The sequence below is a fragment of the Peromyscus californicus genome, unplaced genomic scaffold (genome assembly GCF_007827085.1).
Source record: "Peromyscus californicus insignis strain IS unplaced genomic scaffold, ASM782708v3 Scaffold_10__1_contigs__length_136768540, whole genome shotgun sequence".
Lineage (NCBI taxonomy): Eukaryota > Metazoa > Chordata > Mammalia > Rodentia > Cricetidae > Peromyscus > Peromyscus californicus.
This window is the reverse complement of record NW_026294391.1, coordinates 50,403,087-50,458,575: the sequence shown is the minus strand read 5'-3', so window position 1 is coordinate 50,458,575 and position 55,489 is coordinate 50,403,087. Positions and strand designations below refer to the sequence as shown.

Below are 55,489 nucleotides of genomic sequence, written 5' to 3'. Positions count from 1 at the left end.
AAGTGGTGATGTGATTGCTTCACCCTGTTATGCTCAGGGATAAATGCAGCGGCTCAGGGAAACATCACCATTTGGGACCAGGAGCTTACCTGGTGGTCACTCTCCAGTCCTTGTTGCCCTTTCCTTTGTCACAGGTGAGAAGTGGGTTTCTAGCTAGCTGAGGAATCTTTCAGCCTGTTAAATGTGAATTTGACAGGTGGAGTAGAAGGTGAGTATCTCAGCTCCCCCACTGTGAATGGAGTGCTACTTCCTTATTGCTGCACTGGTGCTTCCGTTTTCGTGTGTCGGAAATTCTAGACCACTATCTCTGCGGGGTCCTGGAATCTACGGTCCCATACACTAAGCATCTCATTATAACCAAGAATTTCCTCTTTGTTTCTAGTTCTTGGTTTTTGTTATATTTAAAACTTACTTTATTTTATTGAGACGGGATCTCTCTATGTAGCCCTGGCTTTTCTGGAACTCACTATGTAGATCAAGCTGGCCTCAAGTCACAGAGATCTGCCTGCCTTGGCCTGCAGTATGCTGGAATTAAAGACATGAACTACTAGGCTAGTTCCTGTTTTGTTTTGTTTTTTAATACATTCCTGAGTATCTTCTGAAGCAATATAATTTTTATAGTTTGGAAACAGAGAGAGGAACCTGTAGCATACATTCACCCCGAATCAGCCCAACATTTAACAACAGTGTTCTCTAAAAATCTTGGTGCTTAAAGTGTGGGGGTCTGTGGAGGTTTCTTTTTAAACTATTTTTTAAATTCAGATGTTTCTTTTCTTTTAAAATGATTTATGTATGTATATAGGTGTTTTGTATGCATGTCCACCTACACACCAGAAGAGAGCATCAGATCCCATGGGACTATAGTTAAAGACATTTGTAAGCCACCATGTGGGTGATGGGAATTGAACTCCAGACCTCTGGAAGAGCAGCCGGTGCTTTTTTTTTTTTTCCCGAGACAGAGTCTCTCTGTGTAACAGCTCTAGCTGTCCTGGAACTCGCTCTGTAGACCAGGCTGGCCTCGAACTCACAGAGATCCACCTGCCTCTGCCTCCGTAGTGCTGGGATTAAAGGCGTGCACCACCACTGCCGGGCTAGCCATAGCTTTTAACTGCTGAGCTATCTCTCCAGCCTCTTAATGTTTCTTTTCTTAAAAATTATTTCATTTTATGTGTATAGGCGTTTACTGGGAACCAAACCTGGGTCCTCTGCAAGAACAGTATGAGCTCTTGACAACGGAGCCATCTCTCTGAGCCCTGGCTTCTAACTAAAAAATATATATGTTTTATACTTGCAGTGTTTGATTGTGTACTTACTTCTTTCAGGAACATCCCGGGAACATCCTGAGTGGTGATGGTCTTCAGTCGGACTAACTGGCAGAGGGATCAGTCACACAGGAGCACTGTGGATACCGTGTGAGCCTGTGTCTTCTCCTGGGGAGGGCCACATCTTTCTTAGGTGAAGAATTTTAGTTGTATCTGACAGAACCCATTGCTACTTTAAGCAGAGACATCATTTTAGTTTTGCTTCTTATTGAGGAATGGAGTTAAGTACCTTTAAGTCCACCCTGTATTATGCACGCTTGTTTAATCACCTCCCAGATCAAATACAGACTATTCCAACTTTCCAGGAGTTCTTTGTGCCTCTTTCCTGTCAGTGTCCATTTCCTCCTTCCAGTAGAAAGTGCCACGCCCTCTGATTTCTATTGCTGCAGATTAGCTTCCTGTTTTTGATACTACACGCGTGCAATTCCACCATATGTGTCTGGCTTCCTTTGTTGACTGTAATGTCTATTGCCTCTTCCCTTCTGGGTGTGGAAACAATTGTTTTATGTTAAAGTGTGGCATACGAGTGAATGACTAGATCACATTGAGCTTATAGTTTCATTTTCTTATTGACAGCTCTTTTAAATATTCTTACTAATTCTTGGAGAATTTTGTTGGTGCATACAATGTATTTTTTTTCACTTGTTTGTTTTTTTGAGACAGAGTTTCTCTGTGTAGCCCTGGCTGTCCTGGAACTTGTTCTGTAGCCCAGGCTGGCCTCGAACTCACAGAGATCCGCCTGCCTCTGCCTCCTGGTGCTGGGATTAAAGGCGTGCGCCATCCCTGCCAGGTTCACACAATGTATTTTGATCATCTTCACACCTCCGCCATCCCCTAAATCTGCCTGGTTTCACTCCACCACCCCTTCTAACATCATTTCCCCTTAAAAAGAATAACCCATTTAGTCCAGTTTGTGCCGCCCATATATCCATAGGTGTGGAGCCATTCACTGATTTACTGGATTGTGGTTGACCTACCAGGGCCTACATCCTTAAAGAAAACTGACTTTTCCTCTCCCAGAAGCCCATAGCTTGTCAGTTAGGGGTAAGAACTCCTGAACCCCTTCCCACTCCACGCAAGAATGCTAACTGGCTTGATATTGCTCAGGTTTGTGCAGGCAACCCCAGCTGCTGTGTGTCCATGAGCACATCAGTCCTGTCGTGTCCAGAACACACTGCTTTGCTGTGGTCTTCCTTGACTTCTGACTCAAGATATTTCAGCCTCTTCTGAGATGGTCCCCTAATAGACATTTTTTGTCATCTGGTTGTCAGTTATCCTAAGTAAGACTCTATGGCCATCCTCCTGTATGTCTTTTGGTGTGCGTGCTTGCTCTTGTCCCTCAGGAACAAACTTAGGAGACTGTTGAGTTGTAGAGTAGGCATGAGTTTAGGCTTTCCAGATACAGCCGGTTTTCCTGGAGTGATTGTACCAACATGCATTCTCATCTGCAGTGTGGAATAGCTTTGATGCACGTTTTATATTTAGGTATTCTGGTGGCTTTGGAGCAGTATCTAGTGGTTTTAATTTGCATTTCCCTGATGTACAGTGACACTGATGGCTGTGACAGATTGGATTTTCAAAAGTGTTGACGACATCTTATTGCATATGATCTTATGATGTAACTTTGATATTCTTCCTCCTGAGAGGTAGAGTCCATGTCCCCTCTCTGGCAGAAATGATGACATGTCGCATCTGAGACCAGGTCCTAAAAAGCATTTTCCTATTTATTTATTTATTTATTTATTTATTTATTTATTTATGTATTTATGTATTTATGTATTTATGTATTTATGTATTTATGTATTTATGTATTTATTTGTTTATTTATTTATTTATTTATTTATTTTTGCTATCCTCTTGGGGCTCTGACCACAAAATCAGTTGAACTAATTTGAGGTTACAATGCTATAAAGATGCACAAAGTAGGTCCTACAAGAAAGACATGTGATAATCAGAATGGAGGCTCATGCGTGCAACATCTCTGTGAGTTCCAGGCCAGCCTGGTCTACATAGCGAGTTCCAGGACACAGAGAGACCCTGTCTCAAAACAAGACAAAACAAAACAAAACAAAACACAAGACAACACATGTGGAGAGCCCTTGAAACTAAGTAAGTAGGTAAATAATACCAGCCACTCCCCAGCCTACCCATCTCTAACCACTATTTCATGAGATAACTTAATATATTTAGACATATTTAAGCTGGCGGGTCTCAGCTTGGGGAGATTTTTGGCCTCAGGACACATTTTGCAGTATCTGGAGACATTATTTCGGGTTGTCGTAACTTGGGACTGGGAGTGCTGCTGGTGTCTAGTGGGCAGAGACTAGGAATGCTGCTAAACATCCCACAGGACACAGGACAGCCCCACACAGCAAGGAATTGTCTGGGTCCCAAATTTCTGTTGTACAAATGTTGAGAAAACCTAGTTGAATTTACACAACCCACCAAATTTGTTACATAGCAACATTAGGAGGATCAAACACATAGGCAGAGGTGGACTTATGAAAAAAATGTAAATAGTTCACAGATATCTGGGAGGGCCAGAATGCTAGGCTGAAGGGCTGGGTACTCAGCTATCAGCGATGCTCTACCCATACCACCACATAGTGAGTAAGCTCCACCAGGTAGTGGACACACACCCATGGCTTACTGTGATGCTGAGGACCAGCTTCATGGAGCTTGGAATGAACAGTGGCTGCCAATAGTACCCTTGCCCCACGTTTCCTGCTTCTTCCCATTGCTCACGTCTGAGTCAGTGTGACTTTGGGATGTTCGGTGGGTGAACCCTAGATCACATGTGAACTCTCTGCAAGTGAAACAAGAAAGAGCTCGTGACTTCCAGCAGGGAGGCAAGACTAAGGAAGGGTGTCCCAAAGATGCGCAGAAGCTAGGATCTTTAGCAGAATCCCCGACAATATGTTGTGGGCACTTGCTAGCAGCTGCAGAGTAACAGTTTCCACACACCACCAATTCTTTTGTGAGTACACTTGGATTATTTCTGCTTTTTTTTCTTTAAACTTAGGCAAATTGGCAGAGTGCTTGCATAGCATGCACAAGACTCTGTGTTCCATGCCCAGCACCACAAAAACCAGTGCCTTACTTATTTTTCTGTTGCTGTGAGAAAACACTGTGACCACAGCAACTTACAAGAAGAGAGTTTATTTGAGGCTTACGGGTTTGGAGGGTTGGCGTAAAACTCATGTCTTGATCCATAAGCACAAGGCAGAGAGAGGGAGGGAGGGAGGGAGAGGAGAGAGAGAGAGAGAGAGAGAGAGAGAGAGAGAGAGAGAGAGAGAGAGAGAGAGAGAACTATGAACCCAGGAGCCTTTTGAAACCTCAATCCCCAACTGTGAGTGACACACTTGCCTGAACAAGGCCACACCTTCTAATCCTTGCCAAACAGTTCCACTAACTGGGAACCAAGCATTCAATTATATGAACCTCTTGGGACTATTTTCATTCAAACTACCACAACTTGGCACGGTAGGGTAGTGCATGCCTGTAAACTCAGAACTGGGAAAGTTGAGGCAAAGGATTAAGGCAAGGATTCAAGGTCATCCTTGGCTACTGTGCTGGCTAGTCTTAATGTCAACTTGACACAAAGCTAGAATTATCTGAAAGGAGGGAACCTCAATTGAGAAAGTGTCTCCATAAGATCAGGCTGTATGCAGGACAATTTCTTAATTAGTGACTGATGTATGAGGGCCCAGTCCATTGTGGGTGGTGCCATCCCTAGGCTGGTGGTTCTGGGTTCTATAAGAAAGCAGGCTGAGCAAGCCAGGGGAAGCAAGCCAGTAAGCAGCACCCTTCCATGGCCTCTGCATCAGCTCATGCGTCTAGATTCCTGTTTGAGTTCTGCCCTGACTTCTTTTGATGATGAACAGTACTGTAGACATGTAAGCCAAATAAATCCTTTCCTCCACAACTTGCTTTTTGGTCATGGTGTTTCATCACATCAGTAGAAACTGTAACTAAGACAGCTGCATAACAAATTTGAGGCCAGTCTACAGAGACTGTCTAAACCAAATCAAAACAAAACAAAATAAAAAACCTTAGACAAAATGCTGATGTTATAGATCTAGAGCCAGAAAAAAATTACCTTAAGCATGGCAGTATGTGCTTGTAATTTCAGCTACTCATGAGGCTCAGAAAGGAACACTCAGAGCTCAAGGGTACCCTGGGTAGTATAGTGAGACCCTGTCACTTTTTTTGAGACAAGGTTTCTCTGTGTAACCCTGGCTGCTCTGGAACTCACTATGTAGATCAGGCTGGCCTCAAACTCACAAAAACCTTCCTGCCTCTGCCTCCTGGGTGCTGGGATTAAAGGAATGAGCCATCATACCTGGCTTCTGTCACAATTTTTTTTTAAGATTTATTTATTTATTATGTATACAGTATTCTGTCTGCACATATCCCTGCAGGCCAGAAGAGGGCACCAGATCTCATCACAGATGGTTGTGAGCCACCATGTGGTTGCTGGGAACTGAACTCAGGACCTCTGGAAGAACAGCCAGTGCTCTTAACCGCTGAGCCATCTCTCCAGCCCTGTCACAATTTTTAATAAATAAAATTGAATAAAATTAAAAAAAAATTCGCCAGGCAGTGGTGGCGCACACCTTTAATCCCAGCACTCAGGAGGCAGAGCCAGGTGGATCTTTGTGAGTTCGAGGCCAGCCTGGTCTACAGAGCGAGATCCAGGAAAGGCGCAAAGCTACACAGAGAAACCCTGTCTCGAAAAACAAAAACAAAAACAAAAACAAAAACAAAATTAAAAAAAAATTTAGGGCTGGTGAGATGTCTCAGTGTTAAGAGCACTGGATGCTCTTGTGGAGGACCTGGGTTCAATTCTTAGCACCTTCATGGTGCCTCACAATTGTCTGTAACTCTAGTTCCATAGGCTCTGACGCCCTCTGCTGGCCTTGGCAGGCACTGCATGCACATGGTGCATAGGCGTACATATAGGCAAAACACTCATACACATAAAAACAAATAAACTTTTAAATAAGAAAAAAAGTCATTTTGGTTTGGAGATTATAACCCCAAAGAAATAACTACCCCCAGCCTACCATACATAAGTATTTACTACGTTATTAGTTATGACTACAGAAAATTGGAAATAGTTTAAGCGTATAAAACAAGGAATGACTAATTTGGGATAAGATAAAAACTAAGATTTACTGAGATGTTACTAATTTCAAATATTGGCCTTGTCTACTTAATCTGTCTGATAACCTGAGTTGATTCCTGGGACCCACATGATGGAAGGAGAAAATGGATTCCAGCAAGTTGTCTTCACACACACACACACACACACACACACACACACACACACACATACTCTCACACACAAAAACACAGAGTAAACAAACAAATCTAAAAAAAAACCCCAAATATACAGCTTACAGTAATGTAGAATTAGTGTTTGCATACAAAGGCTCATAAACTTCCTTTTTATTTTGGTTTGTAAAGTTGTTGAGGAAAGAAAAACACAAGGAAATCAGTAGTCCCTTTTCCTTTGAATGGGTTTCCTTCACCCGCAGCATGTGGAGGAGCTTGCCCAGTAGATGGCAGTACGGGATAAGAGCGGACGGAAACTTAGCCAGGCGCCTCCCAGCGGTGTTTCACAAACACTCACGGAATTGCAATGGCCTTGCTAAAACACAGCCTGCAGAGCCCTGCATTCAGAGTTTTGGAGTTAGTAGGTGTCTTAGTCTGTTTGTGCTGCTATAACAAAACACCTGACACTGGGTAGTTTAAAGAGAAGAGAAGAAACAAGGCCCTCTAAGTCAACATAACAAAAAAACATATGAACTCACAGAGACCGAGGCCGAATGCACAGGGCCTGCATGGTCTGCACCAGGTCCTCTGCATGTATGCTATGGCTTCCAGTTTCAGGTTTTTATGGGATTCCTGAGTGTGTGAATGAGTGGGTCTGACTCTTGTGTCGTCTCTTGGGCTCTTTTCCTTCTCTTGGTTTGTCTCGTCTTATTCTGATGTGTTAGTTTTTGTTATATCACATCATATCATATTGCCTTAGAGGTCTGTTTGTTTTTAATGAGAGACAGAAAGGGGGTGGATCTGGATGGGAGGGGAGGAGGGGAGGGATTGGGAGGGGTAGAGGGCGGGGAAACTGTAATCACGATATAGTAAAAGGAAAAAAGAAAAAAAGCAGGAGATACAGAAGAAATAAGTAAGAAGTAAGTCAATAGACAGAGAGAAACTTGAATACTAATCCTCTAACCCTCTCACCTCTTAAGGGCTTTATCTCTTAATGCCATCACATTGGAGGTTTTTGAGCAGGATGTTTTCATTCTTTTTGAGATAGGGTCCCACTAAATGATCCAGAATAGTTTATAATTCTCCTGCTGGGCTGCTTTCTGTTCGTTTCCTTTTCTTCTTTTTTTAATAGTGTGTGTGTGTGTGTGTGTGTGTGTGTGTGTGTGTGTGTGTGTGTGTGTGATGTATGAGTGTGGGCTCATGCACCACAGCGTGCATGTGGAGGTCAGAGGGACACTTCGTGGAGTTGCTTCTCTCCATCCACCTTTATGTGGGTTCTGGGGATCAAAGCAAATGTTTTTTTCCATTTCCCTGCCCCCTCCCCTTGTGAGGTAGGTCTTGAACTCGTGATCTCCTTGCCTCAGCCTCCCAAGTGCTGCGATGACAGGCACACACCACCATGCCTGGCCTCAATATGAATTTTCCAGGGCGCACATTCAAATCATAGCAGTAGGTTTTGGGTAGGGCCAGTTTCCCAGGTGAAACTGATGTCACAGGGGGCAGGGCACTCTTGAAAGCCACATCCATGGAGGGCATACGATGTCCGTCCTTCCTCCTTGCACCACCATACTGCCATACTCACCCTAGGTTTGTGTCTTTCTTTGTTTTTGAGACAGGGTCTCTCTACATAGCCCTGGCTGTCCTAGAACTTGCTCTGTAGTCCAGGCTGGCCTCGAACTCACAGACATCTGCCTGCCTCTATCTCCTGAGTTCTGGGATTAAAGGCATGCGCCACCACATCTGGCATGCTCATTCCATTTTGATAGAGGAGCTGGAACATCCATTCAGAGATTGGGGCACTGTTATGGTTTGAATCTGAGATGGTCCCTCAAAGCCTCATGTTTGAACACTTGTTCCCCAGCTGATGACACTGTTTTGGAAAGCTGTGGAGACATGAGGAGGTAGGACCCAGCTGGTAGGGTCATTAGAGGTGGGACTTTGAAGTATATTCATCCCTGGTTCTGTCCCCTGCTCTCCGCTTCCTGGTCCTGGCCATGAAAACAGCCTCTGCCACAGGCTTTTTTCTATTTTTTCCTTCCTTCCTTCCTTCCTTCCTTCCTTCCTTCCTTCCTTCCTTCCTTCCTTCCTTTTTCTTTTCTCTCTCTCTCTCTCTCTCTCTTTTTTTTTTTTTTTGCTTTTGAGACAGGGTTTCTCTGTGTAGCCTTGGCTGACCTGTAGACCAGGCTAGCCTCGAACTCACAGAGATCCGCCTGCCTCTGCCTCCTGAGGCATCCAGTTCCTGTCAGCAGCTACCTCCCCCACCACCATGGACTCCTAACCTCTGGAGCCATAAGCCCGGATAAACTCTGTCTTCCATAAGTTGCTTTAGTTATGGTGTTTTATCCCAGCAACAGAAAAGTAACCAAGACACATGTTTGTTTTTTCAGTAGACTGAAATCTCTTGAAAACCACGAGCTAAGTAAACCTTTCCGCCCTTGTTTCTGACAGATATTTTGATCACAGCAATACAAAAGTAAGTAATAGACTCTCTGGAAACAAATATTTCTCCTGGCAACCTGAGTCTCCATATCCTCTTTTCCGTTTGAAGGAAGCAAATGAACAAGATGGAGGAGAGTTCCGTCCTCTACTGCAGTGGTTCGCAACCCCCCCAATACCGCAACCCTTTAATACAGTTCCTCATGTTGGGGTGACCCCCAACCATAAAATTATTTCCGTTGCTACTTCATAACTGTAATTTTGATACTGTTATGAATCATAATGTAAATATCTGATTATACAGATGGTCTTAGGCGAGCCCTGTGAAAGGTTTTTTGACCTCCCACAAAAGAGTCATGACCCATAGGTTCAGAACTCCTGATCTACTGCTTCCCGGAGGTACTGGAAGACCTCAGAGTGGGGTCCACTTCTGGGCAACATGGTCAATTACTTGTATCCTGCAATCATTGTCTGTTGTGGTATACTTCCTGTCTTACTTCAAACATCTGGGGGTCTGGTCTGCCTCTGCCTCTTTCTTGGGGCGTATGGATTTTCCTGGGAACAGAAGGAAGTCTTTAATAAAGAGCTTGCCCAGTACCAACTCAGGTAAAGTTCCCAAGTCCAGGCTGTTGTTATTTTCTCTCTCTCTCCCCGAAAACTTTCCACCTCTCCTCTTCCAGCTGCGCTCATTCAGCTGACCTTGGCCTTGCTTCCTACTTAATAAAGATGAATGACTTATTTATGTGGTGGCCAGCCGCGGAACATGCTCTTGTGTGCTAAGTCCCATGCCCTCTCAAGGACCAGGCTGTGGCAATCCTTCCCTTCCTCCTGAATCATTGCTCCTCTTTACTGGACCATCCCCATCAGCACATGCATGTGCTGTTACTACTTCTATGTTTAATGTGTATGATTTTTTTCTGTTGTTCACGATCTCTATTTTTCTGCTTCTGTTCTCCCATGAACTGTCCTGATCAGATTCTGCCCCGATTCCTCTGTCAAAACTGCCCTAAACCACAGAAGGCTCTCTCACTTCTCTCATAGTCCACACATCTGTCATCTAATCTTGGTCCCATCTTTAAGCTAGAAATAAATTCGACATTCCTCTCTACCTGTGACTGTTGTGCTTATCCAAGCCACCATTACCTCTCACCTGGCCGCTGAAATACACCTCACCGGTGCCCTGCAAACTGTCTTTGCTTCTGTCCTTGCCTACCTGCAGTCCTTTCTCTTCCAGTTTCTTTTACTTTTATTTGTGTGCACATATGTGTGTCTGTGTGAGTGTGTGTTAGCCACAGTGCACATGTGGAGGTTAGAAGACAACCCTCCGGTCCCAGGAATTGAACTCAGGTCATCAGGTCATCCTAAAGTCCCTTCTCAATATAGTGGCTGGGGTGATATTGTGTTCCCCAAAATATTGTGCACCCAAATAAACTTATCTGGGGTCAGAGAACAGAACAGCCACTAGATACAGAGGCCAGAAAATGGTGGCACACACACCTTTAAGCCTAGCATTCCAGAGGCAGAGATCCATTTGGATCTCTGTGAGTTCAAAGCCACACTGGAAACAACCAGGCATGGTGACACATGCCTTTAATCCCAGGAAGTGATGGCAGGAAGCAGAAAGGTATATAAGGCGTGAGGACCAGGAACTAGCCTGGTTAAGCTTTTAGGCTTCTGAGTAATAGTTCAGCTGAGATCCATTTGGATGAGAACACAGAGGCTTCCAGTCTGAGGAAACAGGATCAGCTGAGGAACTGGCAAGGTGAGGAAGCTGTGGCTTGTTCTGCTTCTCTGATCTTCTAGCATTCACCCCAATACCTGGCTCCAAGTTTGATTTTATTAATAAGACCTTTTAAGATTCGTGCTACAATCTCTTGCCAGGTTTCGTGGCGCATGCTTTTAATCCCAGCACTGGGGAAGCAGAGGTGGGTGGGTCTCTGAGTTCCAGGACAGCCAGAGCTACACAGAGAAACCCTGTCTCAAAAAACCAAAAAAAAAAAAAAAAAAAAAAAAAAAAAAAGAAAGAAAGACAAAAGAAAAAAAGAAAAAAGAAAGCCTTTCTCCCAAGCAACCATAAGTCTGTGTAGATCTGCTTATTGTGGACATTCCACGAAATATGTTGCATTTTTTTTTGGTCTGGCCTCTCATTTTAGCATACTGTTTTCAGCACTGATCCACATTATAGCACATGTCAGTATTTCACTCCTATTTATGACCAAATAATATTCCACTGTAAGGATACGCCACAGTTTGTTTTACCACCCCACCAATCCATTAGGCTTTGGCTAATGTGAATGGTGCTCACTGTGCGTAAGATTTTGTGGACCCTGCTTTCTATCTCATAGCATCCATTTCACTCCTGTGCTCACAGACTATGGGAGAAGTCACTTTTTGCTCACTTCCTGCCTCAGAGTCAGCATTGTATGACAATGACTGTCCATCCATGCTGTTCCTTTTCTGTCAGGCTATAAGCAAATATGTATCTAACAATTATGAATCATTAGCACAGTCTTCGGCAATCCTCTCCCATCTAACTTGCCATTATTTTTGGTGCAAGGGGATGAAGTTTGTCAGAATGAGGCATAAAGAGTTGGTGAGCATTTAGTTCAGTAACTATTTCAGATAAATCAGCTCCTTCCTTTAAAATTGCATGTCTATAAAAACACATGAAATCCATACATGAAGCTAAATATGGTGGTACATGTCTGTAATCCTAGCACTCTGTGGAGGCTGAAGCAGGAGGATTAGGAGTTCAAGGTCAGTTTGTACTGCATGGCAAGTTTGAGGCAACCCTGAGCTACTTGAGACTGTCTCAAAATAAAACAGTGTAATGGTGCATGCCTTTAGTCTCGGCACCTGGGAGGCAGAGCCAGGCAGATCTCTGTGAGTTTGAGGCCAACCTGGTCTACAGAGCGAGTTCCAGGATAGCCAGGGCTACACAAAAACACCCTGTCTGAAACCAAACCAAACCAACGAAGATGGCTGGGGAGATGTTCAGTTGGTAAAGTGCTTGCTGTCGAAGTATGAGGACTTGAGTTTGATCTCCAGCACCTTCAGAAAAAGCCAGAGGTAGTGGAGCCATGTTTGGAATCCCACAATGGGGAGATGAAGGCAGGAAGACCCCTGGGATCACTACCCAGACAGCCTAGACTACATCACCACATCCCCAACAAAAGAAGATAAGAGTGCCTAGCAACTGCAATACCCTGAATTCTGTTTCTAGAACTACAATAATGGTAATAATAATAATAAGAACCTGTCACCACCAAAATACACAAAAAAGAAAGGGGGCGGGGCGTGGGTGCAATAGTCAGGCAACAGGCAAGCAAGTCCAGAGAGTTCACTAAGAAGGGAAAGAAGTACAGAGGCCATAAGCTGCGGGTGCCAGTGCCTGATGGCAGCGCCGCCGGCACTTGGGAGGGAGAGGCAGGAGTTCAGGAGTTCAAGGACACTTTCAGCTATGTAGCAAGTTCCCGGCCAGCCTAGGATACAGGAGACCCTGCCTCAACAAACAAACAAACAAACAAACAAACAAACAACAACAAAAAAGTAGGATTCTCTTAGTGCCTCTCTAATCCATCCCCAGATCCCCAAGAAGATCCTAATGTCATTCCCCAGGTGATTATCATGGTTGCCTCTGCTTTTGAATGATGGAAAATTTCAGAAATTGTAATCTGTCACTGAGGGAAAGCTTGATGGGTGGAGAGTCAGTCTCAAGGACCTTAAATTAGATGACTCCAGGCAACAATTCAGAAACTCTAGCCTAACTGTAATCTTTTATTTACATTTAAAAAGTATTGTTGTTGCACACCTTTAGTCCCAGCACTCTGGAGGCAGAGGCAGGCAGATTTCTAAGTCTGGGACCAGCCTGATCTACAGAGCAAGTTCCTGGACAGCCAGGGCTACACAGAGAAACTTTGTCTCAAAGAACCAAAAAAAAAAAAAAAAAAAGAAAAGAAAACAAGAGAAAAGTATAGTGTGTGTGTGTGTGTGTGTGTGTGTGTGTGTGTGTGTGTGTGTGTGTGTGTGTACCCGTGCACACCATTGCATGTGCATATGTGTAGAGGTTGGAGGACAATGTGGAGTTAGTTATCTCTTTCCACCTTTATGTAGGTTCCAAGGGTTGGATTCAGATCAGTAGACTTGCTTACCAAATGCCTTTACCTGCTGAGTCACTCACCAGTCCATCACTATATTTTAAATTGAAATTGCAAAGTATGCTTCCCTAAACTAAGCCTGACTAATATCATTGGCTCTTGGAAGCAATTTTGCACAATAAAGATGTGTGCAGTGTATATTTATTTATATAAAGGATCTCATCATATGGTTCAAGCTGGAGCTCACCACGTAGCTTGATCTGGCCTTAAACTTGCATTCTTCCTACCCCAGGCTCCGAGTGTTGAGATTACAGGCATGTAACACCATGCCCAGCTGCAATGTATATTTTGAAAATTCATTCACGTATGTCCAAGTGTGTCATCTTTGGGAACAGTACCTCCTTCAAGACAGGGTCTCTCACTGGCCTGTGGAACTCAGAAATTAGACTCAGTGGGCTGGCCAGTGAGGCTCGTGGGTTCTGTCTCTACCTCTTTGGCACTGGGATTCCAAGTGTGGCACTGTGACCAGCATTTTTCTTTTAATGTGGGCTCTGGACACCTATGGACTGAGCTATCTCTCTATCTATCTGCAGTGTAGTTTTAAAAGGGCAACCCTATAAGCTAGCTTACCTATTATTTCTAGAACATCAAATGATTGATATCCTTTTAAGGGAGTATGTTTCAGAGACAATTTCAAAACAAATGTGTGAGAAACCATGAAAGTGCCTACATGGGTCCCAACTTCCGGGATTGTCTGTCTCTCATTCATCCTTCCAAACTTCTGCACCATCTCTCCCTGTATCCCCAATGTTCAAAAGTCAACCTTGACTCACTTATGAGCTGTTATCCAAGTTCACAGAAGCAGTATCGCATCCAGTGACCACCCCCCTCACCCCCTCACCCCCCACCCCCCCACCCCCCAACCCTCCACCCCCACCCCTGTACCATGCTGCCACACCGGTTTGGCAGATCAGTTCCTCTGGTTAACCAACTGGCTTTGACCAGTGGCCTCCCTCAGGCAGCCTTGACCTCAGCTTTCAGGAGGAATTCAGTCTGCAGAGGGCACTCCTGGAAAGCCAGTGAAAGTCACCTGCAGGGGCTGCCAGGAGACTCTGAGTAATTCTAGGAAGAGTAAAGAAAGGCACTTTGGAACTCCAACCAGCAAATGGAAGCCACGGTTCCTCTCTTTGCACCCTGGGAGCGAAGGCAAGAAAACAAAGCCTGTGCAGAGAAGTAAGTGCCTGCGACTGGAACAATTCCCCAGTAGTCGGCGTTCATCAGGGCAAAGGGTAGAGTGGGGTAATGTGGAGTTCAATAGACACGTACTTTACATCCACTGGGAGCCAGACGACGCCATCACAGCTGATGCTACTACAATGGCTGCAAGAGGAACGAATGATTCACCAGTTCATTCCTGATGTTACTACAATGGCTACAAAAGGAACGAATGATTCACCAGTTCATTCCTTTCCTCCCTTCCCCCAACACCTTTTCTTCAGCTTTAAGAAACTGGTCTGGAGCCAACTGCGACTTCAGTATAGTAATGACTTTAAGCCCCATTTCTGCTGTATCATGACAATTTAAATTGTCACTTTCTATTAAAAAGGTCTACCTCAGAATGGTTTTAAGTGAAAGCGTTCCACACTGACAGTGCAATTAAACAAGAAAAAAATTCCTTTCTTGGGATGTCAGTGCCTTGCTAATTTAAACTATGGTATTGCTTTCTATTAAAGAATAGAAACTGATTTGGAATTTTCCCCATTCTCCTACTATATGTGTGACACTTTGAATTGGCACCATGGCCCAGTCAAAGTCCTGATGTGCCCACAGGGTACCTGAATCTAAAGTGCATCTCTCCTGAGGCAGGCATTAGACAGAAATGGTTTTCCCTTGAGACAAGGGCAGGCAGCACCTTGTCCAGCATTTGCTTTTAATGTCGCCCTTTTCTGATCCAGCAGCACACCATTTCTCACCCGCTCTCACTGGCTAATCAGGGAGAGAAGTTTGAGTTGCAAGGGACTGTTTTTTTAAGGCGACAACTCCCCGTTTTCTAAAGGACAATTAGAGAGAAAGTTCAGTGTGGCAAATAATTCTAAGCAGAGGTGTGTGAGTCTTTCTCTCTCTCCCCTAAGTTTCGATCGTGAGGTGGTTTGGCTATTTCCCCAAGCTCTTCTTCAATTGAGCCGAGGAAAGACACTTGAGACACTTTAGTCTTTGAATGCATTTTAACACATAAATGGTAACAGAACCCAAATGTTGAACGAGCCAGTACAAAATAACACGTTTTAGCCGCCTCATTTGTCTTCTGGACTCCTGTAGCCCCAATAGTCCATAATTCCTAGGCATTTGCCTTAGATAGATTCCAGCTATCAGAGAGAATAACACAATTACATTCTTAGGTGTTGGTGCCTTAAATTAGAAGTTGAAGAATATTTGAACAGCAGGAATGGTGGGCATTTTGTTTTAATGGTCTTGAAGTGTTTCCAGTCTTTCTGACAGAACCTGATGTCATGAGCAATAGCCCTGCTCCGAAGCACATTAGGCTTGCCAGCAGCAAACGAGGCATAACACTTAAGTTGCTTCTGTTACGTTCTCAATTGGTATCGTTATTGCTCTGAAGGACACCGAGATAGCATCTTGAGAAAAGTGTCCCGATGATGGGTATCGAGACGCAATTTTTTATGTCTACACAATTACATTTCTCACTCTACCATATTCCACACTTGACTGCCAGGGGGGAAAAAAAAAGATGATCGATGTAAACCCAGTCCTCACAAGAATAATACATAAGCTACTGGAATCGAAACTCATTTTATTTTACAAATTAGGCAAACTTTCTTGCAGTTTCATTCTCATCTTCTTCTTTTCGGTTAACATAACAGGCGTTTGTATTTAACCTGAGGGCAGGTGGAAACAGAAAAAAAAATGGCCTGTTGATTTGGGGACTGATGGGGGTCAGAGAAGGGTCACCTCAAAAAAGAAGTATTACCTCTTGAAAGGTAGAGGTGGGGCGAGAAGAGAGGCCACAGAAACTTTCTTTGCAATGAAGAACATGGAAAATGGAGAAATCAATAAAAATGCAGAGCGGGACGTGTGAAAAAGCATGTACGAAGGAAAGCCTTTGCTTTGTGACCTGCCTTCAAGCAACAGGAATCTATTCTGTTGCATTGGATGGTTGGAGGGGAGGTGGTGCAGGGCATGGGGCTTTGGAAGAGAGTCCTTGCTCAACCTTCTCTAACTTCTGGTGGCCATCAGCAATCCTTGACTCTCCTTAGCTTATGACTGCAGCCCTCCAAATGTGACTTCTGTGTGTACACAGCCTCCTTCTGGTGTGTGTGTCCCCTCTTTCTCTTTTCTTTTTCTTTCTTTCTTTCTTTCTTTCTTTCTTTCTTTCTTTCTTTCTTTCTTTCTTTCTTTCTTTCTTTCTTTCTTTCTTTCTTTCTTTCTTTTTTTTGGTATTTTGTGATAGGGTCTCACCATGTAGCCCTGACTGTCCTGGAACTTGCTCTCTAGACCAGGCTGGCCTTGAATTCAGATCTGTCTGCCTTTGCCTCTCGAGTGCTGGGACCTCTTTTTCATTTTTTTCTTTCCAGTGCTGGGGACCTTTTGCATGCTAGGCAAGTGCTCTACTAGTGAACTGCATTCGCAGCCTCTTCCCTTTCCTCCCCTCCCCCTCCCTCCCCCTCCCTCCCCCTCCCTCCCCTTCCCTTCCCTTCCCCTTCCCCTTCCCCCCCTTCCCTTCCCTTCCCTTCCCTCCCCTCCCCTCCCCTCCCCTCCCCTCCCCTCCCCTCCCTCTCTCCCCTCCCCTCCCCTTCTCTTCCCTTCCCTTCCTTTCCTTCTCTCCCCTTCCCCATTCTTTCCTTCCTTCCTCTCTGGCCTCTGTCCCATGCCACCACAACTAGAGTGTGATTTTCTTGATGTGTCATGGGCGGCACCCCTGAAGACCTGCTACGACAGGAGTCATTTCAAAGCGGCTTGCCTATGCCACCTGATGTGTAGATACAACACCAATGTTACATCGGAACCCAGAGTTTCCTGGCTGCCCCTCTAGATACGTTCTAAAGTGCCTGTTCCTAAACTGAACAGCAAGCTGGCAAAATGAAAATAGACTTTTTAGGCAAGGTGAATCTATGGAGATATTTTTAAAACTAACTTTGTTGGAAATAATTTAATAAAAGTTTCATTTTTATGGTTTAGCATTAAGTCTGTTTGCCTTCATTAAGTTTAGAATCTTAATAGAGTTAATCACAATCTATTGCATTTATTAAATTTATCAAAGAAAGTGCTGCTGTGCATTAGAAGAACTAAAAAGGCCAAGTTTTGGCTGGGTGTGGTGGTGCATGCCTATAATTCCAGCGCTCAGGAGGCTGAGACAGAGTTTGCAGCCAGTCTGTGCTATACAGTGATATACTCTCAAATCAAAACAAAATGAGTGAGCAAAAAGACAGATGGCTTCTAGTTTGGAGAATGTGCCAAATCCAAGTACCTCCTCCATGTAAAAAAAATTGTGGTTGAATTTATTGGTTAGAATTTAACGTGTTCCGCTCCTTTAAACACATCCACATTGTTGTCTATCCTTGCAACACATCCACGTTGTTGTCTATCCTTGAAACACATCCACGTTGTTGTCTATCCTTGAAACACATCCACGTTGTTGTCTATCCTTGAAACACATCCACGTTGTTGTCTATCCTTGAAACACATCCACGTTGTTGTCTGCCGTTACTGCCTTTCATCTGAGCACTTCATCTGGTGAAATGCCCCTCTGTACTCTTTAAACAACTGCCCACCCCACCATCCCTGGAAGATACCTTTCTCCTTTCTTTTTAAAACCGTTACACTTATTTATGTGTGTGTACACATGCAGACAGGTGCCACGGAGCATGTGTGAAGGATCTCTCCTTCTACCATGTGGGACCCAGGGATTGAACTCATGTCATCCCCTTTGCCTGCTGAGCCATCTCCCTGGCCCTGCCTTTCTGCTTTCTATGTCAGTGAGGCTGACTACGCTAGAGCCCTCATACAAGGAATCGTATGTTTGTATTTTTGTGTGTGTCCTCAGGTTCACCCATATTGTGGCTTGTGTCAAATTCCTCCCTTTTAAAGGCTAGTTAGTATTCTCCAGATGCCATTGCAGTCTTTGTGTATTTTGTAGTAGAGGCTGGCTGGTAGCATATTTTGTCCTTGTCTTCAACAAGACAACATTCTGTGGCACCTGGATGTGGATTCTTAGGGGTCAGTAACCATGTGCTATTAACTTTCATCTGATCTTTGGTGCATAAATGCTTGCTAGGCAGTCAACCTGTATGGAATATTCCTTGACACTGTGTGAATATATGTTGCTGTGATTGGTTTAATAAAGAAGCTGACTGGCCAGTAGCTGAACAAAGTAAGGTTAGGCAGGAGAGCCAGACTAGGAGAATGCTGGGAGGAAGAAGGGCAGAGTCTGGAGTTGCCAGCCAGATGCAGAGGGAGCAGGAGGTACAAGATGAAAGAGAGATAATGCCATGTGGTAGAATGTAGATTAATATAAATGGGTTAATTTAAATTGTAAGAGCTTTTTAAAATAAACTTTTAAAAATAAGCCTGAGCTATCGGCCAAGCATTTATAATTAATATTAAGTCTCCATGTTGGTTATCTGGGGAGTGGCTGGCAGGACAGAACTGATCAGCAGTCTAGATGGAAAATTCCGCCTACAAACATGTGGTTAACAGACATAACTAGTGTGGGTGCCAAATGACTCTTCTGGGCAGGACCTTTGGAATGGCCACCTGCAGATGGGGTTACGGATGAGTCTAGATTGTGACTTTCTGTTTTGAAGTTTTAGAAAATGTTGATCCAGCTCCAGAGAACTGATTTCTGCTGGCTAGTGAGAGGTTTAATACTCTTTCTTTCTGTAACTTTATTTTATTTATATAGTTTTGAGACAAGGTTTATTTGTGTAGCCCTGGCTGTCCTGGAACTTGCTCTCTAGACCAGGCTGGCCTCAAACTCACAGAGATCCACCTACCTCTGCCTCCCGAGTGCTGGGATTAAAGGTGTACACCACCACCACCTGGCTTAATTTTTCGGATTTTTAGTATTTTTTATCTTTTATAATTTTCTACATGTGTATATTGTATGTAAAGTATATCTTCCTCATACCCCCCAACTCTCCCTTTTCTCACCCCTCTCTACTCCTGTTGGTCCCTTAGACAGCTCTATTTCTCCTTTCAATTGGGTTATATATGTGTGTATGTGCATGATTTTATTTATCTATATAAAAATCTAGGAACCACAAATAAGAAAAAACATGACATTTGTCTTTTCTGTGATTGCCTTAATTTATTCAATGTAGTTTTTTTTAAGATCAGGTTTCACTCTTCAGTCCTTGTTGGCCTGCAACTTGCTGTATAAACTAATCTGGCCTCAATATTTGGGTGATTCTCCTCCCTCTGCCTCCCAAGTACTGGGATTATAGGAGTGTGCCACCACACTTGGCTCACTATGGGCTTCTGTTGTGCCACCAACAACTTTATCTCCAAAGATCACTGCTCCCCTTCCAAGGTAAAGAGATGCTTCTAGTAACAATTGCTTGTTCAGGGTATGTTTTTAGCTCCCCTTGCCTCTGTGTAGACCCATATGACTGAAATCTGGCCAATAAGATGTGGACACAAATAGAATATCTCAATTCTAGACTGATCTGTAACCTCCCTACACAAGTCCCCATGCTTGAGCCAATGAGATGGCTTGGTAGGTTGAGTGTACTTGCCACTAAGCCTGAAGGATCTGAGTTACTCCCCATGACACACAAAGCAGAAGGGAGACAACCAATTCCTGGAGTGCATCAGTCACTTTCCTGTTGCTGTGATAAAACACTAGGACCAGGGCAACTTGTAGAAGAGTTTCTTTCGGGCTTACAGGTCCAGAGAGTTACGGTCCATAACAGGGTGGAAATAGCAGGTGGCAGGTGACTGGAGCAGCAGCTGAGAGCTCACATATCCAGCCACAAACAGGACACTAACAGGGCTAACTGGATGCCTGCCCAAGTGACATAGTTCCTCCATCAAGGCCACACCTCCTAATCCTAATTTCGGCTCTGAAATCTTTGATCTCCAAGCTTTTTGGTGGGTGGGAAAACGTTACCCTCTGGTCTGTAGAAGTCACTGTTTAGTCAAGAATTTTGTCACTCAGAGCTACTAATGTTATCCCTAATGCATGCCAGATGTGGTGGTACATACCTTTAATCTCAGCATTTGGGAGGCAGAGGCAGGGACAGAGGCAGAAGCAGAGGTAGAGCAGTCTTTGTGAGTGTGTGTGTGTATGTGTGTGTGTGTGTGTGTGTGTGTGTGTGTGTGTATATGTGTGTGTGTGTGTGTGTGTGTGTATGTATGTGTGTGTGTGTGTGTGTGTGTGTGTGTGTGTGTGTGTGCGCGCGCGCGTGCGCGCGCACTCACATGCGCATGGAGACTGGGCCTGGCATGGGCTTTTGAAACCTCAAAGCCCACCCCCACTCCAGCAACACACTTCCTTCTAACAGGCCACCCCTATTCCAACAAGGCCACACCTCCTTATCCTTCCAAGACAGCTCATCAACTGGGTACTAAGCATGAAAATATTTGAGTTTATGGGGGGAGGGGGTCAATCTCATTCAAACCACCACAGCTTACAACCGAAACATCCGATGTTTGATGTTTTACTGTAGTGTGTCAGGTATGCTGTTAGTGGCTGTGAACACAACTGTAAATAAGGGGAAATTATTTTCTCCATGGATTTTCAACTCCAGTGGAGGGAGACAGAATACAAATAAATGAAGTCAATACTTGTAAGGGAAACAAAGATGTCACGGCCGAGGTGAAGCAGTAGAGGAAGGCTCTTTGAAGAATGGCCTTCAAGCAAAGACTGTCAGCCAAAGAAGATTCTGGCCGTGTAAGGTCCCAGAGAGAGGGTATTTCAGGCTGAGAGAGAAGCCCTGACTGAGGCAGCTTGCTCTAGGCAGGGGCAGACAGCCAGTCCTTGGGGGAGGCAGAAAGAGAGGTATGTACCATGCATGCTTTGATACAAGCCACAAGAGCCAGGAAGGCCTTTCTAGGTCATGGCCAGGAGTTGGGGTTGTATTACTTGTGAGATGAGAAACTACTGAAAGGCATTCAAGAGAAAAGTGATCCATAAACCACTTATTTACAGGTCCCCCCAGCACATCTGGAATCTCAGCTTTAGGGAGGCAGAGGCAATGAGAATTAAGTTTGAGGCCAGATTGGGTACTCAGTGAGAACCTGTTTTGAGCAAAACAAAAGGAAACAGAAACTTTTAAAAATTCCTCTGGCTGATGGGTGTGAACTGGCTTGAATGTACTGAGACCTGAAGTGAGGTCAATGTAGGTAAGAGGCGTGGCCACATTAAGGTGGGAGGCAAGGAGAGCATGGGATGGGCAGGTGGCCTTGGGTGTGGGGAGAAGCTGGGGAATGCAAGTTATGAGTTACAGATTGAGTGAACAGTGGGGAAGCGAGAGCCTTGCTGTGAGGGATGGGGAAGGAAAGAATCAAGGATGTGGCCATTATGTAGCTTAGACTGTAGATCTGGGGGCCATATTTTGAAACTAGGATCCTGGGAGTTTCCTTGTAAGGCCCCGTATTTTCCTGATTTCCCCTTGATGTGGGGCTGAGGTGAGGCAGGCAGGACCATAATTTATTCAAACAAGTGAAGATGCATTAGTTTAAGAAGTCTCTGCTTCGGCCTAGTCTGATCTATCTTTGGTGGACTCTGGTCTCTAAAAGATGGTCCGGGCCCAACACTAGATTTACATCTCCAGGGGGCAGGTGGGGAGACATGGAGAGAGGAGAGGAGGGGAGGGGAAGGGAAGAGAAGAGAAGGGAGGGGAGAGGAGGGGAGGGGAAGGGAAGGGAGGCGAGGGGAGGAGGGGAGGAGAGAGACTTACTGTACAGAAGTGAGCATGAAGCTTGCCAAAGATGTTTTGTCATGGGCTAAGTCCCTCCAACAGAAGGGGCTCAACTTTTACTTCAAAGGCAGTTAGAGCAATGAGCTGACTTACAGCAGGGTGCCCCTGGGACTGTTCATGCCCCCCACATCGCATGTTGGTCGCAGGGCTTGTCTGTGACTGTGATTGCATAAAGCAATGGCTCTGGTCCTGGCTGCACCAGGCTCTGGTCCTGTAAACCCTTCCAGCCTTCACTGGTGGGATAGAGCAACAAAGCATGGATTCCTGTTACCAGTCCGCCCCCTCCTCCAAAGCTCTCTTTTAGATTAGCCCTGTGGAGAGCTGCGGTTCAAAAACCAGTGGTCAAAAAGCAATTGAAACATAGCTAGTGACATTTAATAACGGCTGTTTTGATTAGCCATTAGCCTTGAAGCAATGATTCTACACTAAGCAATACCTTGCGTCCAGAAAAGGCACACTTTGTCTTGATTTTCTTGAGTGCTTTTTCATACCACAAGGTATTAAATGTGTCCATCACTCAATGCCAAGTTTTCTTAAGTTCCTTAAAGCAAAACTCACCATGCAATTCATACCAAAACGACCCACTTGATCAACACGTAAATGTCTGATTTTTCAACAGATGGGGTGTACTGGAGCTGGGGGCATCACAGGACTGTGACAATTGTCCTCGCTTTCCTCACAACTGTGTCAAATGTCAGCCCCCTCACCGGCCTGCCTCTGGCTGTCTCACCTGGACCCCTCAGTGGCTCTTGAAGCCAGCTGTTTGCACCACTGTTTCACTCAGCTCAGCGTAGGCCAGAAGCTTATTAAGGGGAACCCCGCAGGCCGCTCGAGTATGAACTTTGCTGATTAAGGAAAAGGGAGGAAGTAAGTCATTAACCAGCATCTACACACAGCGCCTGGCCTGTTTTTTTTTCTCTTTCTTTCTTTTTTTTTTTTTTTTAAATCTCCTCTTTCTTCAAGAAAATGAAAAGCAGAAGATGCTGCTGTTCCAGGTCTCTGAAAGAAGACGCCAGATCCAAGGACGAACATTCAACAGCTGTTTTGGAGCTGATTGTGGGAACAAACAAAAGGCACAGTTAAACAGCACAGGCATCTCTGTGGTTCGTACACAGTGTACAGCAGGCAAACAGAGCCAAGGAGAGCACGCCAAGAAAAAGACAATGCAAAAGGCGGCGGCGGCGGCGGCGGCGGCGGCAGCGGGGTGGGGGGTGGGGGAGGGTAGGTAAATCATCATCGCTACGGTTGCGATTCGAATTAAATGTAAACTAGAAGTGACTTGCTTCACGCTGGTAAGAAAGCTAAGGGAAGTCTACAGCAAGTGGCCCAGGGGTTGCTGAAGTCCACTTCCTACCCAGAGACTTTCAAAATTTAGCCTATTCTTAATGAAACACAGGAAAATAAAAACAGTCTTTTGATGAGCCAGGGTGAGCGTTCCTCCTCGAACACTCCTAGAAGTTCCTAATTCCTTCTCCCCTCCTCTCTTCTTCCTGTCTTCTTCCTTCTAATTCCTCTTCAGCCTCTCCCTCTCCTCTCGCCTCCTGCCTTCCCCCCTCTTTCTCCCCCTTTCCCCTTCACTTATTTCCTTGGCTCCTTTCTCTTTCCTCCCTCTCTCCCCTCCTCCCTTCTCCCTCCTCCCTCCCCTCCCGCTCCTTGTGTTTTAACAAGCCTGTTCGGAGGGAGAGCCGGAGGGGAGATGGACAGGAATTCGTGCTTTACACCCGAGAGGGAGACGAAAGGGAGAGTCAGACGAGAAGAACATGGAGGGAGCAGGCTGTGGGCATAATGGAGGTCTACTGTGTGAATCCTAGAGCTTGAGCAAAATGCTCAACACCGTGTGCTCGCACTGCGAAGAGGGCTGAGGGAATCTTGGGCAACAACCGGGAACTGGCCTGATTTTTGGCAAGGGAAGAAATCAAGAACACATGGAAGATGACAAATTAGGATCACGAAGTAGAGTTAGTAATTTGTAGAAATTGGAGAGAGGGCTGGGGATCCTCATTGTGACAGTTGGGGTTTCCGCCAAGTTTACCTAACTCTCTGAAGGCCAGAGAAGCTTCATCTGGGATGTATTTGCAAGGATTTGTGAGACTTTTTTTTTTTTTTCATTTAAGCTACGTGGCTGCGAAGCCATGGAGTGTCCTGTGTCCCCCCCACCCACACTGCTCTGGGATAGGATTTCACTATGTGGTTTAGTCTAGTCTCTTGGCCCACTTCCTGCCCCAGCCTCCCCAGTGCTGAAGTACAGGTGTGCAGCGTTGCCCCTGGCCCATGCACCGCTTTTTACTGAGAGCTGTGCACTGTAGTTTTTGAGTCCTACTTGGAATGACGATCAATTTTCTACAAGTTCCAGGAGTCCTTAATGCACACTTTCCAATTCTGGCTATATCCTTTGTCCTTACAGCCACTAGTCCACCTACCCATGGACTCAGCAGACCCACTGCACACTGTCTGTGCTTAAGACATTATTATTAAGACACACTACTCCAGGCACTTGGGGGTAAACAAATAACAGACAAGACATCTTAATCTCAAGGAGCTCAGTCTGAAGATAACCATACTGGGCTGAATCACTCCCCCCTCAAACCCAAGATACGTCTGAGACCTGGTTCCTGATACTGAGGAAACGCCAAGTGAGATTATTTGGATTTAGGGTGGGCTGTAAATCTAATGACAGTGTCTTTTTAAGAGACAGAAAAGGAGAAGACGGAGAAACAACAGACACATGAGGATGGAGGTGGAGAAATGTATGCAGGGCCGAGCCAAGGAGCGGAAAGGGTTGGCAGCTACCACCAGAAGCGAGGAGAGAGGCATGATGCTGGTTTTCTCCTCAGGGCCTTCAGTGCTTTGGCAGGTCAAGGTGGGAGATGAAGCAAAAGAGGAAGCAATTAGAGATTTTGTGTTGGGGCAAGAAAAAAAAATACATGAATTTCTTTCTATGTTCAGACATGGTGTTGCTAGGGATGTAGTTCACGCAGAAGAATGCTTGCTTAGCACAGGAGAGGCTGTAATTTCAAGTCCCAGGCTTGAAAAAGTAAAATAAAAACTCGTATCAGAGACAGCGGTGTGTTAAATTGGCTACGTGGTTCCAGTCACCTCTAGATATACCTCAAACAGAACACTGGTCTGGCTACCAAGGAAGGAAACACTGCCCTCTGCTGGAAACACCAAACTGTGCTAATCGAATTTGTTCTTTGGTTGCTTTTTGTGAACCTCTCCCAGTATGCTTCGCAGGCTGGCCCCATGCTCATGATACTCCTGTCTCAGTATCCTGAGGGCTGGGATGACAGACATCTACCACCATACTCGTCTCATTAAACAGCTAAAAGAGATTTATTTTTGTGTCCCAGAACTCCATTGGCAGAGGCAGGCAGGTCTCTGTGAGTTTGAGGCCATCCATCCTTGTGTGCATGAAGGATCCCAGTTCTGTCAGGGTTGCATAGTGAGACCTCGTCTCAAAAAAATATTCCGTTTTTATTTATATGTACATGGTGTGTGTGTGTGTGTGTGTGTGTGTGTGTGTGTGTGTGTGTGTGTGTTCACGCAGGTGCCCGAAGAAGGCAGACAAGCATGTCAGATCCTCGGAGCTACAGGCAGGTATTGTGTGGGCGCTGGGAACCAAACTCTGTCCTCTGAAAGAGCAGCAAGTGCTCTTAACTATTGAGCCTTCACTCCAGCCTATCATTGACCAATTTTAAAACAGTTCTACTGAGAAGTACTTGACCTACTCAAAACCGCACACATGAATGTCTATAATCTGATGAGTTTGCTTGCACGCATGCAAACATCCACAGTTTCATCATTACCATCAAGGTAATGGACATACTCAATACCTCTCAGTTTCCTTGTGTTCCTTTGTTTTCCTTTGCTTTGTTTTATGGTAAAAATATGTACTACAGATGTACTCTGTTAACAGACTTTTTTTGAGTGTAGGATGCCATATTGCTAACCACAGGCATTAGGTTGTACAGCAGCTCTCTAGAGTTTATCCGTCTCCTCTAACTGGAAACATCCCATGGGCAGCAGCTCAGCATTTCCCTATCTCTAAGCTGTCTTGTTTGCCTTGTTTGAACTTGTTTGGATATGTGCAAAGTGTTTTCCAAAGCACTTGCACCATTGTGCACTTCTGCAGTGCACGGTGGGCCAGTTTGTCCGTGTTCTCACAGGAAGAAACAGGTTTAAAAACCCATTTTCTCCTCCCTCACCTTCCCTTGGTCCATAAGCATTGATTTTACCTTCTATGTCTCACGTACCGTGCCTAACACCAGGGATTCAAAGATCAAGGTGCCACTGTCAGCCTGGGATGCATGAGACCCCTGTCTCGAAAAAAAAGTAAAAACGACAAATCCCAAACTGATCAAACAGACAGACAGACAGACACACACACACATAGAAACATGAGAAAAGAAAGGCAGACATAGGAGCCTTTCCAAATGAGAAATTATATCAAGTGAACACTTGATGGGCTGTGAATCTTAGCTTCTAATTTCACATATGGGTGTTTACATGGATTTTTATATGGGGATATTTATATGGGAGTGAGTGTGGGCAGAGGTCAGGAAATTACAGCAGGGCCTGTGAGATGAGACAAAAGAGACTTTAAGGGTGGGAAGGGTGATAAAACACGTGATATGAAAATGGAAGGGGGAATACAGGAGGTAGAAGGGTACATGTTGTGGAATATTATTTTAAGGTGTGTTACATTTGTTTGTGCTATGGAACATTTGTTTAATGATGCAAAGATGTGTTGCGTTCTTTTATGTTGCATTTGTTTAACTCTGTGAAGCTGTGTTAGTGTGCCTGTCTAAAACACCTAATGGTCTAATAAAGAGTTGAACGGCCGGGGCGGAGCCACAAAAGGGATTGTGGGAGAAAGGCTTCTTCCTTTCCTCTGGCGGCAGCCATCAGGTGAGCCAAGATGGGTGCATACAAATACATCCAGGAGCTATGGAGGAAGAAGCAGTCGGATGTGATGCGCTTTCTCCTGAGGGTCCGCTGCTGGCAGTACCGCCAGCTCTCGGCGCTGCACAGGGCTCCCCGCCCCACCCGGCCTGACAAAGCGCGAAGGCTGGGATACAAGGCCAAGCAAGGTTATGTCATATACAGGATTCGTGTCCGCCGTGGTGGCCGCAAACGCCCAGTTCCTAAGGGTGCAACTTATGGCAAGCCTGTCCATCATGGTGTTAACCAGCTAAAGTTTGCCCGAAGCCTTCAGTCTGTTGCTGAGGAGAGAGCTGGACGCCATTGTGGGGCTCTGAGAGTCCTGAATTCTTACTGGGTTGGCGAAGATTCCACATACAAATTTTTTGAGGTTATCCTCATTGATCCATTCCATAAAGCTATCAGAAGAAACCCTGACACCCAATGGATCACCAAACCAGTCCACAAGCACAGAGAGATGCGTGGGCTGACATCTGCTGGCCGCAAGAGCCGTGGCCTTGGAAAGGGCCACAAGTTCCACCACACTATTGGTGGCTCTCGCCGTGCAGCCTGGAGAAGGCGCAATACTCTGCAGCTCCACCGTTACCGCTAATACACGTAATGTTTGTAAAATTCATACCCAATAAACAATTTAGGAACGTCAAAAAAAAAAAAAAAAAAGAGTTGAACGGCCAATGCAAGGCAGGAGAAAGGATAGGCGGGGCGGGCAGGCAGAGAGAATAAACAGAGGGAGAAATCTGGGAAAGAAGGAGGATCAAGAGAACAAGGAGAGGAGGACGCTAGGGGCCAGTCACCCACCCAGCCACCCAGCCACCCACCCAGCCACCCAGCCACCCACCCAGCCACCCAGCCACCCAGCCACACGGTCACAGGCAGCCATGGAGTAAGAGTGAAAGTAAAACATACAGAAGTAAGAAAAAGGAAAAGTCCAGAGGCAAAAGGTAGACAGGATAATTTAAGTTAAGGAAAGCTGGCTAGAAATAAGTCAAACTAAGGCCTGACATTTATAAGTAATAGTAGGTCTCCATGAGTGATTTATTTGGGAGCTAGGTGTTGGGCCCCCAAAAGAGCAAAGAACAACAAGCCAAAAGAGTAAAAAAAAAAGCCAACAACAGGTACAATTGGGGACTAAGGGGGGAGGGTTATGGGGGAGAGGAGTGGGGAGGGGGAAATCAACCAAAGCTATGTATGTATGAGAATGTCATAAGGAAATTAAAAAATCAAAAGTTAAAAGTTATAAAGTTGCCGGGGCGGTGGTGGCGCACGCCTTTAATCCCAGCACTCGGGAGGCAGAGCCAGGCGGATCTCTGTGAGTTCGAGGCCAGCCTGGACTACCAAGTGAGTTCCAGGAAAGGCGCAAAGCAGAGAAACCCTGTCTCGGAAAAAAAAAAAAAAAAAAAAAACCAAAAAACAAAAGTTATAAAGTTAACTTGTTTTCTGGTTTTGAATGGGGGAACTAACATTTTCATTTTGAATTTTTTAAAGATGTATTTATTTTATTTTATGTGTGTGAGTGTTTTGCCTGTCTGTCTGTATGTAGGTATGTGCACCACCTGTGTGCCTGTTGCTTCTGGTAGTCAGAAGAGGGAGTCCGATTCCCCTGGCACGGGGCTTATGGATGGTTATGAAGTACCTCATGGATGCTAGAGATCAAATCCAGGTCCTCTGCAGGAGAAAAAAGTGCTGAACCATCTCTCTACCTCCAACACATTTTCATGTTTTACTGAGCGAAATAAATCAGCAGCTGGTTTCACACCTTGCATGACTACATACAGGGAGAGAATACTAAACATTTACATGGAGAACATTATGGATACAGGGGTGGAGAATTGGGTCTTGGATCTAATTTAGCACCCAATACATTGCATTCCATAGACTAAGACAGCATGTATTTTATGAGGACCTCCAGGAGGGAGAGGAGACTTATAACACTCTCATCTTCAAAGTTTCTTCTTGAGAGTAATAAAGGATGCTATCAGATGCAGAAAAAAAAATCAGTTGACATACGACCTTCTCTTTTAAATGTATAAATACGATCTAATTTGGAGTTGATTGCTGTTTTATCTCTTCAAACCGTGGAAAATCTTAGCTGATCTCATACACTACTGGCTTCATTAACAGTGTTGTTTTGCTAAGGAGCCCATAAATTACAGTGGTTGGATAGCCCTCTGAATTGCAGGGACGGGACATAACAGGATGTCTGCAAAAGCCAGGCAGAGACAGTGGTCTGACTTTGTACCTTACCGTGTCCCCATTCTCTTCTTCAGATAAAACTCACTTGCCATTAGCCTCGTTTTGTCTCTTGATCCAGTTCCCATCATGTGTGTCATAGACAGGCTCAAGTTTGGAGAAAAGATGCAGGCTTGCACTCTGTTGCTTGCCCAAGGTCTCTCAAGCAGTAATTAGACAACCCAAGATTGGAATCAAGTTTTCTTTGTACTTAAAAAGAGTTGCATTTCATTTAAAGAGATTATAGTCTTTCTTTTTCAAATACTATTTGAGGGCTACACACATGCGCACATGTACACACACACACACACACACACACACACACACACACACACACACACACGCATGCATGCTTGCGAGCACAGTTTATTTTATAGGGATTTAAATCTCTGTCTGGCCAAAAAAGTTTAGTTTGCACAAAAACATTACCACAGATAGTTTTTAAGACTTTGAAAAAGTTCTTCGTTGGCAATTCTATTAACCATTAGACAAGAAATTAGAGAAACAAACACACTGTCTGCTTAATTCAGCTCTTCAATAGAGTTTCACTTAGGAATATGTGTTTCCATCCCAGAAATGATTAGCGGACGGTTAAATTACAAGAAAAAGAAGAATTAACATTTTGAATGAAAGCGTATATAATGAGGGAGCTTGAAGTGGGAGAAAATTACTCCCAAATAGAATAGAATTTAGAACAAGAGAAAAGCTGCCTAGTTATGTACATTACCCATTTCAACCACTACACTTTGAGTTCTTCTTTAGTTTGGGCTGGTCTTTTATTAATTTTTTTCAAGACAGGGTCTCATGATGTAGTCCAGGCTGGCCTGCCACTCCTGATCTTCCTGTCCCCAGCCTCCCCACTGTTAGGATGGCAGCTGTGGGACAGCTCACATGGCCGCTTGAACCCTTAAACTTTTCTGTCCAGGATTGTGCTAAAGGCACACCGCCCATCTCGAGCCCCTGAAAGGGTGTGCAGACTGCTCAACAGCACACGGATAAAGCTGCTGTCACTTCTTTTTCATTTTCTATCTTGACCACTGAAAAAAACTACCCAAGTGCTGGGCAGGTGGCATATGCACGCCTTTAATCCCAGCCCTCAGGAGGCAGGGGCAGGCAGATCTCTGTGAGTTCGAGGCCAGCCTGGTCTACAGAGTGAGATCTAGGGCAGCCAGGGCTACAGAAGGAAACCCTGTCTTGAACACCCCCCACCCCCAAATACCCAAGAGCCAGGCATAGCAAACAAACAGGGATTTAAAAATTACTTTGTGTGTGTGTGTGTGTGTGTGTGTGTGTGTGTGTGTGTGTGCGCTATGACATGCATGTAGAGGTCAAGGAACAACTTTGTGGAACCAGCTCTCTCCTTCCATCTTTATATGGATTCTGAGGGTTGAACTCAGGGCATCATTAGGCTTGTGTGGCATCTTGATGGCCCCATCTTTTTTTAAAACATTCTATTGATTTTTTTATGGATTTCATATCATGCATCCTATCCCACTCATCTCCCTGTCCCCTCACTTCTGCCCTCTGCTCTTGCAACCTCCCCTTCAACAAAACAAAATTTAAAAGTAAAACCCAAAACACCAAAACAAGCAAACAAATCCCATATGGAAGCTGTACTGTGGCCCAGTGAGTCACACAGTTTACCCTTTAGTCCACATATCTTTACTTGCAAGTGTTCATTGCTATGAGTCATTGGTCTGGCTTGAGGCCTCTGGTTTCTGTTAAACCATCTATACTGGGTTCTCCCTGGGGATCCTCTTGGGTATCCTGTTGTTTGTTGTCCTGTGTCATGGAGATCCCACATCTTTGGATCTGCAGGTCTGGCCCCTTCACATGCTCCAGCAGTTTATAGATGAGGTGGATGTTGGGGTGGGCTAACTCACTGGGTTGGTCAGCCCGCCAGCTTTCCCTCATTGTCTCCGCCAGGGAGAGCTCTCCAGCACTGCCCTGGCTAGCTCACCCAATGCAGCAGGCAGCAAGAAGAGGGGTCAGTTCTACTCTCAGGCTTTTAGATCTGGGTCACCCACACTCACACCACCAGGGCCAGCTCTACTGTTTTGTCCAGGCAGGTGCAGGGTCTGCTCTCCTGATTGCTGTACTTGATGAGAGACAAGGACAGCTCTTTGGTTTTCACGCCCCCAGGCTGGCTCCCCCGACCCCTGCCACAGGTGGCAAGGAGTGGGGGGGGGGGGGCATATTTCCCCTCATCCACGCCACCACATGGCGTACGAGGGAGGGGCAGGCCACTCTTCGGCTCTCACGACCACAGGACCAGCTCACCTGAGCCCCCTTGATGGCCCTGTCTTAATTAACCATTTTTTACTGCACAGTTCAGTAGTGTAAAGTGCATTCTCATTGCTGTGCAAGTGATTTTCAGAGCATTTCCGTTTCACAAATGGCAACTCTACACCAATTTCTCCTTGTCCTTTCCCTGGCCCTTAGCAGCTGCTTTTATATTTTCTCTTTCTATGATTTTTAGAATTTCTTTTTATTATTTTATTATCTTGTGGGGGTTTGAATGAGAATGGCTGCCATAGGTTCCTATGTTTGAATACTTGGTCCCAATTAGCGGAACTGTTTGGGAAAGATTTGGAGATATGGCCTTGTTTGGAGAGGTGCGTCATTCGGGGTTGGGGACTGAGGTTTAAACCATTCCCAGTCGCTCTCCCCAGCTCCCAAACACAAGATTGCCAATTATTGTACTGCCTAAGTGCCCTGAAAATATGAATTCAGGACACACTACCACTTTCTTAAAATTTCCCCAGAACCTCTTAATCTCTGCCTAAATTCAGCTCTAACCCCATTCCCTCTTCTGTTGGAGGAAACGTCTCTAGGGACCCCTGAAGCCATGTTTTGCTGGCTGCTCAAGCTACACGAAGCTAATTTGGTGTGGTCTACAGGTGTGCTCCTCAGGTTTTTTTGCACCCGGCCTTTTTGTTCCCCCTGCTTAGCATCAGTATTGTGAAAGAAATGTGAAAAGGCACTGTTTTCAAAGCTAGGCATTTTCTTCTTTTCTCTTTCCTGTCTCCAATATGGTTTAATCCCACACATCCCTCTTTTTAAAATGTCCACTGTTTCAGGGGAAACTGTTTAGGCAGCTATTGTTTGTGAACATTAAACAGAATATAAAATCGCGGTGATCAGTGTGACTTTAGGTAGTGATCGTTGGAGGCTGGGAGGTTCTGTAGATGTAACACGATGGCGTGAGAGGTACATTGAGGCTCTGTTTGATTGGGGGTTAAGGGAATTTGATTGCCAGGACTAGAGCTTGGGACTAAGGTGAAACTGAGTTGGGCATTCGTGCAAAAATTTAATGTAGTGCTAAAGTTTTTTTAAAAAACCCTTAAAAGCAAAATATCATCAACAGTCAGCAATATTTTGAAAAAATGTTTGGGCAAAAGTATCTATGATGAATGCAAACTAAAAAAATAAAAGAAAAAGAAAGGCAAGTTTTGTGGCTCACATCTTTAATCCTAGCACCCAGAAGGCAGAAGCAGACAGATTTTTGTGTATTGGAGACCAGCCTGGTCTACACAGTGATTTCCAGGCCAGCCAGGGCTACATAGTCAAACCCCGCCTCAAATAACCCAATAATAATAATAATAATGGGATGTATAAAAGGATTTACACCTATACTTGCATAACCTCGAGAGTGAGTATCTCGCCTGCCTTCCTCTTAGTCCCAGCCCTAGAAAGGATGATGGCTAGCCAGTGGTCAGTCGTGGTCTCACTATTCTGGCTCTCGGCCTCACTGGGAATTACTAATCCCAAATGGAAAGGGGTTCAAGTGCACACCTTGGCCAGGGAATGCTTGGCTGGAGGGAAGATGGTTCTCATGACATGTGCTTCAATGTTAAGTGGAGCTGAGATTTCAGGGATTGGATCTGGAACAAGGAGATAACAGATGATAATGTCTGACCATACTACTCTCCCTAAAGAGCTAGTCTATGGGGGCTGGAGAGATGGCTCAGCGGTTACTTCCAGAGGTCCTGAGTTCAATTCCCAGCAATCATATGGTGGCTCACAACCATCTGTAATGAGATCTGGTGTCCTCTTCTGGTTTACAGGCATACATGCAGGCAGAACACTGTACATAGTAAATAAAATAAATCCTAAAAAGGTGGGTGGCGGTGGCACACACCTTCAATGCCAGCACTCGGGAGGCAGAGCCAGGTGGATCTCTGTAAGTTTGAGGCCAGCCTGGTCTACAGAGCAAGATCCAGGACAGGCATCAAAACTACACAGAGAAACCCTGTCTCGGGGGAAAAAAAACCCAAAAAACAAAAAAACAAAACACACACAAAAAAGCTAGTCTATGGGGGTAACCTAGTTGGGTGACTATTGGAGACTCTCAGGGTCTCAAATGGAGGGATGTTGGTGAGTCAGAAGCAACAAAGAACATTGCTATTGCAATTTGGGTGGCTGGAGCACCACTGTCATGCAAGGAGCCAAGACTGAAGATGTATTACATGTACAAAAAACATGTGGGACAAAACAGACCCCCCATGGAGCCAGATGGCAGGCATGTGGAAATTAGATTTCCGTGTATTCTGCTGGGAATGGGGCCAATCTGGAGAGATACAATTTTCTGGTACTTGTAAGCACATTGAAGAGCAAGGTTAGGTAGCCTGTGTAAAATTAGGTTTTCTGGGCATATATGCAAGGAAAATATTTTCTGGGAAAAATATTATTGGAGAAATAACACAATAGCTGTATAGAAGCTTTTGAAGTCTTTCTTAGTGTGCTTTTTCTTTCTTCTTTCTGTGGCTGTAGGGATTGAACCTAGGGCCTTGTGCACGTGAGACAAGTGCTTGCTTGCATCCCTGAGATTTATCTATAGCTTTCTTAGTGTTCTTCTGTGATGTTTTTATTAGCCAAGTATCACGTCCATGACTTGTCTTATGTCAAATCTGCAACCCAAAGCTGCTTTTAGCACATTCAATTGATATCTTAGTTACTGTTCTCTTGCTGTGAAGAGATACCATGACCAAGGTGACTGAACCCAAAATATTCAAGGTTTTATTAGGATTAAGATCTGAACTGAGAGCTGGTCATGGTGAGATGCACATCTGTAGCACTAGCAGGAGGATCAAGGGTTCAAGTCCAGCTTGAGTACATAGTGGGATCTTGTTTCTAAAAAAAAAAAAAAAAAGAAAGAAAGAAAGATCCCCAGTATTGAAATAAATAGATAATAAACAAATACATTAACAAAAATCACCAAGGTCTTGGTTTTTCTAATGATGTTCTTATTAGAAACATTGAGCCAGGTTTCTAGTGAGGGCCACATGTCTACATGGTAAGGCCTACAACAGGAAGTATTCTGTCCTAAAATCACTTCAACAAACTAACAATGGGTGGTCGACTCCAGTGTATAGCCAAGACTGAGAATTCACAGGACAAGTGGGTCATATAGAGCTTCCCGTGTTGACAGAGATATTCCATAGTTGTGCTATTAAAAAGAGCCGTTAGCAGGGTGAGGCTCCTGAGCACTGAAGTGTCACTAGTATAACTGAAATTTTGATTTAATTAAAAATTGTATTTTTTAGTATTGGAGATTGGTGTTCCAGATATTGGGAATCAGTGTCAATCCTTTTTAGGAGAGGCCCCGAAGAGTACACAGATGAGACACAGCACAGGCTGGCTGAAGAGAAAGAGACACAAGCTCTGACTGCAGGTTTTGCTGGCATGTACCCACTGTTTTGTGTATGGGTAGGCAAGTGCCCTACTACTGAGTTATAGTCTCAGCCCCTAAGTAACTTAACTTAAATGTGAAAAACCCCACAGTAGCTACTGGCTCTCATCTGGAGCAGTGTGGTAATGTCCAGATTTCAGCTGGGACCAGGCCTGTGGGAGAACCCCGTAAAGCTGCGGAGGACCACACTGCATCCTACCGCAGCTGCCATGGGACTCTCTGTTCTTTAGCACACCTTTTAAACTTTCCTTTTATTTAGCCAATGTGTCTGTCACATCATGTATCTTGATCCCATTCATTTCCCTTTGCATCCATCCTCTGCCCCTGCAACAGCCCCCTCCCCCAATAAAACAAAATTTAAGAGGAAAAAGAAAAAAAAGGAAAAATAAACCCCATCCAAAGACTGAGGGATCTGGACGCAGAGATCCACGGCTAGGCCCCGGGTGGAGCTCTGGGAGTCCAATTAGCGAGAATGAGGAGGGTTTATATGAGCGAGAATTGTTGAGATCACGGTTGGATAAAGCACAGGGACAAATAGCCAAATGAATGGAAACACATGAACTATGAACCAATGGCTGAGGGGCCCCCAACTGGATCAGGCCCTCCGAATGGGTGAGACAGTTGATTGGCTTGATCTGTTTGGGAGGCATCCAGGCAGTGGGACCAGATCTTGTGCTCATTGCATGAGTTGGCTGTTTGAAACCTGGGACCTATGCAGGGTCACTTGGCTCGGCCTGGGAGGAGAGGACTGGACTGAGTCTACCAGGTTGATCTCAGTCCGCGGGGAAGGCTTTGCCCTGCAGGAGATGGGAATGGGGGGCGGGCTGGGGGGGAGGTGAGGGGGGCGGGAGGGGTGAGAAAAGGGAATCCGTGGGTGATATGTAGAACTGAATTGTATTGCAAAAAAAAAAAAAATCCCCATCATGGAAGCTGCGGTGTGACACAGTGAGTCATGCAGTAAACCCCTTGTCCATATATCTTTACTTGCAAGTTTTCACTGCAAAGAGTCATTGTTCTGGTTCGAGACCTCTGGCTTCTACTGTACCATCAATGCTGGGCCCTCACTGAGACTCCTCTTGGATATTCTGTTGTTGCCCTGGGTTGTGGAGATCCTGCAGCTTTGGGTCTGCGGGTCAGACCCTTTCACGTGTTCCAGCAGATCACAGATGGGGTGGATGTTGGGGCAGGCCAATTCCTAACCCTGGTTCTGGGCCTGGGTAGCTGCAGGATTGGTCAGCCCGCCAGTTCTCTCCTGTCCTCACCACCAGGGTGAGCTCTCCAGCATTGTCCTGGCTAGTTCACCCTTGCAGGGATGAGCTAGGGGCGGGGCCAGCTCTCCTGCTTTCATGCCATCAGGGTTGGCTCTCCCCGACCTACACCTTCAGGGCCAGCTCTACTGTGCTGCCCAGGCGTGGTGCAGGGGCCACTCTCCTGAGTGCTGCAGCTAGTGAAGGGCAAGGACAGCTCTGCTGTTCTTAGGACTCCAGGGCCAGCTCCTCCACCAGTCTCAGGCAATGATGGGCAGGGGGTGGGGGGAGGGATCTCTCTTCCACCCATGCAGCCACATGTCAGATGAGTAACGGGGACAGCTCCCCCTTGCTCATTACTTCGGGACTGGCTCACCCTCACCGCCAACAAGGTTAGCTCTATTGTGTTGCCCAGGCAATCTACAGGGCCTACTTTCTCTCTTGTGACCTCAGGGCTAGCTCTCCCACCTGCCTTAGGCATTGATGGGTGGGTTGTGGAGGGCATCTTTCCCCAACAGAGATGAGTAATGGGACAGCTCTCCCATGCTCACAACTTCTGGGCTGGCTCACCCACACGTCTGCTAACAGGGTTGGCTCTATTATGCTGCCCTGGCGAGGTGCAGGGCCTGCTGTCCCGAGTGTTGCAGTCTGTGGTGTGTGTGTGGGGGGGCAGGGACAGTTTTCCCACTCTTGTTACCTTAGGGTCAGCTATCCCATCTACCTTAGGTGTTGATGGGCTGGTGGGGGGGCATCTCTCCCCAGCCCATGCCACCATATGGCAGATGAGGGGTGAGACCAGGTCATCGACACTCATGTTCTCGGGGTTAGCTCACCTGTGCCCTTGTCAACAGGGTCAGCTCTGCTGTGCTGCCCAGATGAAGTGCAGGGTCAGCTCCCTTGCCAACTGGAGGCATTATGGGCAAGGGGGAGGGCATCTTTCCCCCCTCCCCACCACTTCACTGCAGACAAGGGAGGTGGTACCTGCCAGGACCGAGCAGACACCATAACAGACTGCTCAGTCTTCTCTCAGAGATCAGGTCTCAATTTCAGTTTCCTGAGACTTGAGCAAGCAGTTTCTGGGAGGGCTGTGAACAAAAGACAATATCACTGATGTCCCTGTCAGCAGGGACAGGGAGATAGGACACACCAAGCCTGGGCCACTGAGTCGGCCCCCACAGTCAGTATGTGCTAAGTCAGCCAGCCTCCACAGCAGCTCAAGGACAAAGCCTGGGACTTGTCCAGGCTTGCTCCCAAAATGGATAACTAGTCCTAATAAACCTCCAACTAATGCTAGCCAAGTAAAAATTACTAACATGATTGCCACTCGCATAAACCAATCCTGAGTCTGTTCCTATGTAGTCTGTAGACCCCAAGACCCCCCCCCCCCCCCGACTTGCTTTACCCTATAAAAACCCTGCCCCATTGCTACTCAGGGCCTCTCCTGCTCTGCTGCTGCATCAGATGGATAGAGAGGCCCGGGTTAACTCACAACAATCAAGACTCTTTGCTTTTGCATTGGATTTGGTCTTCGGGGGTCCAGACTCTGGGCACAACAGTACCAACTATGTCCTTCTCATGATGTCAGGGCTGTTCTCCTGCCCACACCTACAGACAGGATCAGCTCTACTGTGCTGTCCGGGTGAGGCACGTGGCCTGTTCTGAGTGCTGCAGCTGGCAAGGGGTTGGGTCAGGTGCCCCACCTGCTGCAGGTGGCGAGGGGGGAGTGGAGGAGGACATCTTTCCCTTATTTATGCCACATGGGATATGAGTGGGGCTCAATCTGCTCTCCCATTTCCACACCCTCAGGACCATCTCTCCCATCCCCCTGAGCACAGGGTCAGCTCTATTGTGCTGTCCAGGTAAGGTGTAGGACCCTCTCTCCTGAGCACTTGAGCCAGTGAGGGGTGAGACCAATTCTCCTTAATATTGCAGCCAGTGGGGTCAGGGCCAACAACTGTATAGTCCTGTCCTCTCAGCTTTTGGTGGTACAAGGGGCCAGGGACATCAACAGAGACCACGGCTGTGTTAAGCCAGGAACCCAGATGTGGGTCCCAGCAGCAGCCCAGGTCTAGATATCACCTTGGCCCTGAGTGGCAATGAAGCCCCTCACCTCAGCCTGCTCCCTTCCTCTCTCACCTCTTCAGATACGCATCTATCCACAGGACATGAACCATTCTGTCTCTCTTTCTCCCATACCACACCATACCTCTGCTCACTCTAATAGTGCCCCTCCGGCTGGTACTGCAAGGTGTCAGATGGGCCCTTGTTTTCTCCTCAGAACCCAGGGTGGACAGCCCCAGGCCGGTGTGTGGGTCTCCTCGTCCCACTCAGTTCGCCAAGATGGGGGACGGGGCCATGCTTCCTCATCTCAGAGAGATCATTATAGTGCCCAACTGTCTGGCACCATTGTGGGCTCCTGGTGGTGTGGAGGTAGTGCTGGAGTCCTGTGGCAGGTGGGGCTAGAATCCCCAGACCGAGTTCGGCTGAGTTCTGCCCACCTTTATCACTTACCAGATTTTCCATAACAGTACTTCTCAGACTCCATGTAGGAGCCTTGTCAAAATGCTCATTCTGACTCAGAGGTTCTGGGGTATTGGGGTGTAGCCTGCAAGTCTGTATTTCTCTTTCCCTCTCTCCTTTCTTTACTCCCCCCCCAGACAGGTAGTCTTGAACTCACTATAAAGCCAAGAATGACTATGAATTTCTTTCTTTCTCCTCCGCCACCCCGAGACTGGGTTTCTCTGTGTGTAGTCCTGGCTGTCCTGGAACTCTTAACCGTTGAACCATCTCTCTAGCCTCTCAGAGCCTGCATTTCTTTCTTTCTTTCTTTCTTTCTTTCTTTCTTTCTTTCTTTCTTTCTTTCTTTCTTTCTTTCTTCTTTCTTTCTTTCTAGTTCTGAAGTTACTTTTTTCTTTTTCTCCTCCTTTTTATTTATTCTCTGTGTCTTTCACATCATGCATCTCCATCCCATTCATTTCCCTGTCCCTTCATATCCACACTCTGCCCTTGCAACCTCTCCCCCAAAATAAAATAAAATAAAATTTAAGAGAAAAAAAAAGAGAGAGAAGGAAAAATCAGTCTCATCATGGAAGCTGCAGTGTGACCCAGTGAGTCACACAGTAAACCCTTTTATCCATGTATCTTTCCTTGCAAGTGTTCACTGCAGAGTCATTGGTCTGGTTCAAGGCCTCTGGTTTCTGCCACACTATTCAAGCTGAGGGCCACACTATTGATACTGGGCCCTCACTCCTCTTGGTTATCCTGCTGTTGCCCTGTGGTGTGGAAATCCTGTAGCTCTGAGTGTGTAGGACTGGTCCCTTCACGTGCTCCAGCAGATCACAGATGGGGTGGATTTTGGGGTGGGCCAACACATAACCCTGGTTCTGGGCCGGGGTAGTTGCAGGGTTGGTCAGTCCTCCAGCTCTCCCCTGTCCTCACTGCCAGCGTGAGCTCTTCTGCATTGTCCTGGCTAGTCCACCCCTTGCAGCTCTGAGCAAGGGGCGGGGCCAGTTCTCCTGCTTTCATGTCTCAGGGTCAGCTCTCCTACACCTTCAGGGTCAGCTCCACTGTGTTGCCCAGGCCTGGTGCAGGGGCCACTCTCGGGAGTTCTGCAGCTGATGGGGGCAGGACCAGCTCTCCTACTCTTAGGACATCAGGGCCAGCTCTTTCACTTTCCTCAGGCATTGATGGGCACCGGGGGGTATCTCTCCACTGCCCATTTAGTCACATGTCAGATGAGCAATGAAACAGCTGTCCCTCTCCCATGTTCACAATTATGGGGCTAGTTAACCAACACCTCCTCTGAGCTCTCAGAGAAGGCAATACAGATTGTCCTAGGACTACACTGGGTAGCATAGTGCTAGATTTGGGTTGTATTAATTTTTTCCAGGAGAATTGTTGTGCAATATTAATTTAAGATGTGTTACATTTGTTTATGCTGTGGAATATTTGTTTAATGATGCAAAGATGTGTTGCATTCTTTTATGTTGCATTTGTTTAACTCTGTGAAGTTGTGTTATTGTGCCTGTCTAAACACCTGATGGGCTAATGAAGAGTTGAATGGCCAATTCAAGGCAGGAGAGAGAAATAGGCAGGGCTGGCAGGCAGAGAGAATAAATAGAAGGAGAAGAACATTAGAGGCAGGAAGAAGCAAGAGAGATCAAGGAGTGAGAAAAGAAGGGGCCAGCCACACAGCCACACAGCCAACCACGGAGTAAGAGTGAAAGTAAGGTTACAGAAGTAAGAAAAGGAAGGAAAAAGCACAGAGGCAAAAGGTATACAGGATAATTTAAGAAAAGCTGGCCGCCGGGCGGTGATGGCACACGCCTTTAGTCCCAGTACTTGGGAGGCAGAGGCAGGCGGATCTCTGTGAGTTCGAGGCCAGCCTGGTCTCCAAAGCGAGTTTCAGGAAAGGCACAAAACTACACAGAGAAACCATGTCTCAAAAAGCCAAAAAAAAAAAAAAAAAAAGAAAGAAAAAGAAAAAGAAAAGCTGACTAGAAACAAGCCAAGCTAAGGCCAGACATTTATAAGTAATAATAAGCCTCCATGTGTGATTTATTTGGGAGCTGGGTGGTAGAACCCCCATAAAAAGCAAAAGAGTAAAAACAAACAAACAAATACCCCCCCCCAAGAATTCCTGAATGAGATGAATGCTGTTAGCTATTTTCAAATATTTTACTCAGTGAAAAAAGCACAATCAGCTAGGAGGTGGTGGCACACCCCTTTGATCCCAGCACACAGGCAGAGGTAGGTGGATCCTAGGCAGAGGCAGGCGGATCTCAGTGAGTTCTAGGCCAGCCTGGTCAACAGAGTGAGTTCCAGGGCAGCCAGGACTACACAGAGAAACCCTGTCTCAAAAAAAAACCCCAAACCCCAAACCAAAACCCAAACCTCCCTCCAAAAAAATTGCAATCAACCAGAGAAGAGGTGGCTGGGACATCAACTACCCTTTACCTTTCTTCTTGCTCCATTTCAAGGATAGCTGCATTTTACCCTCCGGTCCCAATTTCCCTCTACCCTCTAATTAAAAACATCAGGCAAACCTTGACTAGGGAGGGATAGAAACTTAGGAGACATCTTGATTACCATGTACTTTGTTAGGTGTGTTATTTTTCTTTCATAATTTACTGAGTTTCAGAAAACAAGGTGTTTGTGTTTGTGTGTGTGTGTGTGTGTGTGTGTGTGTGTGTGTGTGTGTGTGTGTGTGTGTGTGTGTTGGGGGTGAGGGAAAAGTCAATATGCAAAGTGAGAGTGTCACGACAAAACACACTGAATGTGAGAGATACCATGACTGGAAAATAAAGTTTTGCACGTTTCAAGGCACAGACCAGAGACCCGCATTTGCCAATATTAAACAATTGTAATTCCTACAGATATTAGGGGAACTCTCCAAAATTATTACTACAATTTTACAGTAAGTACAGATTCTTGATTGGGCCATACATAGAAGAGAAAGGGGGATTTGTATTGGGTAGGAAACATTGCATTTTCTTTCTTTCTCTCTCTCTCTTTTTTGTTTTTGTTTTTTTGAGACAGGGTTTCTCCGTGTCGTTTTGGTGCCTGTCCTGGAACTCGCTCTGTAGACCAGGCTGGCCTCGAACTCACAGAGATCCGCCTGGCTCTGCCTCATGAGTGCCAGGATTAAAGGCGTGCGCCACCACTGCCCATCCGGCTTGCATTTTCTTAACATAGGTGGATATCTTAAGCCTGAGAATGTTAAATGGATCTCTTAATGGGAAATAATAGGCACCCTCTTCTTATTTCCACATTCTGGTGTGTTTCACAATGTCACCCATACATTGGGCAGCTGTTCTTTTCTTAACCACACTCCAAACCTACAAAATTCCCATTTAGATGAAAGAACCCCATTCAGCCCTGTGCATCTCATTTACAATCTGTTGCAAATTGCAGATGTTGGAGAATAGCAAAAGCGCACTGCAGCAAAACCCCCGACTGGCAAGGGAACCATCACCCAGGGTCTGTCCTTTTTGACCAGAGCTGGGTCTGATTGGAAACTCAGTATGAGTTCTGTTGCTCAGCTTATTTTTACCTGTAGATGGGGCGGCAGGGCGCGCGCGTGCGGGGGCGGGGGTGGGGGGAGTTGCTTTCGGGGACACGGGAATTTTATTACCATTTCCCGATCTCCTTTTTACATTTTTCACTTGTGTGTGGTGTGCACGTGTATATGCGTGTTCGTGCATGCACATGTGCACACGTGCATGTGGAGACCCGAGGTTGAGATTGGGTATCCTTCTCGGTCATTTTCTCACCTCATTCATCCAGGCAGGGTCTCTCAATCAAACCCAGAGCTCTTCCATATGGCTCGCCAGCTTCCTCTGGCGAGTTTGTTTTTGCAGGAATTTTAAGCAGGCTGCGACGCCCGCCCCGTATGTACATGGGTTCTGTGGATCCTTTGAACTGCGGTCTTCAGGTTTGCAAGGAAGCGTTTTGACCCGGGAACTATCTCTCCAGCCTCCCACCCCTCCCCCACCCTTCTATTTGTCACTCTTTCTCAGTCGTCTTTCCCAGCGTACATTCTTCCCAACCTGTAAATCCTCAAAGACTAGATCCTAGATTTCCTTTTTTATACTCTCTATATGCTTAGCGGCCATGTTATTAAAGACAGAATCCCTTCTTTCCTTAAACTGCGCCTCTGTCAGTCTTTTAAGCTACTGGGGAGTCAAAACATCATGTGTGCTAGGCACGCGCTCTTTCATTGTGCTTTTTATCTTTTAATTTTTTAAGGCAAGATTGCATGTAGACCAGACTGGCCTTGACCTCCTGATCCTCCTGCCTCCAACGCTGGGATTATAGACCTGTGCCACCCACCTTGGTTCCTTCTGTCATTGTTTTACGTGTGTGTTGGTGTGTGTGTGTGTGTGTGTGTGTGTGTGTGTGTGTGTGTGTGTGTGTGTGTGTGTGTGTGCTCCAGTGTGCACATACACATGTAGAGGCCAGGGGACAACTTTGCCATTCCTCTGTGTCAGCGGTTCTCAACCTTCCTAATGCTGCGACCCTTTAATACAGCTCCTCACGTTGTGGTGATCCGCAACCATGAAGTTATTTTCGTTGCTACTCCATAACTGTAATTTTGCTACTATGATGAATCATAATATATTTTTTGGAGCCAGAAGTTTGCCAAGGGGGTCGCGACCCACATGTTGAGAATCACAATTCTAGACCCATCCCCCTCACTTTTTGACAGGGTCTCTCGCTGGCCCAGAGCTTTCCAAATAGGCTAGGCTGGCCGGCCAAGGAGCCCCAGGCAGGGATGTTCCTGTCTTTACCTCCCCAATGCTGGGATTACACGTGTGCATCAGCAACCTCTTGTTGTCATCTGTCTTTTTATGTGGGTGCTAGGGATTGAACTCAGGTCCTCATGTTTGCGAGGCAAGCCCTTTACCGAGTGAGCTACTATCTCTCGTGCCCCTCCTTCCGTCATGGTGGTGTTTGGCTGCTTTTATTTTAGCGCTGGGGAGCTTCCTCAGGGCTTCCCACAAGTTAGGGAAGTGCTCTACCACTGAGCTATATCCCCAGGCCTTCCATCATTCTTTTTTAAAATTACATTTTAATATTCCCGAGGTGTTTGTGTGTGTGTGTGTGTGTGTGTGTGTGTGTGTGTGTGTGTGTGTGTGTGCCTGGGGTGACCACAGAGTCCAAAAGAGGATCCTGTGGAGCTGGAGTTATAGGCAGATGTGAGCTGTCCAGCCAAGGTGCTGGAAACCAAACTCGGGTCTTCTGCCAGAGCAGCAGGGCTCTTAAACCACTGAACCATTTCTCCAGCCTAAAAAAAAATGACTTTTGTTTCCTGTACATGAATGTTTGTCTGCATCATGTATGAATGTACACCATATGAATGTAGCTGGAAGGTTTCTCCGGTCCTGCCCAGCCCCACGGCCCCTCAGCCACTTATAAATTAATCATTCAGAGGCTTAATATTATTGACAAACTGTATGGCCTATGGCAGGCCTCTTGCTGGCTAGCTCTTATATCTTAAATTAACCCATTACTATTAATCTATGTATCGTCACGTGTTCTGTGGCTTTACCTGCATCCCATTACATGTTGCTTCTTGAGCAGCCAGCTCATGTCTCTCTGGCCTCTGCCTTTTTTCTTTTTGTCTTTCTCCTTGGATTTCCCGCATGACTCTAAGCTGCCTTGCCATAAGCCAAAGCAGCTTATTTATTAACCAATGGGAACATCATATATTCACAGCGTACAGAAAGACATCCCCCAGAAATATGCACGCCTGGTGACAGAGGAGGCCTGAAGGAGGTCCCGGTACAGAGCTATCTCCAGGTCCCTAAACCTACTTTTCCAGAAGTTTGTATAGTGGAAAGCCTTAGCAGACAGAGGTACTATGACCTTATGGAGCTCAGGGCTAAAATATCTCCTTCAAGAGCAGGGTTAGGCCATTTTGCAGCCTCTTCTAAAACACTGCTATTTCCTGGCACTAGGGAGATGGCCCAGTGGTTAAGAGATGTTTTTGCTTTTGAAGAGGGCCTGGGGTTCAGTTCCAAGCATCCACAGAGTGGCTCACAACCATCCATGTAACTTTAGTTTCAGGGGATCAGATGCCACCTTCTGACCTCTGCAGGCACACATGTGGCGCAGATACACATTCAGGTAAATGCTCAAACATGTAAAATAAATCCATCTAAAAAATAATTAAAATACTGCTACTTCCTGTGCTTGGGTTCCTCAGCTGTGACACACACCCACTGCATGTGCAGCGTTTACCTGGGCTCACATTCCTGCTGCCTTCAGGGGCTTTAGGAAGCAAGGATCAGTGTAAACCCACATCTCATGCTGCTTGCCACGCTGTAAATAATAAAGCCCTGTCTTGACCCGATACTCTTGTGTCTTCTTCCAGCATCCACGAAACAACAGCAGGCCACCTTGTCTTAGAAGCAGGATAAAGATCTTAGACCCTTCCTGTTTTGTTCTGTTTTGTGGAGCAGTGTTGAGACGAACAAACAAACCACTTCTGGCCGTATCTTTGCTGTGTGAATCTCCCCACCTGCCCAAGGGGCCGGACTTGCCGTCAGTGAAGCAGTGGGGAGAATGGTGGGGAAAGAACGCAATGTGGCCCAGGAGGCTTGAGTCCAAATCTGGGCTCTGGCTCTTCTTAGCTGGGTAACCCTGAGCACATGATTTGGGCTGCCACCTTGCTTCCTCTTAATTTTACGGGGTTCTTGCAAGGATGAGATGAAAACACGTTAAACAGAACTGTGCCTTCCACATACTGAGAATGGGCAAAGGGGTGGATGCATCCTATATTTTATGGCCTAGGTGTTTCAAGCAGCTGAGTAGTTTCTTTCAGGTGATATACGGACATCCTTGATATGGAGGATTGTTGCATTCAGTTTTACCGAACAGGTAAATATTTAAGTATTTATTTAAAACACCACCATGGGACTGGTGAAGTAGCTCAGCAGGGAAGGTACTTGCTGCCAAAGCTGATGATCTGAGTTTGGTCCTGGGAACACACCAGGGGAGGGAGAGAACTGACTCCCATATGCTGTCCTCAGACTGCCCCCTGTTCACTGTGGCTGGTACATACACACACACACACACACACACACACACACGTGCGCACACACATATACATGTGAACACACACACACGCAAATAGAAAATGTACTACCCCCCCGCCCCCACTATTAACACATAAGGTCTCAACCATACACAAAGAACTACAGGCAACTAAGGAATGCTGAAGTGGGGGGGAACAGTCTTCCCAGGAAAGAAAACACTAATTGGTTATCCATTAGCAAAGGGTCAGCCATGAAAACATACGTGTAAGCAATGTTATACATTATATAGACTGAGCAGTTTGTATTTACGTATTTAAGAATATACATGCATATACATGTATGTAATTACAATTAATGAAAAAAGAGGCCATGAATTTGAAAGAGAGCAGAGAGGGGTATATGGGAAGCTTTGAAGGGAGGAAAGGGAAGGAGGAAATGATTTAACTATATTATAATGTAAAAAAAAAAAAAAGGACTGCAAAGGCCATTTTGTCCATTACTGGTAAGACTCATCTTTCTCTAACCAACAGGGTGACCTGGTAACATTCCAGTGATGTCAGCTTCATTCAGCAAAAACAAATAACTATATTGCTGTCAGTTGGGAGGTAAGAAATACGGGAATAGGACCTTGGAGAGAGACAAACTGTCACCACAATGGGGATCACTGGAGGGAAATAAACAGATGCCACTAACTGGTAATTGGAAACAAAGATGAATTTACTTGCCTGTCTGAAAAGAAAGGGCACATCTCTCAAACAAAACATTCTGTTTATTGTACCTGAATGGACCAGTTACAGAGCAAAGGGAGGAAGGACAGGAAATCCGGCCGCACGCTGAGATCTGCTTGGCTCTGAAGGCTGAGCTTGAGTTCTTTGCAACTGCTCACTGGACCAGTTCACTTCTTCCAAGTGCAGGCTCCACTCCCAGCGATGTCCAGGATGCTCCAGTCAGCTCTCTGTCCCTCTGGTGGCCGAGGGGACCAGCTGGCTTGAAGGAGGCCAAATCTTTGTTGAAGAGCACCAGCAGGACCTCGGTATAGGTTTATGCCGGTGACATCACGGTCACTGTCCCTTCAGAACCGACAGGCCGAGTTTCCACTTCTTAGGGCAAAAGGCAAATAAACATACATGTGCACTTACAAAGGCAAATGTCATGTAGGCAGATTATCCTTAAGAGTTACTAAAGAACAAAACATGACCAGTAAAATGACACCTGTACATGAATGTGGGCAGCACCACTACCCACAGTAGCCAAAGGGTGGAAACAGCCCAAACACAGATAAACAGATCAGGCTCCAAGTGCTGGTACATAGTACAAGATGAATAAACATCAAACACGTGCCAGGCAAAAATGTAGACACAAAATGTACAAAGTTGTACAAAACACTGTAGAATTCACCTAATACCAACCCCGACAACTATTAAATCCATAGGGCCACAGAGCAAACTGGTGGTTGCCAGTGGCTGAGGGAGGACAGGGGGAGGATGCTTTCCTCCGCAGTGCTTAATAGGTCCAGGACTTCTTTGGAAGTGCTGAGCATGTCTTGGAAACAGACAGAGGGGCTGGCCGCACAGCACCGCCACCGTCATAAGTGCTAAGGTATTTATGGGACCGTCAGTGTTACCTTGGCACAGGTAAACGTTTGTTACAGAACTCATCACACCTCGACTCTCTCATATTCTGGTTGTGAGCCTAGCCTTTACCGGCTGAGCCATCTCTCCAGCCCAACACACCTCGACTCTCTAAGGGAATAAAGAAAAAAAGGACAGAACAGTTCAGTCCATTGAAACAAGGAAAACTGGAGTGGGGTGATCTGGCAGAGGGTGTTGAACAACTGATGAGGAATAAACAGAGTCAGGGGAAGGGCAGAGGAGGAGGGCATCTCACCTAGCAGCCTCAGAAGGCTGTGGGCGCTGCAGAAGCAGACCAGAAACCTGAGTTTCCAAGTGCTTATTTCCTTCGTCCAAGTAACCTAGAACGTTCTAAAACATGTAAAGGGAGAGCCACAGCAAGCCATCCCAGATTGCCTCTTTAAGGCCAGTGGCAGGGTCTGGAGGAGAGCTGGGGTCTGCCTGAGCACCGAGTGCAGGGAAACCTTCCAAGGGCTGGGCCGGTCCTAAACAAATCTGCTACCGACTCCCTCGCACAGGGGTGCGTGTCCAGGGGATACTCAATTTCAGTATGACCACCTTCCTCTGCTCTGGTCTCCTTTGGTATTAGTTTTTCACAGTGTACTTGCAGCGATTGCATTTCACACGCTGCACACAGGCCTTTTAAACTAAATTCCCCTGAAAGACATTTCTCTGGTTCACAAGTCAATTCCTTATGTATTTAACACAGGGAAATGATTTTTTACAAAGCACCGACCTTCTGTCACAAGGCACAACATGCACGAACCTTGAGGACATCATGCCAAGTGAAAAGGCTGCCTGATATAATAGCCACCTCATGTTTCCACGCATGTGAGGTACTGGGAGCACTCAGACTCCTGGAACCGTAGTAAAGGGTGGCAGCCAGGGGTGGGGACAGGAAATGGATGATTTGATACTTAACAGTACATTTTCAATCCTGAAAAAATCAAGTTCTAGAACTATGTTGCACAACATTGGGATTGTACTAATACTGAGCTGTGTCCTTAAAATTGTTAAAACACTAAAATGTGTGTTTGTTTTTAATCACCATTTACAAATAAGCCTCTCAATTACTTGGTAAACTGTTAACTTAAAAGTGTATTACTGCAGTGCCGGGCAGTGGTGGCGCACGCCTTTAATCCCAGCACTCGGGAGGCAGAGCCAGGTGGATCTCTGTGAGTTCGAGGTCAGCCTGGGCTACCAAGTGAGTTCCAGGAAAGGCGCAAAGCTACACAGGGAAACCCTGTCTCGAAAAACCAAAAAAAAAAAAAAAAGTGTATTACTGCAATAAAAAAGACATTAAGTTTATTTTTATGTGCTTGGGAGTTTTGCCTGCACGTATATATATGTATGTGCACCATGGGGGTACCTGGTGCCCATGCAGGTCAGAAGAGGGTGTCAGGTCCCCTGGAACTGGAGTTACAGCTGTTTGTGAGCCACCATGTGGGTGCTGGGTACTGAACTAGGTTCCTCTGCAAAAGTGACAAATGTCCTTAACCACTAAGTGTCACCCCAGCTCCTACTTTATTTATATTTGTGTGGGAGGAACACATGCAAGTCTATCCCTGAAGAGGCCAGAAGAGTGTCAGACTTTCTGGAGCTGGAGGTATAGACAGCTGTAAGCTGCTTGAAATGGGTGCTGGAAACCAAACTCCAGTCCTTGAAAGGGCAGCAAGTGCTCTTAACCGTTGAACCATTTGTCCAGCCCCATGGTACTGCGATTTTAATGTTTCTCTAGATGACAATCTGGAATTACTGAAGCCAACAAAATTTGGCTGTGGATTCACACTGGGACACTGCAATAAACATGACTTCATCAAAAGCAAAACGCAAAACAGCCTCGGTTTTTCACATCCCTTCCCTGTTCCTATGTAAAACTTGGGCATTGAGCTTTTTATTTTTGCATTTCAAACATAAAACGTCTGTTGGTACGTTCCAAACACCAACAACGAAATAAAAACTGAGAAATGATTTAGCTCCATGCTGGTATATTTTAAAGAGAAGTAGACTTAGGACCTTGGGGAGGTTGGTGGCTCTCCTGGTCCTTTCTCACTGGGTTCACCAGCTGCACGCCCACACTCAGAGGTCTGAGGGGCTGCTCTGGACACACTCACTATGCGTGGTATGATTCTCAGCTGCACATTCTGGGTCTGAGTCTGCCCCTGATGTACCACAGTAGCAGAGAGCTGGAAGCTCTGGGAACGAATATTCTGCCTGTGACCCTGCTGGGTGGAGCCCACCTGACATACCACAGATGTATGGGTCTGTTGAATCACTCTGGTCCCCCCAGTGTTAGGGCGACCAGTTTGCTCAATGTTAAGGTGACTGGTTTGCTGAGCTGGCAAGGACAACGGCTGTTGGTTAGACCCTTGGGAGGAAGCTGGTGGCATTGGCTGTGGCTGTGGGGGGACAGGGGCCCTGGGTGGCTGATGCTGTTTTGGAATCAAAACGTATATCTGCTGTGGCTTCCTCTGCTGTGGCTGCCGTACCTGTCCCTGGGATGGCTTCTGAGACTCTGGGCGCAAAATGACAGAGCCAGGGGGAAGCTTTACAGTTAAGGGATTTGCTGTATTATTTATAATGAGCTGCATCGGGGGTTTCACAGGACGCTGTGATGGCCCAGGGAGCTGCTCTCTGGTCGGTAGGCTAGTTTGAGTGTTTCCCTCAGCAGCTGGGGCACTGGTGGGGCGGCCTAGGGCCTTGGTTGAACTACCCACCAAACTGGAAAGGTTTGACAAAGACCTTACCACATGGATCACATTCACACCAGTGGTGCTGGTGGGGGGCTGGATCTTTGGCTTGTTTTCTGATGACTTAGCATTGGCTTGGACAGGCGGAGGAAGGGTTCTAACTCTGTTCCCTCCTACGGTGGTCTGCTGAACCACAGTGGCTGCCACAGTGGATGCCTTCGGAGCAGGGGGTGTGTCTCGGCTAGACTGTGGTCTGCTGGAGCTGACAGCTGAGGAGCCCTGTGCTGTGATGGGGGCAAGTGGAACTGGTAGAGGAGTTCCACTTTCCTTCTCTAAGACTGAGGATGGCACTAAACTGGTTGTGGGCTTCTCCCCCGGGGAGGGCTGAGGAAGACAGACTGAGCTACCAGATCCCTGTGGCATCATGCCTGGACAGCTGGCTTTGCTCTGGACAGGCTCTTGGCACACATCCAATGTTTTCCTAGGCTCAGTGTTTACCCCAGCCATGAAATCATCTGAATTGTCACCCAGGGGCATGGGAGGGAGATACATGTGGCTATCACTTCTGTCCTCTGGAGGGAGAAATATGTCATCAGAGAAAAGTGGATCATTAAGGGATGTCATGATACTTGGATTCATATCCCATAGCAGATCATCATCCTCATAATCAAACATACAATCATATTTTACCTCAGAAGCTGCTGAGACAGTTGGTTCTGCCTCATCAAAGGGCAGAGATGGCATCTCATCAACATATGTCTGCATATCCATCTCTGAAGGCACAGTCAGTTCACAGAATGTCGGCTTCCAGGTGTCTGCTCCATCAATCTCCAGGTCAGATGGGTCATCTGGAATTATTTTTGCCTGTTTTTGGAAAGGAGTCATTGTTGTGAGGTCAGGGGGACATGTACATCCAGATGGTACCTCCTGTTGATCCAGAAAGGGGGACGCATGCCTCTTGAAGCTTTGTTTCATGGGGTCAGTGTTCATCTTCTGCTCATTAATCAGCAGTCTGTTGGTCGTGCAGGAGACAGCAACAGAGGGATCCAGACACAGTGGCTCTGCTGTAGCTAAGAGCAGTTGGCTCTCAAGCTCAAGTTTTTCTTCCTGGGTCCACTGACGGTTATCATTTGTTATGGACTCTACGTCACTCACTAGAGTCTGCATGGTTGGCCGTAAGAGAATATGCCGAGTTTGGTAAGCAAGAGAGGGCACAGTAGACGACGCAGCAGGCTCTGGACCAGGCTCCTCAGGAGGGTAGATGCTACCGCACTGCCTGAAGTCTCGGATTTCTGCTATGACACACCCATGGTGAAAAACATTCACAGGAGACTTTTCCAGGACATCAATCAGAAAAGAAGGTAACACTTCAGCATCCAAATATTCAAGCAGTTTCTCTACTTCATAAGGCAACTGAAAGGTCTCTGAAAATGACCCACTTTTGTCCTTGAGCATGAGAGAATAGCCCTGATTTTCGGGGTACAGGTTGACCACTAAACATGGCAACGCTTCTCTCTTCATCAGCTTCTCTAGCAAGTTGACATTGCTCCGAAGGCCCTCTGCCTCAGGCTCTTTTTCACATTCCTCAACATAAATGTCATACAGTTTTTCCTGAAGAGATTTTTCCCCATTAGATGCGGGTCTCGCTGGAGGGGGCTGCTGCTGGACAGTCTCAATAATATCTGCCCACTCCAAAGCTTCCTGTAAAGTTTGTTCCATTGTAAAAGAAAACCGGAGCCCTTAAAGAAAAACAAAACATGTTGGTGGAGAGGTAGAAATCATGACAGTTCTATTAACTGTCCTGCAAAACTCTACAACTCTGTTTAGGAGCATACGGGCCTGAATTTAATAAGGACCCCAAGAAACCCGCTTCCCGCTGGTGAGACGGTCGCCCCCAATTCCTGCATTGTATTCTGGGCGCTTAGGCACCGGCAAAGCCAGTCTGGGTTGCACCATGAGATTCCGACGTAACAGCAAAGACAAGCCAAAGGAACCAAGAGCTACATTAAAATTTTCAAAGTTTTTTTTTTTTCTTTTTGATATTTTGAGACAGGGTTTCTCTGTGTAGCTTTGCACCTTTCCTGGATCTCGCGCTGTAAACCAGGCTGGCCTCGAACTCACAGAGATTCGCCTGGCTCTGCCTCCCGAGTGCTGGGATTACAGCTTGTGCCACCACCGCCCGGCTTTTAATAGCACCCATACCTCCTGGCTTTTAAAAGCACCCATAGAGATCCGCCTGGCTCTGCCTCCCAAGTGCTGGGATTAAAGGCGTGCGCCACCACCGCCCGGCTACGGCCCGATTTTTAAAAGCACCCGTACCGCCCGACTTTTAAAAGCACTCATAAAAAACATAAAAAATAAATAAAAAAAAAGCACCCATATGGCCCAGCTTTTTTTTTTATTTTTATTTTTTATTATTATTATTTTTTTGGTTTTTCGAGACAGGGTTTCTCTGAGTAGCTTTGCGCCTTTTCCTGGGACTCACTCTGTAGACCAGGCTGGCCTCGAACTCACAGAGATCCGCCTGCCTCTGCCTCCCGAGTGCTGGGATTAAAGGCGTGCGCCACCACCGCCCGGCTGGCCCAGCTTTTAATAGCACCCTTACTGCCTGACTTTTAAAAGCACCCGTACCGCCCGATTTTTAAAAGCATAAAAAACATAAAAAATAAAAATAAATAAATAAGTAAATAAGTAAGTAAGTAAGTAAGTAAGTAAATAAATAAATAAATAAATAAATAAATAAATAAAAGCACCCATAGGGCCTGGAACTCGCTCTGTAGCCCAGGCTGGCTCACAGACATCCACCTGCCTCCGCCTCCCGAGTGCTGGGGTTAAAGTCGCGCACACCCACCGCCCGGCTCAAATGGTCCCCGGCTTTTAAAAACACCCTAACGGCCCCCGGCTTTTAAAAACACCCAAACGGTCGGCTTTTAAAAACACCCAAACGGCCCGACTTTTAAAAACACCCAAACGGCCTGGCCCGACTTTTAAAAACAAACACCCTAACGGTCGGCTTTTAAAAACCCCAAATGGCCGACTTTTAAAGACACCCATACCTTTGGAGCTCACTGCTGGTGTGTCGGCCTGGTGCGCCCTGTGCTGGAAGTGGACGTGCAGGGCTGAGGGGCTGCCTTGCTCTTGCACGTCGTCGTCGTCATCATCGGCGTTGTCCGTGTCGTCTTCGTGCGCCGCTTGCTCGAGGCTCACGCTCCTTATAAAGCCTTCTGGGGGAGGAGGGTCCCTTTTCAAACTTCCTTTCCAGGGGACACCCCACTTCCGCTGGAGAGGCGGGAAGATTTTGGGGGCGGTCTCCTGCTGTCTACCTAACTTGAAAGACACGCATGCAGAAGCCTGAGCAAGTAGCAAATTTTTTGTTACGTAGTTTCAGTATCCACCATTTTACACCGGAGTTCAGCCTGCAGAGTCATCATGCACCATTTTATTTGTCTGGGTGGGTCCTTCAAAAACTGATCTAGGGGAGGCAGAGGCAGGTAGAACTCTGGGAGTTCGGGGCCAATCTGGCTGACATAGCCAGTGTGAGGCCAGCCTGGCCTATATAGCCAGTTGAAGCCAGCCGGGGCTATATAGTGAGATTGTGTCTTTTCTTTTTTCTCTTTTCTCTCCTCCTTCTTTTTGAGACGGGGTTTCTCTGTGTAACTCTGGCTGTCTTGGAACTCATTCTGTAGTTCAGGCTGGCCTGGAACTCAGAGATCCACCTGTATCTACCTCTGGAGTACAGGGACTAAAGGCATGTGCCAATAACACCACTCAGTGAGACTGTGTCTGTTAAAAAAAAAATCTGAAAGCCGGGTGGTGGTGGCGCACACCTTTAATCCCAGCACTCGGGAGGCAGAGCCAGGTGGATCTCTGTGAGTTCGAGGCCAGTCTGGTCTACAGAGCGAGTTCCAGGAAAAGGCGCAAAGCTACACAGAGAAATCCTGTCTCGAAAAACCAAAAAAAAAAAAAAATAATAAATAAATAAATAAAATAAAATAAAAAAAAATCTGTATTCGGAATCTCTTGTCTCCAGTGTTTAGGCTGTTCCTGGTACCCATCACTAATTGGCACACCCAAGAGAGTCCACTTTGGTAGCTTACCCTTATACATATGGAGACACTGTATGCTTGGCGTATCACAAGGCTTCTTCCTATTGTCTAGGTACTGCCTGCGCCAGGTTTTCATATAGTTAGACACATAACAGGGCATTCTTCCTTTTTTTTTCCCTGTTTTTTTTTTGTTTGTTTTTTTTGTTTTTGTTTGTTTTTCGAGACAGGGTTTCTCTGTGTAGCCCTGGCTGTCCTGGAACTCACTCTGTAAACCAGGCTGGCCTCGAACTCACAGAGATCCGCCTGTCTCAGCCTCCCGAGTGCTGGGATTAAAGGGGTGCGCCACCAACCACCACCCGGCGAGTAACATAACGTTCTTTTTCACAACTACTTACCTTTTATTTCCCTATGTGTTTCTAATTTTTCTTTGCTTTTTATTATTAATTTTTGTACTGGTGTTTTGCCCACGTGTTTGTTTTTGTACGACGCAGGTGCAGTACCCTCAGAGGCCAGAAGAAAGCATCAGATCCCCGTGGGAGTGGAGTTCCAGAGGGTTGTGAGTGGTCATGTGGGTGCTGGTAATGGAACCCAGGTCCTCCGGAAGAGCAAGCAGTGCTCGTAACTTCTGAGCCATCACTCCAACCCTATTCTCTTTAAAAACAGATTTACTTTATTATTTGTTCATTCACACATACAAACACATGCCTTCGGAGGATAGAGGGGGATCCGATGCTTTGGAGCTGGAGTTACAGGCAGCTGTGAGTCTCCTGACATGGTGCTAGGACCGGAACTCTACTCCTCTAGAAGGGAAGCAAGTGCTCTTTTCCACTGTGCCGTCTCTCCAGCCCTGAATTGGCGGTTTTTAGAAATTCGTCAAATGTGCTGGTGCCCCTCTCACCGTTTTTTGACTTTTTACATTTTTTTAAAAATTGTATGTGCATTGGTGTTTTGTCTGCACGTATGTCTGTGTGAGGGTGTCAGGTCCCCTGGAACTGGAGTTACAGACAGATGTGAGCTGCCATGTGGGTGCTGGGAATTGAACCCAGATCCTCTGGAAGAGCAGCCAGGGCTCTTAATCACTAAGCCATCTCTCCAGCCCCAGCTTTTCTTTTCTTTTCTTTTTTTGATGATGAATTTCTTGGACTATTTATAGAATATTTTCCAGTCCTTTTGTTGCATTGAAATTTTCCAGTCTTCTTTTGACAGCCATTTAGAAGATTCTCCAATGTTTAGATTTACATACAGCAACGACACCAATATTCACAGTGATTACCTATAATGACAAGAATCCAAGATAGGTTTGTGAAGCCCCAGAGGTACACAGATTTGTAATAAATGCTTCCTGTTCATTTGTTTTGTTTTGTTTTGTGAGGCAGGGACTCACTGTGCAGTCCTGGCTGGCC

At 46.0% G+C, this 55,489-nt stretch overlaps 2 protein-coding genes across 2 annotated transcripts; one reads left to right on the top strand and one right to left on the bottom strand.

The window, feature by feature from the left end:
• The first annotated feature begins 26,974 nt into the window (after nt 1–26,974).
• LOC128114891 (60S ribosomal protein L15) lies at nt 26,975–27,661 on the top strand. Its single transcript, XM_052745263.1, has one exon. It carries the CDS (start codon nt 26,990–26,992, stop codon nt 27,602–27,604), a length of 615 nt encoding a protein of 204 aa, XP_052601223.1. The 5' UTR covers nt 26,975–26,989; the 3' UTR covers nt 27,605–27,661.
• Nucleotides 27,662–49,359: 21,698 nt separating this feature from the next.
• LOC128116692 (transcription factor SPT20 homolog) lies at nt 49,360–51,759 on the bottom strand. The gene has a single exon (XM_052748204.1). The coding sequence runs from the start codon at nt 51,757–51,759 to the stop codon at nt 49,360–49,362; it is 2,400 nt and encodes a 799-aa protein (XP_052604164.1).
• Between the last annotated feature and the right edge of the window lie 3,730 nt (nt 51,760–55,489).

What these genes read in the sequence shown, in the direction of transcription:
- LOC128114891 (XM_052745263.1), top strand. Translation starts at nt 26,990, where the DNA reads ATGGGTGCATACAAATACATCCAGGAGCTATGGAGGAAGAAGCAGTCG.
- LOC128116692 (XM_052748204.1), bottom strand. Translation starts at nt 51,759, where the DNA reads ATGGAACAAACTTTACAGGAAGCTTTGGAGTGGGCAGATATTATTGAG.